This window comes from Silene latifolia, chromosome 8 (assembly GCF_048544455.1).
Source record: "Silene latifolia isolate original U9 population chromosome 8, ASM4854445v1, whole genome shotgun sequence".
Classification (NCBI taxonomy): domain Eukaryota; kingdom Viridiplantae; phylum Streptophyta; class Magnoliopsida; order Caryophyllales; family Caryophyllaceae; genus Silene; species Silene latifolia.
In genome coordinates, this window is record NC_133533.1 from 85,938,324 (window position 1) to 86,010,412 (window position 72,089).

General features: G+C 37.7%; 1 protein-coding gene and 1 long non-coding RNA gene across 2 annotated transcripts; both read right to left on the bottom strand.

Moving 5' to 3' along the window:
- Positions 1-1,386: 1,386 nt before the first annotated feature.
- On the bottom strand, positions 1,387-5,617 carry LOC141597034 (uncharacterized). Its single transcript, XR_012522669.1, has 7 exons — positions 5,203-5,617; positions 3,699-3,827; positions 2,831-2,896; positions 2,711-2,753; positions 2,583-2,627; positions 1,687-1,772; positions 1,387-1,598 (listed from the first exon to the last, which is right to left on the bottom strand). It is a non-coding gene; the product is annotated as an uncharacterized LOC141597034 (long non-coding RNA).
- Positions 5,618-29,200: 23,583 nt separating this feature from the next.
- On the bottom strand, positions 29,201-44,954 carry LOC141595457 (uncharacterized). The gene is made up of 6 exons (XM_074415425.1): positions 44,843-44,954; positions 44,503-44,756; positions 30,743-31,177; positions 29,782-30,493; positions 29,521-29,737; positions 29,201-29,351 (listed from the first exon to the last, which is right to left on the bottom strand). Exons 1-6 carry the CDS (start codon positions 44,952-44,954, stop codon positions 29,201-29,203), a joined length of 1,881 nt encoding a protein of 626 aa, XP_074271526.1.
- Between the last annotated feature and the right edge of the window lie 27,135 nt (positions 44,955-72,089).

Here is a 72,089-nt window from a genome sequence, read left to right on the forward strand (position 1 = left end):
GATCAACATTTTGAGTCATTTTCAGACCAGTAATTTGATGGTTTAATTTATTGGTAAATCAATAATGGTCATTGTTAAATAAAAATTCCCAAATTTGCATGGCATGGTAAATCCTGTAGCTTAGATATGCAGTATGCATGCATGCTGGTGTTGTCTTATTTTCTTGATCTTATTATTAGATGTGGATGCTCGTGTTGAAATTGCTGAATAATGTTGCAGTATATGGTGCTTCTACTGTTACAGTATATATTGTTACAGGTTTGGATTGTAATGGAATTACAGTTAATTTTTTTTAAAAAAAAAGGTTCAACAATAACAACGGTTATATTTAAATTACCCGTTGTTATTACTTTCAACAACGGGTATATTTACATCACCCGTTGTTGTTACTATCAACAACGGTTGTAGTACCCCTACCCGTTGTCATTGATTTTTTTGACATATTTCATTTTGGCGCAAATTTGGTGAAAATATATTACAACGGGTATATTTTAACCGTTGTAATAAAGTTTTGACAACGTTTGACTTTTATTGACCCGTTGTTATTAACATATAACAACGGTTTTGATTTGAGCACCCGTAGTCAATAGTTTATCTTAATAAAAAACTAATTTACAAACACACACAGCATACCATACACAAACACACACAACACCAGTTCAACCGTTGGTATCCTGAGTTTATTCTTCTCTCTTCCTCGCTTTCTACATTCTCGTCGCCGGCCGTCGCCCAGTTTCCGGCGCCCAGATTCCGTTGCCTTCCCTTATCATCTACTTCACTCCTCTTTATCATCATCATCATCATCAGGTATGTTCACTTTTGTTTTGTGTTTCGTCATTAGGGTTTTAACACGATCATCTTTTTTTCTTTTTCATGCATCTGTTTGTTTTTCGTCTTCTTTGTTATCTTTATCATCCCGCATCATCTACTTCACTCCTCTTATTAGGGTTTAGGATTTAAGAAGCTCAATCTGTTGTTTTAAATTTTTATTCCTATTAGGGTTTAGGGTTTTAGATAATACTCTGCATGTACGTTGTTAAGTTGTTCATTTCCTATCACTAGTACAAAAATGGCTTTTGGCTACGGTTAAAAACGACTTTTGGCTACGGTTCCTCGACCGTAGTAAATCGGGGCGTTGCCTTAGATCAAGTAGTTATGGCTACGGTCAGGAACCGTAGCCAAAAGTGACTTATGGCTACGGTTATTAATAGGAACCGTAGCCTAAAGGGGCTTATGGCTACGGTTATTAAAATTAAACCGTAGCCATAAGTCACTTTAGGCTACGGTTCTCTTTCAACAACCGTAGCCATTTCTCAATTAAATTTAAAAAAAAAAATATTTCCATTAATATTTTTGTTAAATGTAAAGTTTTTATTAAGATAATAATTAATTACAAGACCAATCTTAAACATAGAATTGTCATTACAAATCTAACATTAAGTCTCAAAGCTAAACAAAATAAGTATAATACAGAGTTACACGGAGAAAAAAATTGTACCAAAATCATTGTTATCTACGAGTATAGTTTATAAACAAGCTAACGAACTATTTAGTACTCGTATTTATAACACCCGCCAAAGCACTGTCAGTTTTCCCACCTGTACCGAAAATAAAATGGATCATTCATGGATCAGAGTCCGAGCATGCATGAAGAATTACATGATTATAAAGAATCTAAGCATGTACCTCATCTTTATGCATCAGAGTAACAAAGAGTCAGAGACTAATTTAGTCACTTTAGCTGCTTCTTCCATCAATGCTATCTTCTTCTCCTGAAAGCATTATTGCATAAAAGCCCAGCAAAAAAACTAAATATTTAACCAGTGAAACTACTTTAGCTCAAGTTTGTCAAATTATGAACAATTTCACGACAGATGGACGAAATATTCTCTTTTCTTTCCGCGATTCCACTTAAGGTAGCAAAATGTCGCATGAAAACATCTAAAGGTAGTAGCTTTAAACTTCTATTTCGAAGATAGTGTTTCAAATTTCGCCTTACAAGAGAACATAGGATGATATTGGCCAAACATCCTAGCTCAGTATAGTGTGCATTATCACTTAACCTTATCACTGCCTAACAAGCCGGAAATGATCTAAACTAATCTAAACTGCTCCACCAAAAACCCAAATAGCCGAAACAGGAAATGATCCAATGGAGCAATGTTACCAGTATATATGTCACGAACTGTATCCTCCATTTACCTGGTGGCAAAGGGACGATAGACAGCAACTACACACCGTCGTCCAATTCTTATTATTAGAGGCAATGTTAAATGTAATAAGTGTAACAAATTAGCAAATTAACACTCTGTACCTTCAAATCTATCACATTCTAAGCCTATACAAAATTAGAGACTACTAAACCACAACCTATAAAACTTGACAGGTCGGTAGCGATCATCATCTTGGCCTGTTAACACTTAACAACGAACAGGAAATAATAAGTGCACGATGGTAAAATTTCCTAAAGAGCAAAATTGAAACAGTATGCAGGAAATCCATTTTTACTAGAAACTTATGAAGTGTACGATTGTTCCGTAGAAATTAACATTAGTAGTAATCATACATCATAAAATACTTACATGTTCAGGAAGCTTTTTCCATGTTGATCAAGCAAATTTCCTTGTCTGCGTAAATGTGTTAAGAATTAGAGAATACCCAAATGACACGATAAATTGGCAGGTTCAACCAGCAGGTTAACATTACTTACCCTGGCGTAGTTCAACCATGGGTTTTTGCTCTTGATTTTATTCCTGGAAATTAAACATTAAAATTTAATCCAAAGATGAAAGAACAGGATAATATGCATGCCAACTTGTTATCTTTTTACCATTTAAGTTGGATGACATACAGTAATATGTAGAAGCCATGAATATGAAGTTTGCCAGCATCCGATCTGACAGATTAATGCTATGATAAGTATTCATTAAGGGAAACAGACATTGTTGTTGTTTTCGATGAAAAAAAAAGTCAAGAGAACATACCTAGCAACTACAACTTTGCTATAATAGCGGTTTCCTAAGAAACCACACGCTAACATGTTAATGACATGGTTACTCGGCTTCAAAACATATCCTATAATGAGAACTTGTAAGGTAAAAATGCAAATTCCTCTCCCCAAAGTGGTAATGGTGACGAGGAATAAAATTATTCAAATAGACCTTTGCAAAAAATCCGTAGAACCCTACATATTAAGTACCCTATTCTAAACCAGGAAGCTGGAGTGATGGAGATGGGGCCTGAAGTAAGCCTTTCTGAAACCACACTGGAACTACAACCCCTTATTTATGTAGAAGAGATCTTTTTGACACAGTTTTTACAGAGGGATAAGAGACATCCTCACAGAAAAGTCACATAAGAATGTTTGTTTTGATGGAACTTGAATTTCTGTAAAAGTTATAAGGCAAATGCCTTGTTCTGGATCAATTCCGGCAAGCCAATTTGAGCAAAGACCAGGCCGCTTTCTCTTAAGGCTTTGTCCATGCATGACACAATGATCGCGGTCAAATGGACTTCTATGGGATGAGCAGTTGGAGAGGAGGAAATGGAGAAAAGCCCTGGACTAAGCATTCCAAAGACATTTGGACAAAAGGGAAATCCTCTAAAACCTTAAATTCATTTGAAATGGATCCGCATAAATGAGAGAAATCTTAAATATTAGTGTATTTACATAAGCTATAATAAAACCAAATAATTACCATAAGGACGGTCCTCCTTTCCTTTTGGTTATATTCATACAGATCATCACGCCCTTCACGCCCTTCAGGTGAGGCAGAATATTGTAATCTTTATTTCTCGTGCTCCGCAGTTGCAAAGTGACTCATCACCTGCAGATACATTGACGGTAATATGCCATTTGAAATTATACAAATTCAATTATCTCCATACTATGGGTTAGCAAAGTCGCACAGTACTTGGTGTTCAACCAAAGTAAACTCTAGTCATTAGTTTCTCCAAGTAGCAAAGGAAGTATCTAGTAAACCCAAGTAAAAGAATAGATTTTTAACCGCAGACACACACATAGAAAACCCTCATTAGCAACTTGCACAACAAAATAGACATACAGAGAGATATAAGCGTGACAAAGCGTGCTAGATTATTTACCCAGATGAATATACCACCTTTTCATTGACATTTAGGAATAACATGAAATGCATATCAAAAAAAATTAACAACTTAATTCTATGGTAGTACCTCCAAATTAATTCTCGGAATTGTGAACAACCCGCTCTATTTTTTCCAAGTATTTTCTTCATTCCAGGAGTAAATCTCATTCAAGCTTATCAGTTAAAACCTCAAACCAGACTTCATTTCTAATCCCCAGATTCACTCTATTTCTCCATTCAATGCCATCATTAATGCCACATATACGGCCACAATACAACAACAAATAGGCAAGAAATTGGCTCTATTACTTCATATTTCACTTTCTTTCGAAACCGAATGTTTATAACACGAGGTTGTGCTCTCAGATCTAATTAGAAACACAAGGTAATAAATTAGTATTTGCGACTATGCCTAATACGAGTATAAACTTCCGTTCAAATATTTTCAGCCATTTTCCCCGAAGTTGTTGCTTTCTACCAACCATTGATTATATTTATAACTAACAACAAAGCTAGTGTATCTCAAAATCGAAATCAAAGGCTCAAAAACCAACAAATGTCATTCTAAGGCAACATTTAATTATGAAGTACCATCAAAATATGAATTACCTCATCTAAAATCATCGAACTTGCGAAAAGCTCGTATAAATCACATGGTTAACTACTCCATTAGCAAATCATCAAACGATTGTCTTTGATCTCCTCTTACTTATGTAGGCTATGAATGAACACATGGTTAACTACTCCAAAAGCTCGTATTAATCATATGGTTAACAACTCCATAAGGACGGATGTAATTTAAAGTTCTTTGAATTTGATGAAGGATAATAGATTTAGAGCATTGTCAAAATCAAAAACTGTAATTCATATGAAATGTCTAAAATACTTGGGGTCCTAAAGTAACAAGAGCTTCCATTTGAGTACCACCCAACACAAAACAGCCAGTACTCCGTATATGAAAAGAATTCTATCAGAATAAGTTCCAAATATCCTACCATTTCCAATACTATAGGCTACAATACTATATACGTACTCCATTAAAAAGTGCCAAGCTAATACTAACAGGAGGAAGTAATACAAAAACTATGTGACATACCTAAGAGAAGCAGAAGTGATGAATAGGTGTTGTGAGAGCGAGTAACATAAGCTTCAATTATTGCTTCTCGTTCTTCTCTTTTTGTTCTTTCCTACAAAACGTCACTACATCAACATCTTTGTCCATCAAATAGGAGCAGGCCTTGCACATCTACATCTGTCGATCAAATAGGACTACACCCTTGCAAAGAAAACTGTCGTATTAGTTTAGATGCCGAAGATCAAAGGCGGCGGCGTTAGGGGCGATCCAGGATGGAGGTGAGGGCGTTATGGGCTGTTCAGGATAGGATCGTGTCGACGATGACTCGCTGTGTGCGGTGGAGGGGCGGAGAGGAGGTGAACTAGGGATGGAGGTCAGGGTAAGGGTTGAGAGTGTGTGAGAGTTACAGATTGAGAAACGATAAATGGGGATTTCCGATAAGGTTTTGTCTTTCCTTTTCCTCTTATATCAAACGATTATACGGAGTATTATATTTCTTTGTGGGCCTTAGTTTATTACAAATGGCCACGGCTAATAAAAAACCGTTGCCTTTAGTGTATATTGGCTACGGTTTCTAGTGTGAACCGAAGCCTTTTGTTTTTTTGGCTACGGTTTGTTTCCAACAACCGTAGCCTATTATAATAGGCTACGGCTATTTTTCATAACCGTAGCCTTTTGTCCCCGCCTAATGTCATTTATGTACTAGTGTATATCATTCATATTTGGGTTTTAGGATTATCATGGGTGAAAAACGGAAAAGAAGTCAAAAGAATAATAAGCCTGGGGTAAAATAAGCCTGGTGAGAGGGGTGCTACGAAGTGCCCGAGAGCCCTTGCAGCTATAGCCGCTAAAGAACCGATGGAAATAACATGGAGCTCGATGGGTTTCCCTACTGGTCCAAATGCGGGTTTATTATCCAGTTGGATTGGATGTTGCACAAGACAGTTTGTGCCTATCCATTTAGATGATGTTAGAACTTTGAATCCAAAATTGGCAGAGTTATACTTGGCTCGTGTAAAGGAAGCCTTTATTATACCCGATGAAAGCCATGATAAGTATTTAATGCATAAGGCAGCGGATGTCCATAGGCAGTGGAGGTGTGACGTTGCTAGGGATTGGTTGTATGTGGACAAGGCAACGGGGGAGATGCGTAAGAGCCCACCGGCAAACAAGTGTCCCACCATCAGTCAGGAACAATGGGATCTTTTCAAAGAGATGAGAACTACTGAGAAGTTTCAGGTTAAATATCCTCGCCTTTTAACGATTTACCTATCATTTTTTTAATTAATGAGTCCTTTATATAATCTTTTTATTATCTCATCTACTTGCGCTTTTATATAATTATTTGAAGGCCGTTAGCAGAAGAAATCGTGCCAACATTTCATGCAAGAAGGGGAAATGGTATGGTTTTCGAGGCGGTTACAGAAGGATAGAAGAGAACCTCGTAAGTAGCATGCACTATTCCCCGGCCTGTGAGACTTTATTTTTTTAATCACACTTGGACTTGCATTCATACACGTTTACATGTATAAATGTTACCATGTTAATGTGTAGGTGGCAAAGGGAGTGACCAACTTGGATCGGGATGTAACTTATAAAGAAGGGCACACGCCTAAAGGATCCCGGTCGTCGCGTGACAAATATGATGAGGAAGTGTTGGCCAACATAGTAAGCATTATTTTATTAAGACGAGTTCATTACTAACTTTATTATTTTAGTCACACATATAATTTGAAGTTTATTTAATATATTATAGGACAACGTATTGAAAGAGATAGAAGAAGGGAAATTCACTCCCAGTGGTCGTAATGACGTTCTTGCTAGAGCGATCGGCCGACCCGAACATCCAGGTCGTTTGAGGGGCGTCCCGTTACAGGTTAGAGTAACGAAATATTATGGGACAACTGCCCCGATAAAGAAGAAAAGGAAGACTAAGTCTGAGAAGACTGACATGGTACCATTTATTCTATTATTTTCATTTAAGTTCAATTCACATGTTATTGTTGGCATAAAAATTGCTGAAACATTACATTCTTGGCACGCAACTTCAGTTAATGGCATCCGTACTACTAAAGTTGAATGCTGGAGGCAAGCTTTCCGAAGAAGAAGTGAAGATGATGGAGGATGTCATTTACAAAGGGGGTAATAAGGTACAACAGATTGGTCAAGAGGCCGCTACTACGTTGGCAATACATGAGAAGGAAGTATCGGTCAACGAGATTCGTAAAGATCGGTACCTAATGCTTCAAGTCAGAACAACTAAAGCCGATCGGTACCACCTAATACTTCCTTAATTTTTTTATTTTTTTGGGTAAGATCGGGGGTGTGTTCCCTGCCAGCTCTAATGCTATAACTTCTGACATCGTGCCATTGGTTAATTTTATTAGGTAAATAATGGGTCTGAAAAGGAAATGCAACTTGAGAAGACGGCTGCTGGAAAATAGCATACATCCCCTTCAAGTCAGTTCCCTGTTTTTAGTAAGGTATGCATACATGAAGTGTTTAATAAATAGTTAAATTTATATGAATTCTATTAAATTTTGGGATATAATAATGTATGTGTATATTCTTCAGGCCGTAAACAAGAGGGTAGTAGTTATTCTTGCTGACCCTAAATTCGAAAATCCAAATGTGCGTGTTGGCCGGGGTCTCGTAGAAATGCAAACCAAATCAGCAGCGCAGAATCGCAGAGTTCATGGCGAAAAACTTTTGCCGAATCATAGAAAAGTAGAGATAACTACAGTCTTTCCAGGCCATGAAAACTTTCAAACCGCCGTCCCGATTCGTGACGACATTACCATTGTGGGAGATGCGGTTGGGAGTTTCATCCAATGGCTCGAAACTCACATCTACTTGGCTCGATTCGTCTCCGCCTCAAAGAACAAAAGCAGTTGGGGTTAGAAGAAATACCTTTATATATATGTTACATTTTTAATTGTTGAATGTTTTTATATGTTAAATTTATATGTTATTTTTTTTTGTAGGGAACAAAAAAACCGGCTTTGGCGGATAAGCCTAATGTCCGGGGACTTGATGAGGTATTTAATTAACTTCTCCATTTTTATGAAAACCTCCCTTTAATTTTTTTGTTTCTGTATTTCTAAAAAGCATGGAAATTTTTTGTATGTAGGGAACAGAAAAGCCGGCTAAGGCGGATAAGCCTAAGTCCCCGGACGTGCCAACTACCTCGTCCAGACAACAACTTGATGAGGTATTTAATTAACTTCTCCATTTTTATGAAAACCTCCCTTTAATTTTTTTTGTTTCTGTATTTCTAAAAAGCATGGAAATTTTTTCTATGTAGGGAACAGAAAAGCCGGCTAAGGCGGATAAGCCTGAGTCCCCGGACATGCCAACTACCTCGTCCAGACAACAACTTGATGAGGTATTTAATTAACTTCTCCATTTTTTTAAAAACCTCGCTCCCTTATATTTTGTCTGTATTTCTAAAAAGCATGCATGGTAATTTTGTGTAGGGGACAAAAAAGACTGATAAGCCTAAGTCCCCAGTCATACCTGCTACTACTACCTCATCATTGAAAGAGCAGGTTGACGAGGTATTTAGTTAAGTACACTTTTATTTTTATTACTCCAACTAGGATATGTTACCTTTGGATTTTTTATTATTTTAATTATCTACATGTGTAGGCTGGTGGTAGTAGCACAAAATCAAAGAATCATTATTTCCCCGACCTGAAAGAAGTTAGGAGTTTAAACGACACACAATATACTGGGAAGGATTACATGCAAAAAGTAAGAACGACCACGATGAGGAAACTGCATGAGGAGGCTGGCCGTCGCATAGCAACCGAGCAATTGATAATTATTCCGCTCGAGGAGGATATTCTAGGGGTTGAGAGCGAAGCACTTATGTCATGGGATATGCTAGCCATTTGGGCTGGCCTAGACCAGATTGATGTCCAACACCTATTTGTTTGGATGAAGTAAGTTTCTTAATAAATAATTTCATATTCTAATATTCTGACTACTAGATAGTGTTGTAATTAAATACCGGAATTAATACCGTAATAATGTAGGATATTGAAATTGAGAGTGATCCCCGAGAAGAAGATTCCAGTTGATCAATACGGATTCCTGTGCCCCTATGTTTTATCTTTATTTATTCCGGAATTCTCGTTCGAAGATCGGGTAGAATATATTGCTCAGCAATTGGCGACACCCAAGAAGCTGATTTTTGCCGCTTATAATGAAAAAGGGTAATAAACAAATTAATATTACGTTTCCCCCTACAATTGCATTTTCATAACTAATATATGTACTTGTTAATAATGATGATGTCTCTTGATGTAGGACTCATTGGGTGCTAGCAGCCATCATGCCGACAAAGAAGAAAGTTTTTTTGTTGGACTCTATACATAATCCACCAAGCGAGACTTTTAAGCGCTTGATTAATAAGTAAGTTTATAATACTGATTTATTTATAATAACATTAAGTTTCAATTTTTATTTATAGGAAAAAGCTCATTTTTGCCCCTAAAAAAATGAGTGTCTGCCTCTTTTTTTTTTTTTTTTAAAAAGGGCCTTTGAGAAGAGAAGATTCTGATGATGGCCCTGATTTTATTACGATAACAGGGGTACATGCTCAAATACAATACATTAAGTGCAAAAATCTGTGTTTAATACTAATACAATACCTAAAGTTCAAGATTCTGATGTGAGCCTTCTCTCGTCTGTTTGTTTTTATGTAATAATTGGTCCCTCTCCAGCCGGATAGCATACAATGTGGATACTACGTTTTTCGGTTCATGTTGGAGATTATTAGGCGAAGATATATCCTTATTCCAGAAAAGGTTAGTAATTTAATAATGTGTTTATTACTTTTTTTAAATTAGTGCTGATGTTGTCTTGCTTGCTGCTATACCATGATGTTGCTATGCAGTATTTGATGTTGTTACAATAATGTCTTATCTTTGTTTTTTCCGCAGTATGTAATCAACCCGTCACAAGAGATTCAGCAGTACTCAAGTGTAGATATAGACGAGGTAAGGGACATGTTGGGCAAATACGTCTTAGAAAATAGAAATGCATGATACTCAGAGTTTAGATCAGCTTATTAGTAAATTTTTTGTTGAAGTTAGGGAATGCTTTGATTAGTTCATGTAAATTTAACTCCTTGTAAGTATATATATATATATATATATATATATATATATATATATATATATATATATATATATATATATATATATATATTTATAATGTCTTTGTTGTGGTTGAATTGAATCTATTGAGTTTCGATGAACTCAATGTGATTTATCGGGTGTCTTTGGTATAAGGTGCTGCTGATATATGCAGGTTTTTGAATGGCATGAAATAAATTTAATTTTTTGAAACATTAGGAGTTCGTAATAAAAACGGTTACTAAAAAAAACCGCTGTTAAGACCTTTAACAACGGTTACTAAAATAAAACCCGTTGTGAATACCTTTCACAAATACCGCGCATAATAATCAACAACAGGTTTTAAACGAAGAACCGTTGTTAAAAGTCTTCACAATTTTGGAGTAAACGTTACAACAACGGGTTTTAAACTAAGAACCGTTGTTACTAAAAATATCAACAACGGGTATGTAGCATATACCCGTTGTTACTACAAATTTCAATTTTGGAGGGAAAGTTACAACAACGGTTATACATATGACAACCGTTGTTATATTATTCCCACCAAATTTTTGAAACACTTTCCACAACGGCTTACACGCAACAACAACGGCTTTTAACCGTGGTTAATACTTTCGACAACGGTTTAGGTAAATAACCTAACCGTTGTAAATACCTTTTACAACGGCCGCTTTAACAACGCCCGCTTTTTGTTTTTACAACGGTTTTTACCCGCTTTATACGACACCACACGGTGTTCTGCTCAGGTCTACGGCCACTCCCCAACACAACCGTGCCTGACCAACCATAATTCATTCAGGACCATGGCACTTGCACATCCCCATGCCTGACCGGCCTATTAATCTCAATAGCAATGCCAATCTCTTTCACAAAACCAACCAACAATAGAAAACCAACCAACAAGATAATAATGTGATCATAAGACAACTATGATAACAATATGCTCAAGACAACAATTACAACAATAAACCATCTTTCAACAAATCTCCAATTACCAATACAGTATAGTTGAGTAGTTGTCCTACCTTTTAGCAAATCTTCTCAAATAATCAAATATCAAAAAGCTTCTTCAACAATTTCACCACTTAAACAATAATTGAATTATGTATAATTACTAACTAATCTTATTAATGAATTTAAGATGTTAACTATCCAAAACAATCCCGCAAAATCGACACAAATACACCCCTAATCACACGGCCAACCAACGATGGTCAACCCGCCGGCCAAACTGCCACGACCTGGTCAACGGCCCTCACGGTCAACGGTTAATTTTTGGTCTTTAGTCAATACGTAAACAATTGATATTAGGTGATTAGATAACTTACCACAATTTAATTATCGCAAGATGAAAACTCCGTTTTAAAGTTGTCTCACAAAAACACTCCTCACAATAGTATTTGATTTTTTAAAGAAAAATAATTATGATTGTGAGGTATAGGGTTGGTATTTATATAAATTGGTAGAAGAAGTAGGAAGGTTCTAGGAAAGTCTTTTCAATATTAAAATAATGAAAATATCTTAGAACATAGGTAACACCCAAACCAAATACTACCTTCCTTCAACTTGGTCCAACCGTGGTACCACACGGTCCAAATACACGTTCCAAACCGTGTGCTTACACGGTCTCATTTGCTTATTTTATTTTACTTCTTTTCTTTTACGACAACAACTTATTATTTATTTATTCCACTTAATATTATTTAGGGTTATTTCATGGGAATAATCCATCCTATACCCCTTCTTCCCATATTAATCCATCATAGTGTTTAACTGAGAAAAATCTCATCTTTGACGTCATTTAACTTATATTAAACCCAGGCCATAATTAACCTGTTAATACGGGTTTTCCAACAGGTCAATTTTTTTATTTTGTTTATGGTTTCTCCATTAAACCTTCGTCACCAACCACCACCGCTCCACCACTCTTAACACAGCCAATAACCACACCATAACTACCACAGCCGCCTCTACAACGGCACCACCATCAGGCCACTACTGAACCAACCCTTACGCACCACCACCATCACTACCCATTTACACTACGACTGTTCGCCAGCCACCGTCGAAGTAGTCGTTAATATTATATCAGCCATCGTCGCGCCCCTCCACCAGTCGGAGTAAATTCCTCGTTGAAGGGTATGTAGCTAAATTCCCAGTTCATTACTGAAGAATAAAGAACCAGCAAACACGGGCATTCATCGTTCTCCTTCAGCGACCTCTCACACCACCGCCGCCGCCTCTACTATCTCTTCTTTAGCCACCATAATTCCAGATCTGCTCGTGGGTCGTTCATTGGTGGCTGGTGGTGCATGCGGTGTCAGGTAAGAAATTGGGTTCTTGACTTCTTGGAGGTAATTAACGGGTTATGGTGAATTAAATGGAGGAGGTGGGAATCGAAGATGATGGGACGTGCTTGTCACTGGCTATGGTGGTTAATGGCTGCAATTTGTTTTTGATAATGGAAATTGAGAGCTTGGGTATTAGATTGAAATTTTGGTCAATGTGCATCAAAAATGCTTAAAGTAACAGGAGGGAAGGGAATGAAGGGAAGGGATGGGAAGGGGTTAGGTTAGTATTGTTTTAATAGTTGAGTTAAGGTTTTCACCAAAAAAAAAAAAATAGTTGAGTTAAGGTTATTATTAATTTTACCTTTTTTTTTTTGTAAGTGTGACCCGACAAACAAGTAGTCGGTTACCTGGTGCATTGTGAGATAACACCCGTCAAAGATGAGATTTTTCTCAGTTAAACACTAGGATAGATTAAAATGAGAAGAGGGAGCTTAGGATGGATTATTCCCATAAAATAACCCTTTTTTATTTACTCAACTTATTATTTATTTATGACAACTCACATAAATATAAATATAAATTATTAATTAAAATAAAGAGTATTACACTAACTCCTTAAGACCCATGCGGTACGGGGCCTTAGAGATTGGTCCCGTCCGTGGTTTCAGCTTCACACTGAAATCTCTCTATCTCTTTTGTGGTAAACCTGGTATCTCCTTTGGAAAAATATCTGGAAACTCTCCCACCACTTGTATCTCATCTGTTGTCGGCTCTACCATACTATGATCTTTCAAATGGCATAGAATCAAAGGACACCCCTTCCTCAAGTAAGACTTTAAGGTCACCGCTGCAATCACTTTGACTTTGGGTTTGATAACAAACCCACGATAAGACACACTAGCTTCGTTAGGACCTCACAAAGAGACTCTCTTTTGGTGACGGTCTATTCTAGCCTTGTACTTACCCAACCAATCCATCCTAACTATCATCTCAAAACCATCCATAGGAAACTCTAACAAATCCACTGGAAGATCAACCTGCCCAACTATCATGAATACCCCCTTATACAACCTCCCACAAGACGCTGACTCACCCGACGGTATAAAAACTTCCATATTTTACAGACTCAAATTCCCTCAAACCCATAGAACTAGCATGACCCGACAATACAAAAAAGTATGGCGCCCCCGAATCAAACAAAAAAAAAGTAGGAACATCGTTAACAAGAAAGGTACCAGTGATCACGTGTGTATCATCCTCAACAGCTTTCTTGTCCATCATAAACAGCTTGCCATTGGTTTTTTGTCCACCCCCTTGTACTGTACTAGCTGAAGTAAAAAGCTTGGTAGCTGACCCCTAATTGTTGTTAGCCGACGGTTTCTGATAAGAATTACCTCCATTGCGGTTGAACCCACCGTTGTTGTTACTCTGCCCTCCCTGGTTATTCTATGACCCAGCTGGTCGGTTGCTAGCATAGCTCTGTGTTAGACCCTCTGAAAACCTCCTTGTGATGACCTTACCTCTGAAAACCTCTCCCTCCGGCACTAGTACACTCATGCCCCTTGTGGCCCATACCGCCACAGTTGAAACACGAGGTGCTCCAACTACTGCTAGTACCTCGACCACGACCATAGGAAGATCCACCACTAAAACCCGATCTCGGTGAATAAGCCCTTGCTTGATTATGATTACCCCTCTTGTAGCTAAACTGACCACCACCGTCACTCGCAGCCTTTCTCTTTTACGGACCCCTCTCTTTGTCTTCCTTGGCCATCTTCATCAACCTCTCAAATCTTCCTCCTCTCATAAACTTCCTTAACATCTGTAAGGCCCCAACCGGTAGCTTCTTCATGATCTGATAAGTCAACCCCTTCTCAAACCGAAGTGCTAAGTTCTCCTGACTCAACCTCATATCCGCAACATATCTCGATTTCTCATTAAACTTGTGATAATACTCCACCACTGTCATATCCGAGGTCATCTTGGACTTCTCCCTCAACTTACTACGAACATGTTCCGGAACGAATTCCCTTCTCATAGCTCTCTTAAACTCAACCCATGGAAGAACAGACTTATCCTGCGTCAGATAAATGTCTAGGGCACTCTCTTTCACCTTGTCCAAACACTCCCCCGCTGCATCTCTCTGGTAGAATGCAACCTATTCCACCTTAAAATCTTCGGGTACAATGAACCACTCCCAAGATATTCTCCATCTCTCGGTGACAATTGTCGAGCGAAATCGGCGGACCTGTACCCATATATTCCTTTGGGTTGAAACGGGATATCGTAGTGCTCATCTTGGCAAAATCTACCTCGACATCCTTATCTTTCCCAAACCTTTTAAGGGCTTCGGTAAGCGCATCCTGATGCTCAAGCATCTTGGCAATCTTGTCCACACTCATCTCCTGAGCCCTAGCATACATAGCAGACTTCTTTGGCGGCATATTTTTGAGTTATAAGAGGAGAGATAAATGTAAGCACTTGTCCTAGGCTCAAAGCAAATATGACCCGCACAGAACTTACTCGATCGAGTAACCACACCCGCTCGATCGAGTAGACGTCACCCGATCGAGTTGCCCACATACTCGATCGAGTACCCCAACTCTAGAACCTGACCAGAGCTGACGTAAAAACACACTCGACCGAGTCACATACGTACTCGATCGAGTAACCCCTACTCGATCGAGTACTCCCCTTACTCGATCGAGTTGCACAAAACAGAAGTTACTGCCCAACGTTGTCATATACCCACTCGATCGAGCTAAGACTACTCGATCGAGTTACCCCCACTCGATCGAGTCATGCTGACGATTCTAACTACCCACATGCCTTTAACTTTATAACTATTCGTCAAAATAAAACATACGCATACCACACAACATCTCCTATTCACATGTTACTAATATTGCCACATTATAAATCATTTCAACATACAAGATGCTTCACCACAAATCACATTATCATATACAATTACCTTCATCTTCTCCACCACATCCTCAATTCAATTACATATCATCCATCCAACATATTCATATGAACATTAGTAAACACATAGCGATCCCCATGACATCCCATAGTGCCCGATTCAAAGTTATAGGGCGAGTTCGCGACTTTAGGACGTCTCACAAGTCTTTGCATTAGCTCCTAACAACTCCTACCCGAGTTCATTTTAGTTTGACTCAGTAAGTTCATTAGATTCATTAGTTACAGGTTCTAAAATCATCGCTCTGATACCCCACTTTGTAACACCCTCATACACCAAGGTGCCTTACCAAGACCACCTAATGCATGAGAGTGGTACCATCTCGGTTGCCCGAGGTAATGTATATCAAATAGGCCATAAAAGAACGTACTTTAAGTAAATATTTTAAGTGATTACAACAAAACCCAAAACTGCAAAGTACGATACAACTGTTTCAAAATCAAAATCCACGGAAGTAAATAAAATGTTCGACACAACAGCGGAAGACTCCTAGTTGACTCGTGGTGACTCATGCCCACCTAATCCCTCACACATCCAAATCATACATACTGAATAACTGCTCACCATCCCCGAATGGATTACCACAATTTTTAAAACAATTAAACGGGGTCATTTACTGCATACACAATATAAGATATTACAACAACAACAATACACTGACACAATTCTACAACACCGTCAGATCACCAATCACCTGACTAGCCAGAAGGTCTAGCCCTGCCAGATTACCAGTCGCAACCAGTAATCCACTCCGCTAGTGGAAGACCGCAGTCGTTCCCACCTAAGCTCCGATCATCTTTACCGAGCGAAAAGCCATGTTCCTTAATGTGCACATCCCCTCTTGTGGCAGGTTCCACAAGGGGTGAATCAAGGGCGTGAGGCCACTTCCGCAAGTGACTCCACTCAGCCGAGGGCGCACCTCGTGAACCACAGACTAACAACAACTACCAATTACAATATCAACAATAACAAATCAATTACGATATAATCAAATGACAACAACCAAAAACCAACAACCAACAACCAACAACCAACAACCATCTCTTAATAATGTAAACAATAACTGAGTAGGAAACCCTACCTGGAATGCAATCACCACAAATCGACACAATCAGCAGATCAGAATGGCTCCTTTACGAAATCACCTCTTATCACATATAATTATACAATCACAATCCATAACCACAATCCACCCAAAAATCCCCAAATTACCCAAAACTAATGAATAAATATAAAAACTTTACTAAGATCTTACCCATAATACGACGGTCTCAACGGTATAAAAAACTCTGCAATCCGACGATTCAAGCCGTTGGATTTGATAGCAATATGAGAGAAGAAAGCAACGTAGTTTGTTTTTTCTTTGTAAAATGTTTAGAATGAAAATAAGGGTAAAAGAAACTGATGAAAGTACTTTATATATCGTTCTCGCGTTGCTGTCAAAACCCGGCCAAAAACCCGTAAGAACCGACGTTATCGATCGAGTACCTATCAGACAAAACACTGTCTAGAATGCAAAACTCGCTTACTCGATAGAGTAAGCCTTACTCGATAGAGTACCCAATAGCTCATAAAACCGTAGTATTACAGAACTACTCGGAAGCAAAGGATGAACGTATACAAGACCGATTGTGACCTAGACTAGACCTAGTGGGGCTGCAGTAGACCGAGTAGGGTGTTTACTTGATGGAGTGGTTGGCACTTGGCTGAGTGGACGGGTGCCCGACCGAGTGAGTGGCATTCAACCGAGTGGACTCGGCACTCGACCTAGTGCCAATGAACAATACCCGATAACATCTAACTCAGGATCTTATCCTATCTTATCCAAATCATTTCATTATTCCTCCTTCTTACTCCAAATCATCCCCCTTCTCTCTAAAACCATCACATAGACGTCCTAATAGGATTCAATCTTGGATTAGGGATTGCTCATTTTGTTCCTATTTCCTTCCCCCTTGTAAGTTGAGATTTACACTTTCTATCTTTTATGAAACCCTTACTTTTGGGGGTTTTCTTGGGTTAATTAATTAGTAATTAGTATATATAATATGGTTAATAATAAGGGGTTTTGTAATGTATAATAGTGTAGGATGTATTGTGATAGTATTATGTGATTTGTATAAGATGAGATGATTTGATGAGACGGAATCGGGTCGCATTTGAGTAACTTATGAAGATTTGCTAAAAGGTAGGTTTATCCTACTCGGCTTCAATACTGTGTGTACATATTTGTGTGTCTTTTGTTATCATTGCATCATATGAGTCATGTTGCATCATATTGGTGTTGAGGATTTTGGTGAATATCGGATATTGTAGGAAATGCATTATAACATGATATTTGGGATTGACCTTAAAATGAGTCATATAATCGGTGTCGTAGTTCATGTTACATACATGGTTGTATCGTATTCAAGATGTTGGTGGTGTCATTATGGTTGTTGTGGAGACGTAAGGCGGTTGGGAGACCGTCTTATGCTTGAGTCGCCTCTTTGAACTTCCCACTCCAAGAGGGATGTGCACATTAATTTTAACCTTTACTTCAATCACTATATATGTAAATGTTTACCCTTTTTTTAAGTAATCAGTGAAATTTGATGATTGTGGATCTTTTTTTTATTTTATGAAATAACAGGTAAGTATTTTGATATCAAATAATTACATCACAAATGTGTCATTTGCAAATTTCTGAAAATTTTTATTCTCTTAGTAGTATGGGGGATGAGGGATGGGGGATGGGGGATGGGGAATTAGCTATTTACTTATCAATTACTCCAACTTTTCCCCATAAAATTTTAACATTTTACGCCGTAGTATCTTTTTTATTTGGGTGTAAATGTGTATCGCTCTTGGTCAACAGTAGATTGAACATGCAAGTTTACATTTGATGTGTAGCAAAACTAATGATTATAATTTGAGATTGAGTAAGGTTATTATAAGACGGTATTGTATAAGAATATTGTAAAACAAATTTGTTAATAATTACTTTCCAATTAATATGGATCGTGATTTTTTTGTGGCTAAATCTATTTCACATAATATTTATATAGAAATAAAAGCATTCAATGACCACAATAGAAGTTCGTGTTTTTTTAAATATTGTAAGGTCACACAATATTAGAAAAAAGAAGAACTTCTATATTTCTAATAACTGTCATGATAAAATATTTAATAATTTAATAATTGTCATTACTTAATTTGTTTACTTACAATATTGAATCACTTTAATCTAATTTTAATTTTTTTTTGAAATAAAAATATTTCTTTATTCTTTTGAGAAAATTAAAATATTGTCTCAATATATATAAAATCTTTTTTTTTCCATTTTGAATCAATTCATGCATATGGGGAATAAAAAAATTATGCAATAATCATTTTTATAGCACCATTATTTTTTGCTTATGTACCATCAAATCTATACTCATATCATGTATCATTAAGTTTCATAATTTCATTGTTACTAATTTGAACAGAGAAAATAAAACTTTAAAACAAGAGAACAATTTCATGTTTTTCAAAATCAACCTATTTTGCAATTTTAATTGAAAAATAGTACCACAAGATATACATCCAATTAATTAAAGTCAATTGCTTAAGAATTATTAGAGGCGTTGAGGAAACGAATTGTTGAATTATTTGTCAATTAATTTTTTAAAAATTTAGTTTATCAAAATTTGTCTTTTATAAAGTAGTTATCTCATGTAAAGTTAACCTGTTAAGCAGGTAAAGGCGAAGAAAAAATTGATGAGCAATCCACCAAATTTATGCGCATCTACCAGTCTAATTACTGGAAAAAAATACATATAACTTTTAAAATTTGTAGTGAGTAATCATGAATAACAGTATATGACTATTTGACTTAGATCTAAATTGTGCCTTTTATTTTACTATTTTCTCGATTTTTAATATTGTAAAAATGAATATTTCAAGACTTATATATACGATAGGTAGAATTTTGCTCACATTTAAAATCACCAATATGCTATAAATACGGAAGTTAATTTTTTAGTACAAAAATCTCATGTAATAAATTGATTGTTTATTATAGTTATACTTTCAAACTAATATAATATAATGGTATTAATATAAATTTCTAGATTTAATTATATATATTATTTATAATGCCCGTGCAACTTTGCACGGGTCGTAAGTAACGTTACAGGTACAAACAAAACATAGTAGGTTAGCCAGTAGCGAGACTAACTGACCAATTACGATGTAAACGAAGTAAAAGGCGAATTTCACGTAAGGAATTTCGCGCAGCAATTGGGACTGGCGTTTGAGAAGTCAGAACTAAAGATAGTTTTCTTGAGGTCACCCAGAAGGTGATTGATGTAGAGGGGTCCGAGCGTAGCCGCAACATAAGCTGGTGTAAAGCCTGAGAATAAGCGGTGAAAGCAGATGTTGCACGGACGTGGAAACACTCAGTGAGTCGCGAGATGGAATCTGAGAAAGAAGCTGTGTAACAGCTCTTGACTGACGTCCTGCAGATGAAGAGGTAGTAAGAAAGAGACGGCAAGGGTAGCGTGCAATGGTTACTGTTGGGAAATGTGTCCTCAACAATAGTGCGATCATATGATTTAAATATCATTATTAAATCTCATTTCAAGAATACGGAAGGGATGATACATTACATATATAGTCAACTGGTCCACACATATCGGTAATGATTGGCTGGCTAGAGTTTGACATTTCTGTCGTGCGACGGTGATGATCAGTTGATCCCTTGAGGTCACACCTAAAGGACGATTCCCTTAATTGAAAAGGTTAATTAGTTGTATACGTCTGATTAATTAATTCCTTAAAATTGAACAATTCGATCTGTGAGAGAGAATATTGATATCTTATTGTAATGGGATTAAATAAGATTTATTTTAGTAATAAAATGATTTGTTGCTAAAATTATTTATTGTTTGAGAAACAATAAAGATAAGAATGAATGGTTAATTATAATTACAAGAAGTTGTGAATTATAACTATATGACCCATTTTATTTATGTGATCAAGTATCACTTGTCAATTTGTTGTATGTAATTTAATTAATTCATGAAATGATATTTATGTGATAAATATGCATTAAATTGATTAATAATATGTATCATACTACATGTGACATATTGTGTGACAAATGACAAATTGACAAAATAAAATGGTAGTCCATTTTAAGTAATGGACCGAAAATGGAGGGTGTGTTAGTGGGTTTTGGTTGTTTTATTTTAATTGATAAAATAAACATAATGATGCCTACCTACAACTAGTCTTACACATCTTACACACCTACTATTTTTGAGAAGAGAAAAAGGAAAAGAAATGATGCCATTTGAGGCTCCAAAAACCGTGACACTCCCTCTCTTTATGGGTTGTTGGTTCTTTTCTTTTATTCTTACACTACCATTCAATTAACATGCAAGTGTTCATGAATATTCTCTCTTCTCTCTCTTTAATCTTCATCAAAAAGATGAGATTTTAATCCAAATTGTTCATGTAAGATTACTAATTTTATCAAAGTAATATATGACTATTAGTAATCAAATTTAAGGTAAACCACAATATAAACATCTAGTACATGTTAGTTTGTGGGATTAAGGGATTGTCTTGGGTGCTACTAATTGGAGAATCTCTACTTTGGGATTTTTGTATGTTCATCCATTATTGGAAAGCTCAAGAACTAACAAGAAGGAGATCTTGTTGGTGCCCAATATGACCGAAATTATTATGGTGAGAAAATGTTTTCTTATCTTCTTTTATTAAAGTTTGCATGCATAAAATCCACCTTTAATTTTATGACAAATTAATTTTAACATATATGAGTATGTTAGTATGTATATAGATCTACATTTCCTTCAATCGGTATCAAGAGCCACGGTTGTTTGCATGCAAATCGGTTAAAAGTTTTTCCGAGTTATAAGAATAACAAATAAAACTTGTAAAATTTGTGTTATTATGATATATCACGAAATTAATCCATGCATGTTAATATTTCTGGTCCTAAAATGTTTTAGGATATTTTGGTTAATTTTTCGGATTTTTATTGTTCATATTATACAATAATGGCATTTAAATGTGATTTTATGAGTAAAAATGTCATTTTTGGTCTAAAATTAGCTATACTTCGAATTTTCAGTTGGTTTTTGGATATGTTGTTACATATATTATTTTGAGATAACCTGTAAATTGTCATAATTTTTGGACTTGTTATGCTCGAAAAATGATTTTTTCATTATTAAATTCGGATTTAGGTGAAAAATAGGTTAATATGAGTTAAATTTCGAATCTAGTCATAGAAAATTAATATGTTGTCACATGCAATTTTACAAGATGTGTGTAAAATAATTGGCTATAAAGAAGTCTTTTTGCATGATTTATGGATTTTTGAAGAAAAATAGCATAAATAGTGACATTATTAGTGGAAAATTAATAAAACATAATCTATGACTTAGGAAAAACGTCTAATGTTGCATTTTATTATCTTTTTCAGATCTAAAATTGAAAAGTTAGTGAAAGTAATTTTTCCATGTTTTTTATGATTATTTTATTAAAAAATCGATAAACCGCAACATTGTTTTTCCGGTAAATTTTCGAAATTTTTAACCTAAGATTTTGAACATTATGAGTGTCATGGAAATTTTCCAGAATGTTCATGAGTTTAAATTTCAAATTTTGAATTTATTTGAAATTTTGTGATTTATTTGAAGTTTAATAGCTTATTTTTGTAATTTTTGGTCCATTTATGAACAATTTTATAAAATATGGGTTAATTATGGTCAAATTATTAGTGAAGACTAAATTTTGAGTCCTAAGAGGCTAGGGTAATTAACTTATGCATAAATATGAGTTTATGTATTTTTGTGATTATAAAATGTTGAAATCACGCAAATCCGTAAAAACCGAGTAATATACGATATTGGCTAATTAAAAGGCGATTTAGCATAAAATTGAGCATGTTCTTACATATTATAATGCTGCATTTTCTTTATGATTGTCATAATTTTAATTTATGTAATTTTGAATTATGTAATTTTACTTAGTATGGCCTTAGTTTTTAATTGGTATTTCCCGAAATGTATGGGAATATCGATTCGGTTGTAATTTTTATTGTGATCTCGTATCACCGTTTTGTAATTTAATAGATTTATTTTATTTTAGTTACAAATGTATAATAGGAAATTATGTAATTTATTATATAATTTTATTCATTCCGGAGTTCCCAAAGACGGATTTCTTCAAGAATGGCGATACATAAAGACGGTGTTACCTCGAGATGCGTGCCACAACCGAAGTTCAAGGGACCAATGGAGTTGGTTTCCGAATATGTAATAGTTAAATAGTTTTTCTATTTTAGGAAAGGCCATACTAGGATTTATTTATTTTATTTATTTTATGCTTGCATTTTATTTTATGTCACATGCATCGCTAAATCGCCATAACTAAACATGCATCCTTATTTTATCGAGTTTATCGACCGTGTCAATTCGAATTATCGTAGTTCACCGCTTTAGTTCACTTAAAACGTGATAGATAATAAATTGACATGACCTCTCGCTAAAACAATTAATTGAGACATAGCCTTACCAAATAGTAGAAACCATGAAAACCTATTTTGCGAGTGAGTGCGCTCGGCTACCCCGGGGTACAAACCTTGTTACGTAGGGGAAGTGGGTGATAAATGTCTATCCACCGAATTCATGTTGATGAAGGTTGCATCGGCTACCCCGTGCCTAAGTTAATGTGGGTTTGGATAATGGACACATTTATTCGAAATTTGGATTGAACTCAACAAAAGTTATTGATAAGGGTTGCATCGGCTACCCCGTGCCCTTGTTGATGTGTTTTGGGCTATAGATAAACATTAAAGTAATTTTATCGACCAAGAGTTCTAAAAGTAGAATCGATTAAAAAGTTAATCTACCGAGTTATATTGATGAAGGTTGCATCGGCTACCCCGTGCCTAAGTCGATATGAATTTGGGTCTTGGAATCATTTATCATAGTTGGGTAGAGGTCACTATGTAAATGCTTTACTTGTTATTTACAAGTATTAATATAACGATAAATGTTTTGTTTTCACTATTCCGTTATTATATTATTCTATTTCTTTACCACAATTCATATACGATATCATTTCAATTTTGATACACATCTCCATTAAAACATCGTAACTAAAGACAAAATTTGAATTTGCTTATAAAACCTCATATGAACCATTGTTAAGGATCTCTTGTAAAGAGTATAGATTAAAGTTATTCATTATCAAACAGGTTTTTTATTCTTGACTAACACATCTACTTACAATGGATTGTTTTTCATGTACTTAAATGAATTAAGTACCTTGAAGCGATAAATTGTTTTGGTAATTAGTTTTGTCCAGAATTCGTAATTGACCAAAATAACGCAACCACTTCAATGAAAGTTTTAAGACTAAAACGAACAAATGAAGAGTGATCTTCGTGAATTCAATTTTGCTTCTCAAAGCAAAAACTCATTGAAATAAGTGGGAGCATTCTCTTAAACTGTTAAGATGAGGACGAGGTTCAAGAAGTAAATGGAATTGATACATGGTAATGTTAAAGGTAAAGTTGTTGAGAATGACGATACTAAACCTATCAATTCCGACCGATAAAGTTTCCATTGTCCTAAATGTTGGACACAAGAAAGGAAACTACCCCAAATTATTGAAGAATCAACAAGTTAGTTGTGGGACATCTAATGGGACTTTCTTCGTTAAATGTTTATTTGATTAAACATAAATTTTGCTAGTATTACTTCGTCAATATTAGAAACCGGTGGTGGTTTTCATCATTATGTTTAATACATAGGATGATTAGAATATGACGACTAGCAACAATGAAGTCAAGAGATAGAGTCATTGTGTACTAAATCTAGTTTTCGGGTTTGGAGTTGTACTTAATTGTGACTATTAAGTACATAAACTCTAAATAAGAATACAATTTGTTATAGATACAAAAAAAAAGGTTTCACTTTTGTGACCCTATACACCATGATTTGATGTATGGCTAGCCCATCATCAAGGTGATTATATTCTAAACCAAACTAGAATAATATATCATGAAGATGATGCTAGACTCAAGTTGGTAACCCAAAATTAAACCTTAAAATTTTGGAATAATGAACGCAAAGAGTTAACGAGTACTCTTGAAACCATTAGATTGTTAATGGTATATGTGTATCTTGTATTGAAAGCAAGATGTCTCGTGCCTTTTGGTTGAAAAGGAGATCGAGGTTATAAATCATTGATCCATAATAGGTTGATCATTCTCTTTTACCAACGATTTAAGTTGACGCTAGTGTGTTCACTTAATAAGGTAAATAGAGAAATCTTTGAAGAAGTTCAAGAGTTCAAGGAATCACGATTTAGTCGTGATGGGATTATCAAAGTGAAGACTTTGATATAAGCCAAGGAAATGTGATATAGTATCACAAGTTAATCTCTCTTAGCACGCATTATGAAATAATGTGTGGATGGATAAGAAATCAAACGCTATTCGATAAGGTTTGAACTTCGATCAAGTTACTTTGAGTTACTTGATCCTTTTGGGGATTTTATCGTTTTGTCTAAATTATTTTTCCACTAAATCGAATCATATAAGATATGAAATGGTAAAAGTACCATGTTTGTAAGTTTTCACAAGAAACAAATGCTCATTTTTCCCTCTTCAATTATCACGAGTACGACGGGTTTGCGGCTCTTGAAGCTGTCTTTCTAAAATACAAGTTTATTTCTAGAAGACAGAGTGGGATAAATTATTCAAGAGCCACAAAGAATGCCACAGAGAATGTTATGTCGCAAGAAACTGGTCTTTCTTGGCTACATGAGACGTTTTGTGTAAGACATTGTTTCTTTTTGAACCTAGGAGGTTAAATTCGTCACTTGTTAAAAATGATGAATTCATGCTACTTTTAAGAAAGTAAAGAGCTTATAACTTACAAAAGAAATTGTTTGATTCAAGTTGATTACTTCTGGAAAGTAATCAACAAATGACTTACATAAGAGTGTTTAAGTCACAACTCAATATAAGGCTTAGAGCCATGAAAATCCAATATAAAAGGCTTGATTAGTTGCAAAGGGTTTTTGCACTAATAAAGAGAAATTTCAAGGTTTGATTGGTTGCAAAGGGTTTTGCACCATTTGAAATGCTTAAGTCTATTTGGATCTTCTTAGGGATTGTGTTTCATTATTATAAAATACACAGCAAGTGAATCTAAAACCCACTTCTTCAACAGAAGGAATGTATTCAATACATGTCATGAGTTTTATAGATTCTTGCAATCCTAAGATAATGTGAAACTTAAGAAAGAATCTTAAGTAGGACATCAATGAGTTGGAATCAACATTTTGATCATGTGATAAAACATTTCTCGATAAGTCGAGAAGTTGTGTTTATACATGGAGTTTAGTGGGAGTTACGGAATTTTTAATTAGTCCGATATGTGGATGACATATTGATCATTGAGAATGATTTAAGACTTTTGGAGTATTATAATACATCTTGAATATCCGGATTTATGAAGATAAATCCACATGATATTAGCGTCATTAAGAAGTCTTATGTTGATAAGATTCATGACTAGTTCAATTAAATTGAATATATTTGATTGATTTCATTTGCTTCCGCTGCCGAATCAATTAAAAAGAAATGATGTATAACACTTCATATGCTTTGAGTATGATGAATTTCTTTCAAAATCGAATTTAAGTAATCTTTACCAAGTAAGCTATAAAGATTACCCTTAAGTGCTTGCAGAAGCATTAAGGCTATGATGCAAAGTGTTTATGATGCAATATTGTGTAAGGGTGTTACACAAGTGACAATTGACAATTGAGATTGCGCATGGTTTCCGACAAAACCATAATCAAAACACATTAGGATGGTTAAGATACCATTGTGGCAATGTTTATTAAGAAGTAGATTTTCTAGAATCGTTCTAGGCAATAAAGAACAATGAGAGACATTTATAACGGAAATTGAGTACACTTGCGATCATGAGATGTGCAAGAAGGATGAGTCCCGCACACTGTGAAAACAGTGGGAGCTATTCTTAGGCTAGAGGGCCTATGTCTTGATTGGATCTCGACACGTACTCAGAAAGTTTTGTAATGCAAATGTATACATTACAAAGGAAAACGAGTATGTAGTGAGGTTAAGTAAGGTACAAAAAACTGATAAAACCTACTAACCAAAGCCTTCTCAAAGGCTAAGCGTGATGAGTCATGTCATTTCAATTGAATTGAAATGAACAACTACGTACAAGATCAAATTAGATTATAGAACATGAAATAGTAATCAGGCATTGACTATTCATATGTGATAATCGCATTTGTCGTTCGAGTTTTACTTTAAAACTCTTTTATTATACTTTGTTACATCCAAACGGGTTGTAGAGACAATTGAACCCCGTTAAAGTGAACACGGATTAGCATTGTATTCGCCCATAGTCACTTGTATGAGGTGACGTCTCGAAGTGACTAGAGTGTGATGCGATTAATGGCAAGTTCAAGTGCCATAGAGTCATGTGAGATGACTAGTCGATCACATAGGCAGACTGTTAGGAACACTTTGTCGGGCAAAGACCGCTTATAGAGTTCCGGCAAATTTATAAAGCCTGGTCGTGGCGAGAGCTACTATAGTATTCTAATGAGTCAATTCTTTTGACTAAAGACATTCGCCTAAGATGGCACATTTGGATTAACTTTGATTTGTGTTACTACGACCTTCGTAAATGGGGTCAAATGGGCATATTTTGGGTTATGATGCTGTGGCTAGTCGAAGGGAATAAGTGCGATAGGAATTGTCCACCCCCTTGTCGGGGTTAAAACAATATCTCAGGGCCACTCGAGGAGTAATTAATTGGAAATGCGTGGCCACGCTCGGAAGGTATCCACGGTGGATAAATCCGGTCAATCGATTATTCTCGGATCGAGGAAACCACTCTCGATATGATCACTTGCAAGTACGACCCGAAAGACACCTTGCATTGAGTGGGAGATAGTAATAGGACAAGAGAATTGGTGACGCACACTTGTCAAGGACAAGTGGGAGATTGTTGGGAAATGTGTCCTCAATAATAGTGCGATCATATGATTTAAATATCATTATTAAATCTCATTTCAAGAATACGGAAGGGATGATACATTACATATATAGTCAACTAGTCCACACATATCGGTAATGATTGGCTGGCTAGAGTTTGACATTACTGTCGTGCGACGGTGGTGATCAGTTGATCCCTTGAGGTCACACCTAAAGGACGATTCCCTTAATTGAAAAGGTTAATTAGTTGTATACCGATACAGATTAATTAATTCCTTAAAATTGAACAATTCGATTTGTGAGAGAGAATATTGATATCTTATTGTAATGGGATTAAATAAGATTTATTTTAGTAATAAAATGATTTGTTGCTAAAATTATTTATTGTTTGAGAAACAATAAAGATAAGAATGAATGGTTAATTATAATTACAAGAAGTTGTGAATTATAACTATATGACCCATTTTATTTATGTGATCAAGTATCACTTGTCAATTTGTTGTATGTAATTTAATTAATTCATGAAATGATATTTATGTGATAAATATGCATTAACTTGATTAATAACATGTATCATACTACATGTGACATATTGTGTGACAAATGACAAATTGACAAAATAAAATGGTAGTCCATTTTAAGTAATGGACCGAAAATGGAGGGTGTGTTAGTGGGTTTTGGTTGTTTTAATTTAATTGATAAAATAAACATAATGATGCCTACCTACAACTAGTCTTACACATCTTACACACCTACTATTTTTGAGAAGAGAAAAAGGAAAAGAAATGATGCCATTTGAGGCTCCAAAAACCGTGACACTCCCTCTCTTTATGGGTTGTTGGTTCTTTTCTTTTATTCTTACACTACCATTCAATTAACATGCAAGTGTTCATGAATATTCTCTCTTCTCTCTCTTTAATCTTCATCAAAAAGATGAGATTTTAATCCAAATTGTTCATGTAAGATTACTAATTTTATCAAAGTAATATATGACTATTAGTAATCAAATTTAAGGTAAACCACAATATAAACATCTAGTACATGTTAGTTTGTGGGATTAAGGGATTGTCTTGGGTGCTACTAATTGGAGAATCTCTACTTTGGGATTTTTGTATGTTCATCCATTATTGGAAAGCTCAAGAACTAACAAGAAGGAGATCTTGTTGGTGCCCAATATGACCGAAATTATTATGGTGAGAAAATGTTTTCTTATCTTCTTTTATTAAAGTTTGCATGCATAAAATCCATCTTTAATTTTATGACAAATTAATTTTAACATATATGAGTATGTTAGTATGTATATAGATCTACATTTCCTTCAGTTACCTGCCGTTGTAGGCGTTGCTGTGGGTAAGGGATTATCTTTCCGTAAAGCAGGTAAGCTTAAATGTAACCCTTGCTTAGAGTCGGCGAACCGAAGTATTCGTGCAGGATCAACATTGTTATGTTCGAACACAATCGAGTTACGAGTGAGCCAGATCGAGCAGGACACAAAAGAAATAAAGAAGGGAGTTAGACCCAGATGAAGAAATATGATGAAGGTAGGATATGTGATCAGCTAGCCAGCGGAGGAAAGAGACTTCTGGGTTGGCAAGGGATTGTATGCCAAGCATAGAACTATGTCAGACATGTTGAATAACATCGCAAGAGCGGAATAAATGGCCAGGATTTTCAGGGCAACACCGACAAAAAACGCAGGTAGTATCAAGCTGAAAGCCACAGTGAGCAAGGGTCATCATAGTTGGAAGAATATTATGCACAAGCCTCCAGATAAAAATGGCAAATTTGTTTGAAAAAGGAAACCGCCATATAATCCTCCAAGGAAAAGACTAGGGCAATGATACAGGAAGCGAGGCTTGAGATAAGAGATATGCATACCCAGAACGGACATTGTAACTTCCATCTTCAGTATATTTCCAGTAAAGAAAGTTATCCGGAGCAAGAATAGGTGGTTTCATAGCTAGAATATCTTTAGCGGTAGATTGCGCAAAAAGATTATAAATTATCCATGGATTCCAGGAACCATTATCAAGTACCAACTCAGAGATAGTTGGAACTAAAGGGGGTGGGGCCGCCTCCAAATCGGTGGTTGACCCTGCACCCAAGGACTAGAGAAAAGGTCCAAATAAATACCGTTACCAACTTTCCAAACCAAAGCAGGTGCGCAAGAAGCAACAGCACGACAAACACCCTTCCAAACATAAGAAGGTTGAGTAACTTTGGACTTTAACCCGGGAATAGGAAGATCCTTTCTATATTTTGGGGCAAGATACTTCGCAAGTAGTCTAGCAGGTTTATGATGAAGGCACCAAATTTTTTTCATGAGAGTTACTTGGCCAAGAATCGTCACTGATTTAATACCCAACCCGCCGTTATCCTTTAGAGCGTGCAAGTGCTGTTGAGACAGCCAGTGAATGGAGCGTCGTTTTGTATCTTTGCTCCACCAGAAAGCAAAAATTAAGGAATCAAGCTTGCGAGAAATAGCAAGAGGCAAAGGGATAGCAGCAAGAATATGAGCCATCGAACCAAGCAGAATAGAATTGATAATTACCAATTTGCTAGACTGAGACAGATGCAGAGAAGACCAAGAGGAAACACAGGATTTTAGTTTATCAATAAGCCCTTGAAAAGCAGTCGTCTTCTGTTTAGGTAGATCCACCGGAACACCTAAATAGGTACCAAAGATAGAAGAGTCTTTCATTCGAAGAATTGAAGTCATGTGGGGCTTGAAATCGTCTGGCGAATTGGGGCTGAATTTTACGAAGGACTTGTCAAGATTTATCATCTGACCAGAAGTAGCCTCAAAGCTTTGAAAAATATCCCGGAGAACCTCGAAAGATGAAGGAGTTGCCTTGCAGCAAATGAAAGCATCATCCACATAAAAAAGATGCGAAAGAGGGGGAGCATACCGAGATATCTTGAGTCCATGGATTTGATGTTGAGACTTAGCTTTTCGTAATTAACAAGACAAAATCTCCATACACATAATAAACAAATAAGGAGATAGTGGATCACCTTGGCGCAAGCCACAAGTAGGATGAAAAGAACCCGAAGGTTCTCCATTAATCATAACACTGTAGTTAACCGTTCAAATACATACCCAGATTAGATTGCACCAAGTTGTAGGAAACCCGAAACGTTCCAAAACCGACATGAGGAAATGCCAAGAAACACGATCAAAGGCCTTATGCATATCAAGTTTAAGAACAGAATAAAATTTCGTTCCTTTTTTAGTCTTGTTGAGATAATGCATAATCTCATGGGCAATAAGGCAACCATCAGACATAAGATGGCCAGGAACAAAAACTTGTTGGGAATCAGAGATAAGAGAAGGAATCACCAATTTCAGACGGTTAGCGAGGCACTTAGAAGCCAAACGGTAGACAACATTACAAAGGCTAATAGGGCGGTACTGGGAGACTAATTCCGGTTTATCGACCTTGGATATAAGAACTATAAGTGTGTTATTCCACTCCTTCAACATTATGGCGGAATTCAGAAACCGTAAAATAGCCGATGTAACCAGATGGCCAATCTGTGGCCAAAAAATATGGAAACATTTTGGAGTAATACCATTTAGGCGAGGAGATTTCGACCCATCCATGCCCCGGAGTGCACGAAGAAAATCCTGTTCCGAGAACACTACAAGAAAAAGGCTGATTTGCAACGGACTAATTGCAACGAACTGTATAAGCCGTTGCTAAGTATTACTTGCAACAGATATTATTATATTTGCAACGGATATTAAATTATGCAACGGCTAAATGAAAATTTGCAACGGATATTAAATTATGTAACGGCTTAATGAAAATTTGCAACGGATATGCGTCATATCTATTTACCCGCCTAATAAATTTAAAGCTGGTTAATTTATGCAACGGATTTTGTAATGCCTATCCGTTGCATATTGGTTAAACTCCTAAAATTCCCAATAAACCATCATGCGCGGGTTTTATTTCCATTTTCCCTCTTTATTAAAAACTCATCTTTTATACTATTTAGACAAGTCAAAATTCACAACCCCAAATTCACAACCCCAACTCCACCTCCTGATCGTGTGTGACGATTCCTTTTCCAAAAAAAAAAAAAAAAAAAAAAAGCTACGCGACCGCCGTTCGATCTCGTCCACGGCGGACCACCGCATCTCCACCCGGTACCACCGGCCGCAGCCTCCTTCCTCGCCCTCGACGGTATGTGTCGTCCCCTTCTCTTCTGCAATTTTTTTTAATTTTAAATTAGGGTTTGATTTGTATAGTTTTATTATTGATTTTTGATGTTTTTGGATGTTTGATTGTTGAATTTCGATATTTGTTGAGTTGAAATTGGATGTTTGATTGTTTAGTTGAAATTGGATGTTAATAAGTTAATAAATTAGGATGAAAATCATATCAGAAATTTCCAGTCTTTGAAAATTGTCGTCGTCGGAACCCTAATTTCTCTCCTATATCGTATTTTCCGTCATCGTTGTGAGATTTAGCAGGTTAGTTCTTCAATTAGAATTGTGGGTTAAGTTTACCATCTGATTAATTTGGTCATGCAAAAGTGTTGTATCTTGAATCTGATTCATTTAGAATTCTGGGTTTGTTATAACGTGTTCTATCTTTGTTGACTTTAGATTTTCCTGAAAAGGCGATGACTTTAGATTTTGAATCATTTGCAAAAGCAATTTCAGATTTCCAGTTGATGTCACCAGCAAAACCAAGTACCAAGTTGAAGCACTGATAACCATTTTCATTGTTATTCTCAACTTTCTCTTACTCTTTTATTTGGTAAGCTTTATCCATTTTAATTAGTCTCAATTCAATTTTTGATAATTTGATTTGTTTTCGAACTTTGATTTGTTTTGGAGCTTTGGATATTTTGTTAGCTGATTAAAGCTTGTATATGTTTGTTATGAATTGTGGATTTGTAAGTAATTGTCTGATTTTGCCATTATGAATTGTGGGGTTCTGAATTATCAGAAAGATCTGTGGCTGAGTTTATCTCTATCAGTAATTTCTTCGATCTACGCACCAGTCACCATGCTCGTTGGCGTTCATCATCACCCGCACTAGACATCACCCACCACTTAACCTCCATTCGACCATCAAAGACGAACAATCAAGCCTAATTCTTATGGTGTTATAAGGGCTAGCTCCTTTTAAAGTATACAAATGATGTATACTAAGCGTGTTAGAATGCTCATTTCTCCCTTTTCCGCTTATGTTTCTTCATTTTTCTCCATCTTTGCCCTGGTAGGTGGTAGCTTTGTGCATTTCTTTGTCAACTTTTTCTAACAACATTATCATATGTGATATTTGTGTATGGCTTGGCTGAAACCAAGAAATCATCAAACAAAATCATCAACTAGAGTGATCGACATAGAAGATCAATCAACTCATAATATTTCTCATCCATCTACTGTCTTTCTCTTTCAGTGGGGGTATTTGATCAGATGTTTACACCTCTGGCTGACCACATGCTTGATATGCTGAGCAATGATGAGGGTTATGATGATCGAATCTTCAAGCCTGCACTTGTTCCTCTGCTACCAAATATGGTAAACACGTGCACTGAATGTAGCTTTGATGATTTTTTTTTTTTTTTTTTTTTTTGCATTCTTGATTTCCTGGGTTTTAGAATCCAATTCATAGCATTGTCCCGTCCGTTCTGATTTGGAGCCAATTCTCAATATGCTGGAAAATCTGGCTACTATATGAGCATTGAAAAAATAGGTGAGGTATAGTCTAATCTGCAATTTGACATGGATAGCAAAGTAAGTTGTCTCCTAGGCCAAAATTGCTCAATTTAACTCTTCAATTTGACATAGATTATTGGGCCGAGATTTATTGTACAGCTAGAGTTGCACAATGTGAACTTTTTTTGTCCAAAATGGCTAATGAAGATGCAAGGAACATAATCTTGTCAATTTGGTTTATGCTAATCTGAAATGGGGGAAAACCCGAGGTCTTCTATGCAAATATAGGAATATAACTATGCATTCATATATTACTTTGATTGTTATTTTGTTGCAATTGCTTCAAATTATTTTGACAAAGTACAAAGAATGGAGGCGTTTCTACAAGCAAAGTTTGGGTCTGACTTTGACCCAAATTGTGATAGCAACCAGTTCCAAAATCGAGACGACTTCAATGATGATGGTGGAAGTGGCAACTCGACATCAATCCCAACTAATTAGCTAGATTACTCCATAATAGCTAGACAACGAAATTGCTTAGCAAATTACGTATGGATTTTTTTTGAGGATGTTTTCAATGTATGTACTCTTTTAAATTTGCTAAATGAACAATTCCAAGTTTCTATATTGTTGGCTTCTTTAAAGTTTATTGTTTAATTGTTTGATATCGTAACGAAATGGAGGAAAATGGATGCAGGAATGCTTGAATCTCCCATTTGTGTTTGCAACGGAAATTACAGTTTTTGTGACAGCTATCCATTAATTTAAAAAGTCAATGCATTTGTGTTTGCAACGGAAATTACAGGTTTTGTGACGGCTATCCATTAATTTAAAAAGTCAATTTGTTGACTTTTCCCTCTACTATGCAACGGAAAACATTTTTTTTGCAACGGAAATCCGTCTCATAATTGACCAAATAGGTGCCACGTGGACCTCATTTAAGCAACGGATCATTCGTTGCAAATAATATACGTCCGTTGCATAAAAATTAGCAACGCTGATCCGTTGCATTTTTTTCATTTGCAACGCCATATAAGCAACGCACCAGTTTGCAACGTATATCCGTTGCAAACTGTATATAAGCAACGGATTAGGGTTATTTCGCAACGGACAAGTGGGAGTTTGTTGGAGCTGTGTCCTCCAGTTAGTGCGGATAACGTCATTGCACATACACTTGTACGGACAAGTGGGAGCTTGTTGGGGCTGGTGTCCTTTACAGTTAGTGCAAGGACTTATAAATCTCTAAAAGGATCAAAGGGTATACTTTTGTATTATAATCAGTTGGTCCACGTTTATCAATAACGGTTGGCTTGCTAGATAAGTTTGACGTTATTGTCATACAGATGGCGGTGATCAACTGGTCCCTAAAAGTCACACCTATAGGATACGTTTGAGAGATGTGACGGTATGAAAATACAGTCATGTTGATGCCAGAAAATTGACTAAGCAGTTAGTCCGAGTTATTTGACTAATAATTAGTCAAAATGCGATGTTGAGATAATTATTTAATACGGATTAAATAATAATGGCTAAGGCGAATTAAGCAGTTAATTCGTAAATAAAATATAAACGATTATATTTAATTAATGTATATTGAATTAATTATACAATATTGTCTTTGTCGGACATGTATTAATATATCGGCTAATCCTTGTTACTAGGCGATATTTTTAAATACCGATAACCGATGACAATTTATAATAAGACCGCATCATATACATTTAGTAATTTGGAGTCGGATCACGAGTTTAAATGAAGAGGAAATGAAAAAGCCCATGGCTCCCCCTCTCACTCGGTTTTGGCCGAACCAAATGAACAAAAGAGAGCTCTCTCTCTTTTGTGACCTAATGATTCATTAGTGAAAAATAATTAGGGTTTTGGAAGGGCATTTTTCTCTCTCAAAACCTAGATCTCACATCTAAGAAAAACTCACACAACTATTCTCTCAATATTATATTGCAAGGCAATTAGAGAATACATTTCTAGCACAAAGGCATAGTCTCAGACGGTCTTGGGTGCAACGATTAGGAGGAAATCTCTGTTGATTTCTGTTCTTTACGCCGCACTACAAAGGACCCGAGGTTGATTCTTAATCTTTATCGTTTCATTGTTGTTTTTCTTTATGACAATAAATTGCATATTAAATTTACGTTATAGTCCTATAATTTAAGGGTATTATACGGATATTACCCCACAAGTGGTATCAGAGCGAGGCCACGTAAATTTTTCTATGTGATTTTCATAAAACGATTTGAATCGATAATTTTTTTTTGCCTTGAATACCGTTCGGCCGAACTGATATGCTCACGGCTGTTTTCTGTTTTTTTCTTTCTTGAAAACCGTGACATGCTGCTGTACACGGCTGTTTTTTTTCCCGTGTTTTCTCGTCTGTTTCTGTTGTAAACAGTCGGCCGAACTGTTCAGTCGATCGAGGACTGCAGTGTCTCGATCGATTGTTTTTGTTTTCGATTTGATTTTGCATATTGTTATTATAAACGGTTATTATTGCAATATGTTAAAGTTTTGACAATTGTAGATTTACTTCTATACGGATTAGGTTTAAATTGCAATTGGGTTTTTTTTGTCAAATCGATTTTGTTTGGTTTTGGCCGAGCTATAAAAATTTGAGCCGCTGAAAATTGTTTTTGCTCTCTTTGCTCTCGGCAAAACCCGCTGGAAAATAAAAAAAAAAAAAAAAATTTCGTGTTTTTCCTTCTTTTGGCCACAGCTGGAATTTTTTTTGTTCTAAATTTTTCCTTTTTGGCCATAACATGTGCATAATACGGATTTTGTGCACTCGCTTGATAGTGAAACGGTTCACCCACGTACAATTTAGTTACTTTAAAACGATTTAAAGTAACGGATTATCACGGATTAAAATTAACTTGACTAAAGCGGTTTTGTCACATAATTTTAATCATTAAAGGTGGTTTGGATAAATTTAACATAATTACGGAATTATGTCACGAATAAATTTTGTTTTAGTTGATGCATTTTATTTATCGTTATTTTGAATGTTTTTGAATGCTTACATTACGTATTTATTTTATTTTACAAACGGTTGTAACTTAGTGTGGCCTTAGTAGAACGTGTTACCGTAATGATGGAACACGGTCTTGGTTGTATTTTGAGATCTCGTATCTCCATTTTTATTTTTTCCCTTGTAATTACAGTTTTTATTTAGAATGTAAATAGGTTTATATTTTGTAAATTTTAATTGTAATTTTGAGAAGACCAAAGATGGAGATCGGATGCTCACTCCCGCTACATGGACAAAGATGGAACATCAAGACAAACTTCTTGGGTCCAACGGTGGATTCCAAAGTTGTATTTTGTTCTTTTTACTAGGATAGGCCACACTAGGAATTTTTATTTACGTTTTGCATTCTTTCATTTATTTTATCGTAACGATAGATTGCATCATATTCCGCCTAAAAACCAAACCACCTAATAATTGCATGAAAACTGACTCATATAGAGGTCACGCGTTAGTTTTCTATGACATTCATATGTCACACGATTTAAGCCATCATCTAAATTAATTCATTCACGCAGTTGCTAGTTATTCGTTCACTTAAAATGAATTTAAACTTAGTTGATGGGATCTTCCTCGTATAAACCAAAATTGAGAATGGTCTTTATAGGTCAAACTCCAATGAGTCCCTTCTTCGTCGGTAGGCATAATATGACCCCTTCTACGTCGGGTAAGTTGGAACCGATTGACCTATTTTATCTCAACGCTATGGTCACTCGTACGATCCTGTGATCATGGTGGACTATAGATAGGATTTACGGAAATCTATCGACCAAGAGTTCTTACGGAAGAATTAGCTAAACAGTTGGCTTATCAATTTACGGAAATTGAGTCTTGGGATCACTTGTATTATTCTTGAGGGAGATCAATTATGCAAGTGCAATGAGTCTAAAATGAATTTTAAATAGACTTAAATCACCTCGATGAGTTGCTTATTATTTCGTTTTTGTTTTTCTTTCTTTTTCAGTGTAGAACACGAACTTTTAAACTGCTAATAACGAAATGGCTGGTCCTACTAACGACCCAATGCCAAGTGCCACATTGGACCGTGAGTCCGGCCGGATCTTCATGAATCGGATGAATCAGTCTACTCGATGAAGAATGATGGATCAAACTTCGCGGACCGGGAGGCGGCATTACGGAATCTGCCGCTGGCGACGGAAGCTCAAATATCTAATTGAGCCCATCCCGCCAAACCCAGGTCCCACGGCTAGAGCTAATGAGATCGCCAAGTTTAACGATTTCTGTATGGAAGCGGGTGCGATTAAAAACGTACTCATTTTTGCAATGGAACCCAATTTGCATAAACGCTTCATAGCCCATGGTGCAAACAAGATTTTCACCACGCTCACTAAGGAATTCTCAAAGCACCAAGAATCGTGACCTATGAGCATACCACTCGCTTCTTTGATGCGAGACTCGGGAATGGGCCAACCAGTTAGCCCACACATTCTCGGCATGATTGAGAATGTCAAGAAGCTGGAGACGCTTGATTGTAAAATCAGCGAGAACATTGTGATTGACCGCATGCTTCATTCACTCCATGATGGTTTTGCGCTCTTTAGAGCGAATTACTATATGAATGATTTGAAGAAAAGTCCCCATGAATTGCACTCCCTTCTCGTACATGCACGAGAAGGACATGAAGTTCGGTGGGAGTATGAAACAGGATGTTCTCGTTGTGTCAAACAAGGGCAAGGGTAAGGGCAAAGCTAAAGCGGACCTAGCAGTAGGTAAGGCGAAGTTTAAGAAGTCGGGTTCAGGTAAGAGTGGGCCTGGTGAGTCGAGCAACTCATCAGGCGCGACAAAGAGCAAGAATGAAAACATGGAATGCCATCATTGCCACAAGACTGGGCATTGGAGGCGTACATGTCCTGTTTACCATGAGGACATAAAAGCAGGTCGCGTTAAACCTGTTGGTATGTCTTCTTCTTCTACTTTTATTCATATGATTGAGATTAACCACGCAAGTTACGGAACTTGGGTACTAGATACTGGTTGTGGTTCTCATCTGTGTAATCATGTGCGGGGGCTCGATACATCGAACCCCTCGTAAAGGGTGAGGCGGACTGCGTGTCGGGAATGGAGCACGAGTGGCGCCGTCTCGAGGGGAACATATGTGATCCAGACTTCCTAGCGGATTTGAGTTATCTTTATATAATCGCTATTATGTACCAGTCTTTCGAAAAACATTATTTCGGTTTTCGCACTTGACAAACTTGGTTTTTCATTTGTAATAGAGAATAATACTTGCATTTTCTCATTACACGATATGATTTATGGCAAGGCAGTCTCCATGAACGGAATTTATGTTTTAGATCAGACCACCGAAATATTACACGTAATGAATAAAAAAATAAAGGTTGGTGACAAAGATCAAACGTATCTATGGCACTGCCGTATGGGACACATTAATGAGAAACGCGTAAAACAGCTCATCCAAAATGGAGCTATCTCGGCCTTTGATTTTCAATCATTTGGCACGTGTGAATCATGTCTCATCGGTAAGATGACTCGTATTTCCTTCAAAGGTGTTGGAATGCGCGGCTGCGACCTATTAGGACTCATACATACGGATGTATGTGGGCCTATGTCAATCACCGCACGAGAAGGCTATAGGTATTTCATCACTTTCACGGACGATTTAAGTAGATATGGCTATGTCTACTTAATGAAGCACAAAAGTGAATCCTTTGAGAAATTCAAAGAATACCAGAATAGGGCAGAACCTACTGGGTAGAAAGATTAAAACATTACGTTCAGATCGTGGTGGCGAGTATCTTTCTCACGAGTTTGATCAACACCTCAAAGACTGTGGGATTGCCTTACAGTTAACTCCACCTGGAACACCTCAGTTGAATGGTGTGTCCGAACGGAGAAATCGAACTCTACTTGATATGGTTCGATCCATGATGAGTCACACCGTGTTGCCTGACTCATTGTGGGGTTATGCTCTTTTTGTCACCGCTCTAATACTTAACCGAAGTCCGTCTAAAGCTGTTGACAAGACTCCATATGAACTATGGAAGGGAACGGTCCCTAACTTGTCCTTTATACGGGTTTGGGGCTGCGAGGCTTATGTCAAGTGGAGACACGAGGACAAGCTCGGCCCACGATCGGTCAAGACATACTTTATAGGTTATCCTAAAGGAACACTTGGTCATTACTTCTATTCGCCAACCGAACAACGTGTTTTTGTTGCGGCTAGTGCGACATTCTTAGAGAAGGAATTTCTCGAGAATGCAAAGAGTGATAGAACCTTCGACCTGTCGGAGATTCCAGAACCAAACACCGAGCAACCATTGGAGGAACCAATTCCTTCAATCCCGGCTGCGGTGAATATTCCTGAGGAACCTAGGAGGTCGGGAAGAGTCTCTATTCCTCCGGACAGATACATTGGTATGGTCGAGGAACATGACATAGATGACATTCTACTCTTAACGAGTAGTGAACCCGCAACCTATAAAGGTGCCATAACCAGTTCTGACTCAAAGCTATGGCTTGAGGCCATGCAATCCGAGATGGACTCCATGTATGAGAACAACGTATGGGATCTTGTTGACTTACCTGCTAAGGTTCGTCCCCTTCAATGCAAATGGCTTTACAAGATAAAGCATTTCAGTGAAAGGTCAACAAGATATCTATAAAGCACGACTAGTTGCTAAAGGTTTCACCCAAGTGCCAGGTTTGCACTACGATGAAATTTTTGCACCCGTAGTCATGCTGCGTTCCATTCGGATTATCTTAGCGATTGCCGCTTTTCATGACTATGAAATTTGGCAGATGGATGTGAAAACCGCCTTCTTAAACGGTTATTTGGAGGAAGAGTTGTACATGGTACAACCCGAAGGTTTCATCGATCCTGAACATCCTAAGAAAGTATGCAAGCTTAAGCGGTCCATTTATGGACTTAAGCAAGCATCTCGGAGTTGGAATCATCGCTTCGACCAAGTGATAAAAGACAATGGATTTACTCGATCGGTCGAGGAACCATGTCTATATATCAAGTCGAGTGGGAGCAAGATTGTCTTCCTAATATTGTATGTTGACGACATACTCCTGATTGGGAATGACATACCTCTCTTAACTTCGGTGAAAGTATGGTTGAAAAACCATTTCCGGATGAAAGATCTGGGTGAGGCACAAAGAATTTTGGGCATCCGTATCTATCGAGATAGATCACGGCGGATGTTATCTCTCGATCGGGAGTCTTACATAGACAAAATCCTAGAGAGATTCAAAGCATGACTAACTCTAAAAGGGGTTTCTTCCTATGGCTCCAGTGGGTGCACTTGAGCAAGTCTCGGGCACCGAGACACCGGAAGAGAAAGAGCGCATGACACGGATTCCTTATGCCTCGGCTATAGGATCAATCATGTATGCCATGATATGCACACGTCCGGGGACGTGGCATATGCGTGAGTATGACAAGTCGATTCCAACAAACATCCAGGTGAATCACATTGGTGGTTTGTCAAGAACATTCTTAAGTACCTACGGAGGACTAAAGATTAGGCATTGACTTATGAAGGCCCTCAAAAGCTATGCGCAACCGGTTACGCAAATGCTAGCTTCCAAACGGATCGAGATGACTCGAAATCTCAGTCTGGATTCGTTTTTACTCTTAATGGCGCTGCAGTCAGCTGGAAGAGTTCCAAACAAACTGTTACATCAGATTCTACGACTGAGTCCGAGTACTATGCCGCGTCTGAAGCTACAAAGGAAGCGATATGGATGCGTCAATTCTTACATGGACTATCCGTAGTGCGTAGTTCGAATGACCCGATAACCATCTATTGCGACAATAGTGGTGCCATCTTCCAAGCTAAGGAGCCTAAGTCTAGCAACAAGTCTAGACATGTACAACGGAAAGCTCATCTAATCCGAGATTACGTGGAGCAAAAAGAAGTAGTGATAGAAAAGATTGCTACAGATGATAACATAGCAGATCCTCTCACTAAACCATTACGACAAGATAAGCATGAAGGGCACGTTAATTCCATGGCAATTAAACGTGTTCCTAAGTTGTAGTACTCTTTTATGGATTAGATTCATTTTCTTTTGTACTCTATACAACATCATCGTTTTGATATTTATATATTTTGTTTTTCATGTGGATTTGTACGACAAATTTTGAACATCACAAAGTGAACTGAACAAACATTATATTTTTGGTCCTTAATTGCCCACGTGAGCTGATAACTCAAGGTAATTATTTTGTGACGTTGGTTGATGGTGGGTTCAACGAGCCATAAGTCAAAAGGTTGGTGACCAATCACGGAGGCGATTTATACGGATATCTCGTAGGACACAATTGTGACATCGACGTGGAGTCCTAAATGTTTTATAACATTCGGTGCCGGTCGTGGATAGGACCTCCATGGTGATCCTAAGAGTCGATTCTTTTGACTATCGTCTGTCTCTTGAGACTAAAGGCGATTTTGGGTGACTTTGGTTTCTTTCTCACGGTCATCCGTAACGGGGGCCAAGTTGATTTTTTTCGGGTCATTTCATCTTTGTGCTTAGATCGGAAGGAGTCGAGTTGAAGGAAATATTCAGCCTTTATCAGTACTCGATATTTTTCAGGGCCACTCGAGGAGTCAGAATCGAAATGCATGGCCATGCTCGAATACGGTCGTTTTATCGGTTGAGTTACTCTCTAGTCGGGAAACCACTCTAGATACTGGATCGATTGTAAATACGACCTTTGCGGATCCGGATCGCAAATTGTTTTACATTGAGTGGGAGAAATTTTAAATGAATATGAGAATCGGTTATCGCACATACACTTGTACGGACAAGTGGGAGTTTGTTGAGCTGTGTCCTCCGGTTAGTGCGGATAACGTCATTGCACATACACTTGTACGGACAAGTGGGAGCTTGTTGGGGCTGGTGTCCTTTGATTAGTGCAAGGACTTATAAATCTCTAAAAGGATCAAAGGGTATACTTTTGTATTATAATCAGTTGGTCCACGTTTATCAATAACGGTTGGCTTGCTAGATAAGTTTGACGTTATTGTCATACAGATGGCGGTGATCAACTGGTCCCTAAAAGTCACACCTATAGGATACGTTTGAGAGATGTGACGGTATGAAAATACATCATGTTGATGCGGAAAATTGACTAAGCAGTTAGTCCGAGTTATTTGACTAATAATTAGTCAAAATGCGATGTTGAGATAATTATTTAATACGGATTAAATAATAATGGCTAAGGCGAATTAAGCAGTTAATTCGTAAATAAAATATAAACGATTATATTTAATTAATGTATATTGAATTAATTATACAATATTGTCTTTGTCGGACATGTATTAATATATCGGCTAATCCTTGTTACTAGGCGATATTTTTAAATACCGATAACCGATGACAATTTATAATAAGACCGCATCATATACATTTAGTAATTTGGAGTCGGATCACGAGTTTAAATGAAGAGGAAATGAAAAAGCCCATGGCTCCCCCTCTCACTCGGTTTTGGCCGAACCAAATGAACAAAAGAGAGCTCTCTCTCTTTTGTGACCTAATGATTCATTAGTGAAAAATAATTAGGGTTTTGGAAGGGCATTTTTCTCTTTCAAAACCTAGATCTCACATCTAAGAAAAACTCACACAACTATTCTCTCAATATTGCAAGGCAATTAGAGAATACATTTCTAGCACAAAGGCATAGTCTCAGACGGTCTTGGGTGCAACGATTAGAAGGAAATCTCTGTTGATTTCTGTTCTTTACGCCGCACTACAAAGGACCCGAGGTTGATTCTTAATCTTAATTGTTTCATTGTTGTTTTTCGTTTATGACAATAAATTGCATATTAAATTTACGTTATAGTCCTATAATTTAAGGGTATTATACGGATATTACCCCACAGAAGTACCCATCGCAGAATGGAACGGCGAACAAAGGCCAGCTTACGCGACAGCACAAACATTGAGGATCCATAGAAAGAAGTATCCCAAACCGTGGTAACAAGCTTTTGAACCTCTGGAAAAGCTAAACACTAGTTATCAATACGGTATGGTCGTCTACGTGGTGTTGAGACTGGAAACAACGTAAGGATAATGGGTGTATGATCGGAAACAAGAATAGAAAGATGAGTAACAAAGGCAATATGAAAGAGATGAGACCAGTCCTGATTGGCATAGGCACGATCAAGCCGTTCCATAATAATGTTTGAATTAAGCTAACTGTTCATCCAAGTAAAACGAGGACCAAGGAAAGGGAGATCCGTAAGGCCATTGGCAATTTTCCACGCGGTGAAATCACATTGTCCACGAATGGAACTGGTACCCCCAAGCTTGTTAGAAAAAAATTCGACCTGATTGAAATCCCCAATCAACAACAAAGGAGTGATGCCCGAGATTAAAGATATAATACGATCCCACAAAGACTATCGATACTCAAACCTTGCTTCTCCATATATAAATAAAACATACATTACATAATTTTTACAAGGTGGCCTAGTGAAGGCAATTTTACATAAGATGTAGTGAGATTCTAAGCAAAGGGTAGTTAGTACAACAGAGTCATTCCACCACAAAAAGGAGGCCACCACTACGTCCTTCCGAGTCGACCCCGCAGAAGTATGGCAGGCCCAGGTGAGAAGTTTTAGAGGATGTTGAAGCTACTGAAGTAATGGTTTCTTGCAAAACAAAATTGACGAATGATATTGGTGGGCGCATCTAAGTAGAAAAGGAATTGTAGGATCATCCGCTGCACCTAGCCCCCTACAATTCCAGCAAAAGAGCTTCATTGGAGTATGGGTGACGAATTAAGGTCCGCCGCCAGACCTAAAACAGGGAAGGCATCTTCATCTCTGGAACAAGGAGAAGTAAAAAGCATTAATGGAGAGTCATGTAACAAATTTTGAGAGACTTGTTTCAGCCGAGGTCTCTTAACCACAGGGCAGTCCAAGATTGAAAAAACAAAAGGACAAAAAGTTCGCTTCTTGCCCGAGTTCAGAACATATGAAGTAGAACTTGTTATCCAGAGACCATTAGAACAGAAAGGTGGAATATTTATAAATCCCAGTAGAAGAGAAGATGGTTCAGGCACAAAGTCATGATCGACAGCCAAATCCAAAAACTTCGATCTATTAGATCATTTAAACCGAGTGCGACTGTAAAAGTTAAAACCAACTCCTACCTTGCATTTGTAGACAAACTTCACCGACCTATAATGTGAAACCACAGTAGGAACATCAGGCCTAGAAGCAACAGAATCACGAAAAAGGCATCCCACATCAACTGACTGGGGTTGTGTGGAAGGTTCCCCGAGTCCCAAATTTAAAGAGGCATCAACAGCTTCATCTGGAACTGACATACAAAAAGCAAGTGAGGCAGCCCTGCCACCAGAAGGCTCACCAGCAGCAACAGAAGAAGGACATGTAGAATTGGCCTCTTGAGAAAAGGAAAGGTTTCAAGAAGAACCTCACGCGACAGGTCCTCATGAATCCTGCATTCCGGTGGAGGAACAGAGCATGAACCATCAGGCTCATCATCCGAGGGTGAAGATGAGAACGAGAAAACTGGTGAGGCACCACCAGAGTCAACAATAACAGAGTCAGAGGGCGAGACAATATTAATCTCAGTGCTCATGTATTTTAAAAGCGCAGGTAAGCCCAGAATATCAGGCGACTAAAAATAAGACCCAGGTGGGCCATGGAGGACCATCAAGCCACGAGCAGTTAACTCATCCAAACGAGCTTGAATACCACGGGCCCCGTGCACTTTACCAGAAGGGCAAAAAGACACACGGTGACCAACTTGGCTACAAATCTTGCAGAAACGAAAGACTCCCTCATAGGAGAAGCCAATCCACTTGATGCACCACAATCTTGGGGTGAGTCACCTGGTGATTAACACAAGATTTGTTCCTTACTTGTCATATGCTATAAGTGAGGCAAACATGACAAGAACTAAACTCTCAAATTAAAATGTAAATTAACCCAAAGTGATATTTTCCCAATTAAAATAAGACCGGGTGTTACAATAGTGATTAGAGACTTACTAATTTTATTAAATATAATAGTAAAAAACTTATTATACAAAGTGGAAATTACGATGTAGAATTGGATAATAAACACGTAACATGAAAAAAATTTGAAATTTTGTACGCATAAACCTACTTTTTATTTATATCATATCATTTAAAATTCAATAATTATCACAGAGTTGCTTATTACTCTTGCATCACACGAGCAATCATCCTAGTAGTTGCTTATTTATATCATATCATTTAAAATTCAATAATTATCACAGGTCTTGGTATAGACGGGTGGGGCGAACAGACGGGTAAAGACCTCTAATAAAATGGGTAGGGGGGACAAGGTGGGGCACCCCCATATGCTTCCCACTTTATGGCAAATGGGTATTTTGTGAGGGAAAGTGGTATCCGTCTATACGTATAGACGGATAGTGTCCGTCTATAATGAGAATTTGTGTTCTAATAATTGTCCTTTTTTAATGGCAATATAAGCAACCTTTATCATTAATAATATCAGTTTGTCTTCCTTAAACTGATGTTAACTTAAGACGAGAAAAATATCGCCATTTTATAATAAAAAATGATCATTAATGAGAAAAAATTATAACTAATACTGTCACTTCCTAACAGTAAAAACTTGTTATCTAAAATATTTACATTTATCCTAAAATGATCACATGTTTTCCTTCACCCTGAATCTTTCTCATAATACCACTAAATGGATCATATAGAGTTAAAAAATAGCACTTAAAAAGAAGCAAGAAAGGAAATACTTTTTGAAAATTTAAATTTGGAAATCATGTTGCACTTGTGAAAAGAATGTCTACATGAACTACAACGCCTACATGTAATCAAATAACATTTTCTAATTCACATGAATTCTAAAATCATGTGATATGACACTTCATAGGCATTGTAAGTTCCCGTATATAACCAAACGACTCCTAAAATTGGCTTAGTTTGTTATATATGACTGAATACAAGAGTCTTCGTTTAAATTTTTTATTTTTTATGAGAGGTGTGTGGCTTAAGATTATGAGTGGTTGACCTAATATATGTAATTTGTAAACCATCTATCGGCTAAAGGTTAATAGTATTGTACTCCATACATCGTATAAAGGTAACGGCTGGAGATTCATTATAAAAAAAAAATAGAAAGATCACTTATCATATAAAAAGTTGGCAAAAAAAGAACATTTTATAACATAAAACTACTATAAAAGGTAAAAGAAAATAATTGACTAAAATGTATTCGATCAAAACATAATGAGTATGGAAGATATGAAAGTGTTTTCGTCCTTACCACACTGTATTATTGACATGTTACGATTTATTTATATGAAAGTAGCTAATTTTCATGTAGTAATATTTTTTAGAATAAAAAATATTATGACTAGTGAAAAATTTATATGTCCACTAGGTGTACTACGTCGTTGTACATCTCATCTAATAAGAAAATTAAATTTTTATCATTACCCGAAAAAAGTAAAATAAAAATGAAGAATTCTCATGGTAGACCTTGAGGACAAAAGATTTTTTGTAAGAATAGTATATGATACGTTTGGAAAATTTTCTTAGACAAAGAACCAAATTTGGAAAAGAGATATAGATTCTTCTTAGTATATATTCTCCATTATATCATAAAAGAATCGAAAAGCATGAAATTAAAAGAGGTACACCATAAATATATATTCTCCGTCATTTTTTGGAAATGAATAAGAAAATCACAAATTCTCATTAAAGATGGGCGCTATTTATCACAAATTGAAATCGAATAGTGCGCTTCTCACAATATGTAAGTGTCATTATCCATGGGATGCTCCATTTTCCTTCCACTTACCTTTCCACTTGCCTTATTATGAAAAGACACTATCCGTCTTTTACCTGGTGACGAATAATGTCTGTCACAACAAAGACACTTTGTAAGAAAATATGGAAATCATGGAAGGATAAGATTGTTCGATTTCCTATGAAATTAAAAGGAGCATATAGGTGTGGGTTATGTGGTAATTGGGTCCGTTTTAAATCTGATTAATATATGTCGTATTCTGCTTGGTTTTCTACAGCTAGCATTATTTCAGAATGTGTGTTCAATTAATTAGGTAATAGAGTTTTAACTGTTATATGAGTAGTCATCAAGGTTTTGTGTGAAATAAATTATGTTATTGTTAAGTTAATATGACTAAGGTTATTAATTAAATTAGGGTGAATAAAACACGTTTAATTAATTTTGATTTTGGCTTAAGTTTGTTGGAACAAATCTGATTATGTTTGTTATATGTTTTTCTTCGGTCCGGATCACATGTCCCATAAAATTATCTCACTTCCTGTCCCATCCACAAAAAAATTAACATAAGGCAGAAAATAAAACTAAAAAGAAAAACATCACGTGCATCTGTTTCATTCATCTAAACACTCCATTTTCTTCCCCATCTCTCTCATGAAACATTAAAATCAAAATCATAATAATCAAAAGATTTTTTTAAAAAAATTGCAGGATCTCCTTGTAGGAAGTATGAACTTATCTGATCGGAAATAACCTTAACTAAGACGTCGTGTAAGACACTGCCTAAGTCACTTAGACCTCCACTATAGTGCGCCTGGGTACCTTAGTCACCGACTCCAGTTTTAACGCCTCCTTCCCTACCATGGTGCACTCCAAATAGATACGTGGGAGCCGCTCTCAGAATTTAGAAGTAAGGCAGAGAAATGTAAGATAAAGTTTCTGTATTTTTGTGTGTCTAGAAATAATGAACTTAGAGGGTTTATATAGCGGTTAGAGACCCCTAGCAGTCAGATAAGAGCCAGACAATCTGGTGTTTAATGGCAATAAAACTCAACAATGAATTGTAATAAATCGGCAGTAATTAAAAGATATTATTGTGTACTTAATGCAACGGACAGAATCCAACAGCTAGAATCCGAAGAAAATATTTGGACCAAAAACAAAAAAAGGCTGGTGTTTAATGGCAATAATGTAATACCACGGTTTTCCGAGTCTGGTTTACTCGACCGTATAGAAGGAACTCGGCCGAGTAGGGTATCGTGTGTTTTCTGGTCAGGTTACTGTCCAGGAACACTCGACCCAGTAGTGAGATACTCGGCCGAGTAGAGCGTACTCGGCCGAGTATCCGGCCTGACGGGATTAATTTCCGCGGTTTTGATTAATGTGATTAGAGATTATAAATTACGTTTTAACAGTGTACAAATCACTTTTACAAAAGCTAACGACGTTCATCATCTCTTTAATCACCCTAATCACTCTCAAGGCTAATTGATCGATCGTGAGTTTAGCTTCCGTCTTTTTTTTTTGTCCCGATTTCGCCGGTAAGTTTCTTGTATATTGTTAATCTTTAGTATGTTGTCTTTAAGGTTTTGTCCTAATTGTTAGTTTGGGAAAAAAGATTTTTGGTATGATTGTGACATAGGCATGATTGTGATTATTGCTAGGTGAAGGATTCGTACAGGAACAATTCTAGCTTCCGCTGTTTGCTTGTGATTCAGATTCATAATAAGGTAGGGTTTACCTATTCAGTTCCCTGTTTAATTGATTGAAGATGACAATGATTGATGTATTGGCATGATTAGTATTGTTACTGAATTTGTGATTTTTGGATGTTTAGCTTGGTTGTTGTTTGTCTTTGGTTCTCGAGGTGTGTCCTCGGCTGAGTGGAGTCATCATCGGGAATGGCTTCACGCCCTTGATTCGCCCCTTGTGGTTCCCGTCATAAGGGGGATGTGCATATTAATGGACATGAGTTATTGCTCGTTGTGGTGAGCGGGGCTTAGGCGGGCAAGGCTGCAGTCCCCCCACTGGCGGTGATGATTACTTGTTGCGATGGGTAATCTGGCAGGGCTAGACACTTTGGTGTGTAGTCGGTTACTGGTTACTGACGGAGTTCGGAGGATGGTTCTACGATTGGATTGGATTGGATTGGATTGTATTGGATGTATTTGTGTTTTCTTATCTTGATTATTCATGGAACTGATTCTGTTTATGTTTTAAAAAACTGTGGTGATTCATTCGGGGATGGTGAGCAGTTGATTGACAGGTGATGATGTATGATAGCTGCGGGTTCGAGGAAGGGAGTGTCATCACCTAGAGTCTTAGCATCCACGGTCTTAGTCTTTTGGATACTTTATGAGCTGTAGTTGGTTTACATTTCTTATACTTTGGTTTTGGTTTTTGAGACAAGTAATAAGTTAACTTTATACTTTAATAATTGTTCTTTGATGTCCCTATAGATATATTTACCTCGGGTAACCGAAATAGTAGCACCTTTATATGTTAGGGTGGTCCTTGGCAAGACACCTTGGTATATGGGAGTGTTACAAAGTGGTATTAGAGCGACGATTTTGGAACCTAAATCAATGAACAAAATCAACATAGAGTGTCGAATTAAAATGAACCCGGGTAGGAGTTGTTTAGAGCTACCGCAAGGGCTTGGGAGACGTCCTAAAGCCGCATTTTAGCCCTTACAACTTCGAGCCGGTCACTATGGGGTGTCTATGGAAGTCGTTACGTGTGTTATATATGTTTCTTGTGAGCTTGTTGGATGAATTGAAAGTATATGATTGCATAAATAAGGAGTGTTATGGATGATTCAAGGCATGTTTAAATGTTAATTACTTGGCTTTGGTTGAATAACAACATGGTTAGGAATGATGTATGTAAAGATATATGTAATGTTAAAGTTGAAGGGTTAATCGTTTGGCATGATTCGGCCGAGCAGGGCGGGTACTCGACCGAGTTGGGGTTACTTGGCCGAGTGTGGGTATCTGAGTTTAAGCAGTAGCTACTGGTTATAACCACTCGACCGAGTAAGAGGGGCACTCGACCGAGTGAGGCGTACTCGACCGATTATGTTGAGTACTCGAGCGAGTATGCTTTATTTGTTTTGAAGGTCGGCTACTGGTGTAGGATACTCGACCGAGTAGTTTTGGTACTCGACCGAGTAGTCCGTACTCGACCAAGTAGTTCGTACTCGACTGAGTACTCCCAGGTACTCGACCGAGTACTTCTTTGACGGATGCGTTATTTATTTTGAGCCGTAGGCTATGTGCTTATGTTTACCTTGTATATATATCAGCTCAAAATGCCGCCAAATAGATCAGCCGCTTACATTCAGGCATCTGAGATGACTCTGGATGAGGTTGCCAGAATGATCGAGCAGCAAGAAATGCTCATTGAGGCTCTCAAGAATGTGGGAAAAAGGGAAGGGAAACTGGTGGATGCATCCCGGCTAAGCAACACCATTTCTCGCTTCAACGCCACTACCCATAAGGGTACTGGTGAGCCAAAGCTGCTTGACAATTGGCACCGAGAGATGGAGAGTATGTGCTAGAGGTAGTAAAGTGTCCGGAAGACATGATGGTAGAACAGGCTGCATTCTACCTAAGGGATCAGACAAGAGTGTGGTGGCATAATGAGAGAGACGGGGCAAGGGTATACTACAAGAACCTGGGGCAACCTGCTATCCCATGGGAACAATTCAAGAAAGCTATGAGAGATCACTTTGTTCCGGAGCACATTCGCCATAAGTTGAGAGCCGAGTTTGATTCCTTTTCCATGGCTGATAACATGACCGTCACAGAGTACTATATACGCGGAGGATATATAACTGAGTCAACGGAGTTTGACTCTTCATTTTAAGGAAGGGTTAGCACCGAAGATCATGGATAGGTGACCAGCTAGAGTACTCACGGATCTTAAAGAGGTTTATGCAAGGGCGGGTCACGCTGAGAGTCTAGTAGAATTGGCTAAGGAGGCTAAATAAAAGGGTGCTGAAAAGAGAAAGGTTAAAAGTGAGGGTGGCAATCAGACGAGCCACAAGAGGATCAACTATAACCAGGTTAGGACCTTTTCTGTAGGATCTAACTATGGAGGGGGATCTCGAGCTTAGGGAAGAGGAGGAGGTAAGAGTACTAGTGACAACTCCAATCTTACGTGTTTCAACTGCGGTGGTACGGGTCACAAAAGGTATGAGTGTACGAGTGTTGTAAGAGGAGAAGGAGGTTTTCCAGGGACATACCAAGGAAACTTTTCGCATACTCCAAGTTAGAGTTTGGCTAGTAACAGACCATCTGGGTCGTGGAATGATCATCGAAGCCAAAACAACAATAATGGCGGTTACAACCGCAATAATGGAGGGCCCTACTAGCGCCCAAACAACAGGGTGACACAGAATTCGGTTGGCAAGCCTACCACTTCAGCAACTATGGTACAAGGTGGAGGCCAGAAGAATAGCGCGAAGCTTTTTATGATGGGAAAGCAGGAAGCTGAGAATGATGCTCATGTTGTTACCGGTACTTTCCTTGTTCATAACAAGCTATCTTTTGTTCTGTTTGATTCAGGGGCAACCCACTCTTTTGTGTCTAGGTGTCATGCCTTAGCTATGGGTTTGGGAGAATATGACCTGGTAAAAGATAACTTATTTATACCTTCGAGAGAGTCAGTGTCATGTTCTAAGCTATATAGAGGAGTGTCCATGATGGTTAGGAAAGTAGACTTATCGGTCAATCTGTTAGAGTTTCCTATGGATGGATTGAGGCTATCGTCAGGATAGACTGATTGGGCAAGTATGAGGCTAAGGTAGATTGTCGGCAAAATAAAATGTCTTTAAAAGGGCCTAAGGGAGTCAAAGTGCCATATAAGGGGTTTGTGGTAAAACCTAAGATGAAGTTGATCGTGGTAATGACTTTAAAGTCATGTTTGAGAAAGAAGTGTCCTTTAATCCTTTGTCATGTGAGGGATATGCGGGTAGAGGAACCAATAGCATCTGCCATACCAGTGGTTGGGGGAGTTTGGTGATATTTTTCCAGACGAGATACCGGGGTTACCACCTAAGAGGGACATCGAATTTAGTGTTAAACTCAAACCGGGGACGGGACCTATATCTAAAGCACCGTACCGGATGGGGCCTAAAGAATTAGAGGAGTTGAAGAAGCAGCTGTATAAGTTGCTAGACAAGAGGTACATTCGACCTAGTGTATCACCTTGAGGTGCACCAGTTTTGTTTGTGAAAAAGATGGACGGGAGTATGAGGCTATGCATCGACTATAGGGAGTTGAACCATGTCACAATGAAGAATAGGTATCCTTTGCCAATGAGTGATGATCTTATTGACGATCTGAGTGGTGCATGAGTGTTTTCTAAGATCAATTTGAGGTCGAGTTATCACCAGTTGTGGATAGGATTAATGCTAAAAGAAGGAATTAATGCTAATTTAAGACACTCTCTCTCTCTACCTCACTAATCCACCTAATTAAAAACTAATTCACTATATATCAATTATTTCCCCAACCACTTCTCTCTCATCTCACAAATATCACTACTCTCATCTCTCTAAAAACCCAAATAATTCAAAACCTAAAAAATAAATCACTCATCTCTTCCCCACTCACCCACCACCACCCACACGACCACCTTCCCGACACACACAATAACCACCCAACCACCACCAACCGTCTTCTACCCCCACCTTGAACTCTCTCCCCTACCTCCTCCCTCCTGACCGCCGCGGCCCCACTAGTCACGACCACCGCCTAACCACAAATCCATCACCTCTGCCACCACCAGCTACAACCACAAACAAAAAAAAAAACTGAAAAAGTCAGATCTACGTGGCCACCACCACCGACCAAACCGCAACCCCTCCTCTTTCCGCCACCTTGCTCATCACCATACACCACCGACACCTCCTCTCCTACTCTCCTCCCCTCCGATGTCCATCACCCGCAACCACCACAAAAATGACCAACCACCACTACCTCTCCAACCACCCTCCCGAACACCAGATCTACAACCACAAAAAAAAAACAAAAAAAAGCAGAAAAAGTCAGATCTAAAACACCACCACCACGACGCACACCACCACCATGCACCTTATTTACCACCCTCCACCCACGGCCTTTTCTTCAGATCTTCCGCGGAGCCCACCGCCAACCTTCCTCTTCACGCCACCATCTGTCGCCTCCTCCTACTATCGCGGCTGCCTCCTCCTCCACCACAACATTCTCCTTCTTCCACTCCCTCCGCCCGACACACAACTCGAAACACGACGAGACAGTGTCCCTCAACTCGTATGTTCTTTTTTTTTAAAAAAGTCAGATCTACTTTTTTATATGCTGCTTGTTCTGTGTTGTTGTGTTGTTATACTCAGATCTATGTTTTTTATGCTCATCTACGTTCGTTTTTTATACTCATCTACGTTTTTGATACTCAGATCTACGTTTTTTTATATGTCGTTTGTTATGTTATTGTTGTGTGTAGTCGTGTCGTGTTATTGTTGTTTCATTTTTTTTCATTTTTTTTCTCTTCATCAAAGTTAACACTCGTATTATGAAGAGTAAATGTGGTATTCTCAGATCTTGTTTTTTTAAAGTTACACTCGTATTTCTTTAAATTTATACTCGCTATTCTTTAATTTACACTCGTATTTCTTTACATTTACACTCGTATTTCTTAAAATTTACACTCGTGTTTCTTTACATTTACACTTGTATTTCCACAATTTTACACTCGTAATTCCTTAAAGTTACATTAGTTTTATATTTTTTACAAATCTTTTTCTGTTTTATATTTTTTCAAATTTCTTTTTGTTTTATATTTTTTTAGATTTACACTCGTATTACATCAGAGTTACACTCGTATTTCCTCAGAGTTAACACTCGTATTCTACATTTTTGGTTTCAAATCTAGTTTTTTTCTTTATTTTTCAGGTTTTTTTAATAGGTCTACCTTTTTTATGAGAGTGGGTTGATGGTGGAGGACGGTGGTGGTGTTTGTCGGAGGTCGGACTACAGTTACACTCATACAGGATTAAAGTTACACTCTTAAAGGACCAAAGTTACATTAAAAGGACTAAAATTATATTTAAAACATTAAATTTACACTTGTAAACATTCAAATTTATACTCGTAGACCTTCAAATTTACACTTAAAATATTACATTTACACTCGTGAAACATCAAATTTACACTCGTAACATCAAATTTGCAAAAAAAATCAAATTCATACTCTTAATGTACTACATTTACACTCGTAAAACATCAAAGTTACACTCGTAAAATGTTAAAATTATATAAATTCAAAATTTCCGTCATAAAAAATCAAATTTACACTCTTAAAGTATTACATTTATACTCGTAAAACATCAAAGTTGCACTAGTAAAATGTTAAAATTATATAAATTCAAAATTTCCGTCATAAAAAATATAAATTACACTCATAAAACATTACATTTACACTCCTAAAATATAAAAGTTACACTCGTAAAATGTTAAAATTATATAAATTCAAAATTTCCGTCACCAAAAAAATCAAAATTACACTCTTAAAATATTACAATTACACTCGTAAAATGTTAAAATTGTATAAATGCAATTTTTTGCATACAAAACCGCCATAAAATCTATCACCAAAAAAATCAAAAATTTCCGTCACCAAAAAAAAATCAAAGTTACACTCATAAATAAAACTCATATAACGTTACATTTACACTCATAAAATATGAAACTCAAAATTGATTAATTAGGGGCTAGAGAGAGAAAGAAAATTTAATTAGTGTATAGAAAATTGATTAGTGATAATTTTTTTTTTTGTTATTTTTAATCTCAACCATCCATTTCAATCCAATCATCCACATTTTTTCCTTTTCTTTTTAATAGTCCTAATCATTTTCCTGTCCATCCATCTCTAATGAGTCCACCATATGTCATTGAGTCCCTAAGTCTCTCTAAGGGCCATTGGATGGACTCAATGGATGGTTGAGATGAAATTTCTAGATACTTTACGTAAAGATGTTATTTCAGTATGGGCATCTTATCCAATGACCCGACAAACATACTCGAAACGACCCGAAAACCCGAAAGGACCTGAGCCGACCCGACCCGACCCGAACTAACCCGATAATGTCACAAACTTGAACTGACCCGACCCCAACTGGCTTGGCCCGAACCTGACCTAGTGGAGTGTAGATAACGCTTATTTGCATCATCTATGTCATCTGCAACACTTCTAGCGTGATCGGATTCTTTGTGTGCATAAAGAAATTCATCATTAGGAGTAGACTTAGAAGGACTTTCCAAGTTTCTTTCATGGGTAATTTCCAATGAATCATTGCTAGATACTTTACGTAAACATGTTCTTTCAGTATGGGCATCTTATCCATTACATTGATCGACTGCTTCCCTTATTCTAGATTTAGTTCTAGTTGAGTACATTTCTCACTGTAATATGAGAATTAATATATTACTAGTTTTACACCCGTGCAATATTTTGCACGGGTTGCTACTTAAAATGTTATTTATATACAAATTTAACTAATGAAATACGTTATTTATATACAAATTTCACAACTATTAAATTTAAAATTCTATAAAGTACCTTCTGATAAATAAAATTTACAAATAGTCGAAAAACACTAATAAAATTAGAGCCACTCAAGTTTTAGTTTTTGTAAACATGTTCTATTTAAAGTACACTTGTTACTGTATGGTAAATCACAATTTTCATTTGCTTACCTATGGAAATCATCACATAAAGTGTCCCTAAGCAAAAGCGCGATAAAAACGATATTTTCATATTTAAATAAATCCAACAAATAGGATAACGGAAAAGTAGCAAATAAACCTCATGCTTTGGCATTATGTGCAATTTACCCCCATCTGTTTCATTTAGTGCAAATTCACCCCATTAGTTGTAGTTTATGTGCAATTAAGCCTAAGACAACATATTCCGTTAAATTTCTCGTCGGAGAAAAGTGACATGATACCGGAGAAAAAAACACGTGAATTTAACAACTTACCAGTTACCACTGCAATGCCCGTCAATTTATGCCTTACTCTCACTTTCCCCTATCTCTCTCTTCCTCTCAGATTTTTACTTCCTCCTTCGATTCATGCATCTTCACCATTTTTGCTCCAATTTTTTTGCTTTAATTAAAGTCTAGTTCCCATGTCATTCATTATTTTATAATTAAAAGTCTACCCAATTTTCAAAAAACAAAAAAGAAACTAAAAAATGAAAATTTGGGGAAAATCCAATTCCATTTTTTTTAAATACGGTAGTAATCTATTACTACTATTTAGCTTCAAGTTTATCTAGTCATTATTTTTATAAAACATGCCTGCTAATCTACCCGTTGTTTTTAAAAAATTTACTAATCACCTAATTCATGTCATTTTATTGGTGCTATGTCACTTTTCTCTAGCGAGAAATTGACCTAAATATCTTGTGTCGGGCTTAATTGCACATAAGATATAACTAATGGGGTGGATTTGCACTAAATAAAACAGACGCGGCTAAATTGTATATAATGCCAAACGTATGAGGTTTATTTGCTACTTCCCCGAATAACCCTACTAAACAACATAAGATATATAAAAACTAAACTCATCTAACTAATATAGGCGGAAGTCGGAACTAAAAAATTAAGTTAATATGAAAGAAAAAATAAAGGCCAAACCAAATATCCTACATAATCTACGGCCCAACAATAACATATGTTAAAGTTAACCCTTTCCAAAAAAAATTACCCTACATTTTCACCCGCAGCCTCCTTCCTTCTCTCACAAATACTAACCCGGTTTCCACCATGCCTCCTACTTTCTTTGTCTATTTTTTTCTCTATGTCAAAACCTAATTCTAATCCTATTAGCAACCACCCTAATTTTAATCTTTTCAAGTCTTAAACTAATATTTTTTGTGTCAAATTTGTAAAGATGAACATCTCAATGGTTATTTATAAAGATCTCACACTAACATGAGCAACAACCATGCATTCAAATTCAAATTTATAAAGATGAGCAACCACAATAAAAGGCCTTCATCTTTATAAATATGAAGGTACACAAAATAAGAAGTCTAAGCCTTTTTTTTCGTGACCATTTTTTTTCAATTTTTCTAAGATTAAATAAATTAAATAAGAAAAGGTTGAAATAATTTGTTTTTTTGCGAGGTTTTAGATTTATTCCATATAGTAAATGATTTGTAAATTAATTTTCACAAAACATTTTATATCCTTTTACTTTTAATTCATATGAATTTGTGGTTATTCTACTTTTTTAATACATTGAGTAATTATATTTTAGTGGTTTTTTTTTTTTTTTTTTTTACAAATTCGAACTATATTTTTCATCAAAATCTGTCGTTTTTGAAACATTATTGTTATTATATTTGTTCATAACACAAAATTTATGTTTTTTTAAAAAAATTAGTTGGATCTAAGCATATTCATTGATATGGGAAATTGATTTTTAGATCAATAATGTACGGTATGTTATTAAAATGTGTATTTTTTAAAACCCTTTTTAAAAATTTAATACATTTATTTATTTATTTATGTCTGGACAACAATCATATGTATCATGTATGGTTTGTATAGTTTATATTGTACTTGTATAAATTAGGAAATGCAGAACAATGAAAATATGAAATGCAACGCATGTATTGTAAGTAATTAAATTAGACCAAGGAAGTGGAGGTCCCCACACAAACAAAAAGCATCTTCACTCCCTGAAAATAAGGGACCAATAGGAAAGCCAAAATTGCTTCAGCTTTTATAGATAAGAGATAAGGATCAATTATCTTAATCCTCCCAATGTGGTCGCCAAAAACTTGTTTGTGTGAAACAAGATTACTACCTTAAGGAACCCTGGGGGTCATAACTACCCTCCTACACTTTGTGATCTACCCTTAAATACAAGGGTTTAAGCAGCGGTTGTAGATGTGTAATCTAATAAATAGCGCTAAATTACTTATAATAATTTAGCGCTCAACAATGAATGATATAATTCTCAAATTTAAACACAAGAATTCCAAACAATACTTATATATCAAGAAGATTCCAATAACATAACATCAACTATAGTCTTCACAAGAGTACTTGTGGATGCTAAATTAGAAACTAAAGAATAGATGGCTGATTATCTCCATGATCGGATGGGCTCGCCGTGCTACTTCTACTTCTAATTCTAATTTACCCTATCCCTAAGACACTAATCTAAAGATAGACTAAGTTGTAGTTGTTGTTATTGTTTGAGTTGTACTTTGCTTGAATGTTATGCCTCCTTATATATAGGCATCACCCGGCTCCTTGGAAACTACTCCTTAGTGAGAGGCGGTTAATAAACCATCGAGTCTTCTTAAAGCTTCATATGGGCGCTTATCGTGCCCCTTAGCCAAGCATTCCTCCTTTTGGACTTCTTAGCCTTCTTAGACTCCGTTCGATCTTGGATTGACTTAACTTAGGCCTAGTAACCTTATTCTTTAGTTCTCAGGCCAACATACCCTTAAAATAAAAAATTTAGTACCTTAACTAAATTAGGCGCCAACACATATATTTTGTGTGTGACATATTCTACCATATAGTCTCATGCTACTATACATTTTATTATTATTATTATTGTTATTATTGTTATTGTTGTTATTATTTTTGTTAGTATTGTTGTTGTTGTTGTTGTTGTTACTACTACTACTACTACTACTACTACTACTACTACTACTACTACTACTAATATTATTACTATAAACACAATCATTAGTTAACTTCAGGAGTATACGAGATACATTTACGAGGGCTGGGGGGGGGGGGGATTATAAAATAGAAATTGAATAAATACAAGGGTGCACAAGAGAAAAACCCCAAATAATTTTTACTTTTGAAAAAAAAAACTTTTTCGAAGCTCATTCTCACTTAATTCAATAAAAAATGAGTAAAACATTTGCCTACCTCAAACTAAGTCCGCTATCTGCTATCACGTACTAGTTATAGTTAGAATTCAAAAAAAAAAAAAAAAAAAAAAAAAAAAAAAAACAAGTCCTGTTAATTAGGGATGTCATTGGGGCGGGGCGGTGGTGGATATAGGCTCCTCCCTGCCTATATCCGTCCAGTAATTCTCATACCCATAACCGCCCTACCACCCATGGCGGGTATAAGTTTCCATACCCGTACCCGCCCCATTTACCCACCAACAACCTATATCATAATTTTTTCGGTACTTTTTTTTGAATAAAATGTATTTTAATGGCTATGAATTTCCTAAAATTTACATTTTTATATTTTTATTTTAAGATGTTTTATATAAGTTAATAAAGAACAATATAAAAAATCACGATAAAATATATATTTTTTAATAATTGGCGGGTAAGTGGGTATGACATGAAACCCATCCTTGCCCCACTATTCATGGCGGGTGAAAATTTTGCACCCGTACCCGCTCTACCACCCGCGAAAGCTTTACTGGTACCCGGCCCAACCGGGACGGGTGCAGGGCAGTATCCGCTTTTTCCGCCACGCTGACATCCCTACTCTTAATTAAATTAATTTACTTCTTAATCATACTATAAGACTACAAATTTAGCATTTAAAATAGGGCATGTAAGATACACTTTTTTTTTATTAGGTAAGAAAATTAGATTGATTTTCTTAGGTAGGACCAACCTATCTCATCCTTTCGAATGAGTAACATAAGTTGAAGTCACCGGCTTTCAAACCACCTCTAAAGAGTTGGACATGAATGTTCAATAGAAGGCATAAAGTCATCAACCTTGTTGAATTCGCGAAGGTAATGTTTAATTATCACTTCATCGAAGAACTGGAGGTCTAATTTCACATTCTTAATAATACTAAGGTGTAGATACCTCATTTCTGCACCTCCCGCAAACCACCCGGTGATGATTGGGCCGCATGTTTGGTACGCGAAACGAATTGTGACAGTTCGTAAGTTTATCGTCAAGTGGTCGCTCAAATACTTGTGTCTACCTCATGGCCGTCATCTACGCGTCGATACGGTCGTTTTGACAGTAATTAGAGTACATTTGGAGTCCGGGCCTAAAACCGTCTTCATTTTCTAACAACCATTAAAATGCCGAGTCGGAATGTTCTGGAATGTTCCGGATATCTCTATTCCATATTTTATAAATCTTTTAGTCTTTGGTAAACAATTTCCCGTAATATTCACACAAAATATTAAGGAAAACCAAATTATTCCGTTATTCCATAAACTAAACACGGAAATCTTTCTTCCGCAGGAGGAAACCACTTGGGAATAGACGCATCAGGTGTTGCGTCTCTTCCAAGAGACGCAGTGCCTGCTGCGCCTCTTCCCAAGTCCTTTTCTGCGTATTTTTTCGTATCTTTTCATATCGTTTCGAGATTCACTTCCAAAGTTTCTCCGAAAAACCCTACTTCCTCCACGTGATTAGTATAAATAGGAGCCTTCGCTCCTCATATTTCTCACGCGAGTGTCCGCCCTTCTCTTCTCCCTTTGCATTCTAGACCACGTTCTTACTTTTTGGCGTCTACGTGGTTGAACTTTCGACCACGTAAGCTCGGGTCCTTCTGAGTAGCAGCCTCGTTTTGCATGACCGACCAATTTGACCAACTCCACCATAATCAACTTTAATCAATCATATTCGTTTTCCTCTTACGAGGGCACTTTCGTTAGATTCAGTCGAGCATCACTAATCGTAAACTTAGTTCATCTCGTTTCGTCAAACATGTAAGTCTGAGGGTGTAAATCTCTCTTTTATTTATTGTTCTTCATCTTTTGTAATCATATTGTAAGGTTTATGTCGAAAATACAATTAAAACCGATTTATAAAACCATGCTTTAAATCCTTTTTTACGGATTATCAGAGGACAACCGTCGAGAAAGGACGCAGCAACTGCTGCGCCTCTTCAAAGGGACACAGTACCTGCTGCGCCTCTTCGTGAGGCTGCCGCAGTTCCTGCTTCCTTTCTTCTTCCTTCGTCTTTTGTTAGTTCGTTCGTTTCTTTTGCTTTTTTTTGTTCCTTGTTTTAATGTAACAATTCGAACATAATAACTTGACATGTATATTGTTCATCGTCATTAACATTAATTCATCTCGTTAATTCCCGACTTCAATCTCAAGTAATTAATATTTGGGGGTTTTCGTCATTAAAGTCAAATCCGGGTTGTAGAAATTCGATTCATTCGTATTGAGTTTCTGGAATTCGATCATTGATATATTCTGACCTGTTTATTATCATATTCATCATTAATCCGTCATTAATTCATCATATTTAACTTAATTAATTAGTTAGTTTGTTTAATTTGTAATTAATCCATTTAATCTTGTAATAATTCATCCTAATTCCGTTTCATCCATGTTTGTCGCTTTCATGACCATCAATCATATGTAAATAATCTGTTAATCACTTCCATCCGAGTAAATAATACTAATCAATCATTAAAATCACCAACGAGCATTAACAATTCGCAATTCCGACTTCACAGCCAGAACTGAGCCAAGGAACAGACGCAGTGACTGCTGCGCCTCTTCCAGAGGGCACAGCTCTGCTGCGCCTGTTCTTGGTTGACTTCTGTCTCTGAACTCCCGTTTTGCCTCGACCTAGTTTATTTAATTACGTAATTAATTAACTATTATTCGTATTATCGCCTTAATTTTTGTTCGTTAATTCATTCATTTTGTTCTTTTCCAAATTATCCGTTTTAAAAGTATTTTCGACATAAATCAATTAAACCCGATGTAATTATTGTAATTTTCATTATTGTAATTTTTCTTTATTGTATTTTTATTGTATTTCTTTATTATCACTTGTATGCTTTCACATGTAATCAATCTTAAATCCCGACTTTGACTCAAATGCATGTTAAATTACTTGTTCACCGACTTAGTCTAATTCTCACATGCTAGGATTAAAACGTTGGATGTTGCATTGCATGCATATAATCGACAATATATCGACTATAGACAATTTCCCTAATCATTTGTAGAGGCCGCTATCGAGGCGGGCGGGATTAGGTGTTCGATCAAAAGACCTTCCTAATACGTACCCTCACCCCTTACTCCAGATATCTGTGAACATTCGTGTTCATTGGCATCCACGAGAGTCATTCTAGACATAGAATGCTAAGGGTAACAAGTTCTTGGTGTTCATGTCACTACTTTGTGTCTTGACATGGCATGAGTATTCGAACGGTTTCCAGTTTTCCATAATAAATTGGTGGCGACTCCACAAATGCAAACGCTTGTTCTTTCCCAAGCGCCCCCGTGGGCCCATTGTCCACAGTTTGGCGACTCCGCTGAGGAATAATACACTTACGTGTAGCCAAAAGGGTGAAACTTGAACAAGGTTAGGGAATAGTTTGTACAAGACAATTGTCGGTTTTCATAACTTGGTCTTCCTAGATCGTTTCATTCGGCCTTCCTAGGCCCAACCCAACCCATTCGACCAATCGTTCCGTCTAAACGGTCCTAATTCCTATTTGGGCATAAGGATGGATAGCGATTGACGTCATCCATACCATGGTGCTTACTCTTGTTTGTATTAAGGACTTTCACTACTTGAGGAAATGGACTAGGAATCGGCCTTACTCTTGTTTGGTACGAGCCTCTCCACAGACTTCGGGTGTGATTGTTCGGTATAGCAACCCACCCTTTAAACCCAAACCCATTTAAAATGCACTCAGCATCCCGTTATAATGCTTGTATATTGTTTGTACCATACGTGATCACCCTTTTCTAAACGAAACCATGACGATTTTTTTTGTAAAATTCAAAATCCTTCTTTAACATGTAAAATTCCGAACTTGGGCCTAATATTAGCGCAAAATAAGCCGAAACTCTGTCCAATTGTCGAGTCAAAATTCGGGGCTCAAAACCCATTTCAAAACCTCACTTCGAGTACACTCCTACAACTACACTAAAGTTGACTAGGACCAACATTTTTCAAATTTTGTCATTTCCTCAAAGCTCACTGACACAAGTGGCACACTACCACTTCACGAGTCAAAACATTTCTTTTCAAGTAAGTGTGCTAGAGTGGTCGATCGTGTTTTGATTCTTCGTCGATCTCTTATCCAGTTTCCAAGATGCCTGGAACAAATGACGTGAAATTCAATCAACTCCGGGATAGTAATGATCAAGTCCTAACCGCGCTAGCTCGTCTCCAAGTTACTCAAGACCAAGTGCATGATCGCCTTGACACCATTGAGGGCCGAATATATGCCGTATAAACGAGGATGCCTCCTCGAGAAAGTGAAATCGTTGATGACTTCGTGAATGACTTCGGGGACGAAAACCCTCCCATGGGTATGACTGCAGCTGAGAAACGACTCCAATACTTAGAGGAGCAATTGATGTATCTTAAAAGGGATGACATTTATAGGGAGAATAATCGCAAGTATGAGGCCGTGAGTTCCAAGTTGCCAACCAACTTCAACATGACGGATATCCCTAAATTCAAGGGGCATGAAAACCCTTTGAACCATATCCGTGCCTTCATGGATTACATGTCTATCAAGGGCATTAAACCCGAGATGTTATTAAGGATCTTTCCTTCATCTCTTGACACCATCCCAAAGCAATGGTTCTATTCGCTAGATCACAAGAAAATCGCTACTTGGGACGATGCCGCAATCGAGTTTGCTAAACAATATGCGGATAATGCTGAAATCCAAGTCAACATGCGCACTTTAGAGGTTCTTACCCAAAATGACAAAGAAGGTTTCACCGATTTCCTAAATCGGTGGAGGAGGACTAGTACTCAACTTGTTGAACGTCCGGATGAGGCTACCCTTGTGGAGAAATTCGTGGACAATCTAAAGCCCATCTATGCAAATCATTTGAGGTATCAAAACATCAAGACTTTCAAAGACTTGACCGTACTAGGGACAAGGATCGAAGATGACATTCGTAAAGGGCTCTTGCCAAAACGATAGGTCGTGGATATCAAGGCTCAACAAGTCGTTCTTAAGGCTCTACTAGCAAGACTGATGAAGTTAACCTCCTTGAGCCATCTAAAAAGAGTACCCCTCCAAGGAAATTCACAAATCTAGGTGACACATATTCCAACGCTCTGAAAAGATTGATAAAACTCGGAAAACTTCAACCCATAGGCCCTACGCCTGAACCAGAAAAGAAATCCAAGTTCTGGGATGAGAATTCGTACTGCGAATACCATAGAGGTAAGGGACATGATACAGAGAAATGATACAAATTGAAAAATGTACTTCAAGACATGATTGAAGATGGTCGCCTACCAATACCACCTGGAGGTAAGCCTAACAACACTAAGAATCCTCTTGGAGTTCTAGTGATTACAAATGAAGAATCTACCATAGATTGTTCACATCTCATCTCCCCAGTCGAAGATGAAGTTCATGCAATAGAAAATGAAGGGAACTACTCCACCATTTCCCCAACCATCACTGATTTCATCGCATGGGCAAAAAGTGTGGATAGACAAGTCTTGGAACTAGAGAGTGCAGTGGCAACCTTACGTGGCCCCAACGCCACACCTAGAAAACGTGCACCACTAGTTTTCTCTCAAAATACTACAATGCAAGAAGTAGTAGCCGTGGTTGATGAACTAGTCGACCAGATTATCCAATTAGAAACTGAAATCAAAAGAATGAGGGAACTTGTTGCTATCAATGGAATATGGGTTGACTATGACGAAGATCTGTATCTCACTGAACACTACTTAGTCAAAATAAGTGAGGAAATAGTCCAGAATTGTGAAGATCAAGATGTAGATCACCTCACTCGTTCAGGACGCCCATACCAAAATACTTCTCAAAATGGTCCCATAGCAAACGGTCCAACCAATGTAGTCACACCAAGTGACAATGAAGAAGGCTCTACCGACCATCTACTAAAGCAACTACAAAAGATAAAGGCTGATCTTTCAGTCCGGCAACTAGTGTCAAGCTCATTCCCACATCGCCAAGCTTTGCTACAAGCTTTGGCCAAACTAAATGTGGCACATAACTCCACACCCGGCGACGTGGTCAACTTGGTCTTCCAAGAATCACCAAAGCTAAGTAATCCTATTACTTTCTCGGATGAGGATTTGCCACCCTTCGGTGCTAGTCATAACTTGGCTCTTTATATCACTGTCATTTGCTTAAAGAAGAATGTGTCAATGACCTTAGTAGATGGTGTGGACGGCGGGCCGCCCACGGGGGCGCTTGGGTTGGAAAGAGAAACAAGCGTTTGCATTTTTGTATGGAGTCGCCACCAATTTTTATGGGAAATTGGAACCGTTCGAATACCTCGTGTCATGTCAAGACACAAAGTAGAGACATGAACACTAAGCAATCGTTACCCTTAGCATTCTATGTCTAGAATGACTCTCGCGGATGCCAATGAACACGGGTGCTCACGGAGATCTGGAGTAAGGGGTGAGGGTACGTATTAGGAAGCTCTTTTGATCGAACACCTAATCCCGCCCGCCTCGATAGCGGCCTCTACTAATGATTAGGGACATCATTTATACTCGATATATTGTCGGCTATATGCATGCAATGCAACATCCAAGTTTTAATCCTAACATGTGAGAATTAATACTAAGTCGGTTGACACGTAATTTAGCAAACAATTGGGTCAAAGTAGGATTTAATGCTCAATTACATGTGAAGGAATGTAAATAAATCATACAAATGCGATAAATAAAACAATAATCATAAATTACAATAATGAAAATTACAATAATTACAATGGATTAGGCGATTTATGTCGGAAATACCTTTAAAACGGATAATTTGAGAAAAAGGAATAAAAGAAAGAAATTAAATAAATTAACGAACAGGAATTAAGACGATATTACGGTTAATAGTTAGTTAACATACGCTAATAAAACTAGGTCAAGGCAAAGAAAGGAGTTCAGGGACAGAACTCAGCCAGAAGAACAAAGCGCAGAGCAAAGCGTCCTTTGGAATAGGCGCAGCAGACGCTGCGTCTGTTCCTTGGCTCAGTTCTGGCTGTGAAGCCGTAATTGCAAGCCGTTAATGTCAATTGGTGATTTTAATGATGGATTAAAATTATTTACTCGGATGGAAGTGATTAATAGGTTATTTAACATATGAATGGGTCGTGAAAACAGTAAAACATGAATAAGACGGAGTTAAGACGAATTAATGATAGAAGTGAAGAATATTAATGAGTGAAACAAATCAATTGATTAAGTCAAATATGATGGATTAATGACGAATATGCGATGAATACGACAAAAGACAGGTGAAAACTATATCAAAGACGAATTCTAGAAACCCAATATGATTTAATCGAATCTCTATAACCCGGAATTGAATTTAATGACGAAAACCCGCAAATATTGGATTATTTGGGATTTAAGTCGGATTTTAATGATAAATTACATGTGTTAATGACGATGAATAATATACATGTGAAATTAGTGATGATTATGTCAAAGAATTAAAGAAAACAAACGAAACAAATACATACGAACGAATTACAGAGGACGAAGGAAGAAGAAAGGAAGCAGGAACTGCGGCAGCCTCACGAAGAGGCGCAGCAGGAACTGCGCTCCTTCGAAGAGGCGCAGCAGTTGCTGCGTCCTTTTTCGACGGTCATCTTCTGGAAATCCGTAAAAAAGAGATTTTAAACATGGTTTTAGAAATCGGTTTTAATTGGTATTTTCGACATAGACCTTACATTAATGATACAAAAAGTAAAGAACAATAAATAAAGAGAGATATACACCCTCAGACTTACATGTTTGACGAAACGAGAAGGACTAAGATATCGATTAGTGATGCTCGACGCGAATGTAACGAAAGTGCCCTCGTAAGAGGAATTAAAACAAATTGATTAGTTAAGTGTAGTTGGTCAAATTGGTCGGTCATGCAAACGGGGAGGCTGGTACTCAGAAGGATCCGAGCTTACGTGGTCAAAAGTTCAAGCACGTAGACGCCAAAAAGTAAGAACAAAGTCTAGAATGCAAAGGGAGAAGAGAAGGGCGGACACTCGCGTGAGAAATATGAGGAGCGAAGGCTCCTATTTATACTAATCACGTGGAGGAATTAAGGGTTCGGAGACTCTTTGGAAGTGAATCTCGGAAAGATATGAAAAAGATACGAGAAATACGCAGAAAAGGGCCTGGGAAGAGGCGCAGCAGCCACTGCGTCTCTTGGAAGAGGCGCAGCACCTGCTGCGTCTGTTCCCAAGGGGTTTCCTCCTACGGAAGAAAGATTTCCGTGTTTGAGTTATGGTAGGACGGAAATAATTCGGTTTTTCTTAATATCTTATGTGAATATTACGGGAAATTGTTTACTAAAAGATAAAATTTATGAAATATGGAATAGAAATATCCGGAACATTCCAGAACATTCTGACTCGGGATTTAACGATTATCAGAAAATGGAGACGGTTTTAGGCCCGGACTCCGAATGTACTCTAATTACTGCCAAAACGACCGTATCGGGACGTAGATGACAACTAAGAGGTAGACATTAATATTTGAGCAATCACTTGACGATAATCTTACGAATTGTCACAAATCGTTCCGCGTATCAAACATGCGGCCCAATCATCACCGGGTGGTTTGCGAGAGGTGCAGAAATGAGGTATCTACAGAGCCCCCACTTTGACTGAGGCTTGGACAAGGCGAAAGTCAAAGTATAGCCATCAGGTCAATCGAAGATTACAACCTGACGACTATGGCGACGCGAGGCGCTCAAGGGGTGCGAACCAAGGACTGTCGTCGGGAACATTTTAGAGTCTGTCGACTATCGGGGAGGGTCATTTAAAGTCCATTAGACTACGTAAGGAGGCTCGCCAGCCATAAGAAGAGACCATACCTGAGACTTCTTCTCGAGATGCTTCCGGAGGTGCGTAGGAGCTAAGGTTAAGCATGGGAGCTAAGGTTAAGCGTAGGAGCTAAGGTTGAGACCTAAAAGATATATAAGGATTGTGCTAGGGTGTGGGGCCCTAAAGGAAAGCATTGACGGGAAGGAGGCCTAAAGTAAGTTCAACTTAAGGGATAACTGAAGGTTGGGTATAGGAACTCTATTGGTTTGGGAACTTCTGGAGAACGACACCTTTGTCGAACTCCGCGGGGAAACACGAAATATTGTGAGTAGCAGGACACAGGCGGGAACTGCTGAGAGAAAACTGCTTGGGTAGTCTTCGGGAAACAATTGCGAGTAGCAGGACACAGGCGGGAACTGCTGAGAGGAAATCTACTTAGGAAGATGTCAATCCTCATGTCTTGAGAGGGACAGTACGTCCGCTTACTCTCGCTGGAGACATGATTGGGATTTATTCTTCTTGTCATGAGAGGGAAAGTATATCCGCTTACTCTCGCTGGAGACATAATGAAGGTATGTCGAATTCTGTGAAGGAATAAATGCTCGTTGCGACAAGCAAAAGGTCTTGGAAGGAATAAATAATGTGCGACAGTCTGCTGCGGGCTTGGAAATGCGGGCCGGAACGAAAGAAAATCGTCAAACGGACCAAAAGGATAAAAAAAGCATCGGGGAAGAGGCGCACCAAAGATGGGCCCACAAATAACGAATTCATAACGAATTTTTGAAAATCCGTATGGAGGGAACAAAGGGAAGAGGCGCAGCAAGAGCTGCGTCTCTTGGAAGAGGCGCAGCGCCTGCTGCGTCTATTCCCCAAAGTGGTTTTTCTGCGTAAAAACGCGATGAATCAGAGGGATTGTTTCATTATTATTCGAAACATAAATCACTCATTTCTCTCTCAAATCTTCACCATTTCCGCCAAGGTTTGATCCAAAAGCCTGCATTAATTATGACTAATGATACCCGTCGTTGTGAGTACCAAAAATAAGATTTATAATTTCCTATTAAGACTAACCTAGGCTAGTGGTAACAGGGTCGAACCACAAGGAGGCAGATGTAAATTCTAGTTGTCCAAATTCAGTCTAAGGTAACAGTCGTGGGGGTTGAGTTGAGATGGTCTATACCTAAGAACAAATAAAGATAATAAACTAAAAGATGGTTTAAACAGATAAAGAAGGGGTACTAGGATGATTGGTTCATTAAAGCTTCGGCGGAAGCATACTAAGCAGATCTAAATCGAACACAAGCGAGGCGGGAAACAAGAGGTCCTCTCGGTCCACTCTTAACAAATAGCATCTTTCAATCTCGCTATAGGTCCCTAATATCACTAATACTGACTCTCGTCCTAAAAAGTGACTAACGGTCTAACAACCTTCCCTATCTTTCAATCCAATGGGTCAGTCATAAATTAGGTATCTAACTGGTCGCATGCATTCGATTCGTTAAATACAACATTAAAACAATTAAAACGAATATAAAACCCTACGAGGTCAATCGATCGACCTACAATGTAAGTCGATCGACCAACACGCGAGACAGTCCATGTATAATCTATTGCCGCCTATGCCATAAATCGCCTACATCCTAGCACTATTGATTTAGCTACTCATGCTAAGGGTGAAAACAATAACATTGACGATGAAACTAGCTACTGAATTCATGCTTAAAACGGTAAAGAAAGCAATTAACATAAACAATGAAATTGGTTGCGGGAATCTAGCTAGCAATTCTAATCTAATAACAAAATAAGGCAATAAACTGAAATTAGGGCAGATGAATACCGAATTTGCAGAGGAAAGATTAGTTAATAAGAACCAAGATCCAATGCTCAACAATAATCCCAAACCCTAATGAATAAAGAACTGTTTTATGTCAAACTACTGAATGTCAAACTTAGGTAAAAACTTGATGATGATTGAATGTTTCTAGGTTACGTTATATAGCAACTAACGTAACTTTATTTCCTAAACCTAGCATAACTTTGGGCTTCAAGTTCCTCGGTCTTTTAATTCTCGTCTGGAATAGCAGCCTTGTCGATCGACTGCTAGGACTGGTCGATCGACTGAACAGCAATGAACAGTGGCTTCTGTAACCCGATAGTTGGTCGATCGACTGAGGAAGGTGGTCGATCGACTACTTGAGCTGCTACTTGACTCTTATAAACTCGTGGATTTGTCTTTTGGGCCTTGAAACGCGCACCAAGCTCGTTCCTCGGGTGAATACTTCACGTCAAAATGAAATGCAGGATACTCGGGGACGGATTTAGCTCGATTTCCGCTGGATTCTTCACATTTCTGCAATAATGTACAAAATACGGAAGTAGACGGAAATAGAGAGAAATGCAGCATAAACTACAAGAATGAGCTCTGAAACGCGTGTAAAATGGGATGTAAAACATCATATAAATGACACGCATCAACTAATCGAGGTAAGTGTCTCAATCTTGCATTAATCTTCTATATTTGTCCAATTTTGAGCCGAAAAAATTAGGGTTTACGACCCCTTTGATCGAAATTTTGGGGCTTTTCCCCCAAATGCATTTGCCTTGTGAAATTGACACTAGAAATGGATAGTAGGTAATATTAGGAACATAACCATGTATTTGTCTCGAATTTTCATCAAGTTTTGAGCCTTTGAGTGAAATTTGAGACGGTTTTACAGCTAAACCGTAAATCGCTTCGAAAATAGCCTTAGGATTGCCCATTTGCGACGAAACTTGATACTTGGGATCCTTGAATGATGGGTAAACTTTCTACCATCTCGGAATTTTGGTTTGTGATGGCTTTTTGAGGACACTTTTCTGGGGCATAATCGTCATTATAACGAAATGCTGCCGAAATTTCGACTCGAACCCGGAACTAGGCTTCAAATTAGGCTTGACTTGACCCAAATTACCACATGAGTGATAGGGTAGGTGGGAATATGGCCAAGGATGGCGAGAAAAGAGCGGTTTCAGGGCTTTGAAGGCTCGAAAATCCCTTAACCAAGGCTTGTCGTTACGTGACGCGGCCTAAATTTGCTTTAATGTTGCAGGTGATGAGGCTTCTACTTCTGGGAGGGCTCCCATGGAGATCGACGCTGCTACCGTCGAGGAGGCTTTAGAGCAGGCCTTCACCGCTGCGGTGATGGCTGCTGGGGACGAGATTCACGAGGAGGAGGCCGTCGAGGAGGAGGAGGCCCCGAGACGGGCCAACGTCGGACGAGGAGGTCGTCAGCTGAGAGGGGCTCCTGCGTGGGCTGAGACTTGGGAGAGCAGGCACCTGGTGTGGGCTGCAGAGGGTCACCTGTCCTACAGGACGGTGAAGAGTCTGGTAAATAGGAATTCACTACTCATTACTCATCCTCTTTCATTCATTTGTTCAAATTTCTTTCAAATTTCATTCAAACTAAAGATAGCTTTTGTTTCAAATCACAATAGGAGGCCAGGAACATCAGGTCGTTCTCGGGTTACATGACAGCGATGGAGCACTACGAGCGGCTGTCGGCAGAGGAGAGGGCCATGATCGAGCGTGGAGCGTTCGGTCCTTTGGTGTAGGTCTGGAGGGACATCGCGAAGAGGAAGTTGCGGGCTAACCTTAGCCTGGTCCGCGCTTTCTTGGACCGATTCTGGGATACGACTTCTACGTTTCACATGCCTTTTGGTGAGGTAGAGTCACTCGGAGGACTACGGCATGATTTTCCGTGCCGTGTGGGACCGAGGAGGTGGAGTGGCGGAGACCGCCATGAGGGCGGACTCGGCGAGGCGAGGAGACCGATCGGCCGGAACTTGTCGCCGAAGGTGTTCGATCTTGCGGGTTTGATACCCGGTTCTTACGTTCGAGACTACTTTGCGGGGAAGACCCCCGCGCTGGTGACGATTGACGGGAGGGAGATGGCTCCTCCTCCCCTGTCACAACCGAGAGGGCTCGCCCGTGGCTCGTGGTTTCGTCTTCGATTTACCTCGGAGACAAGGGCGAGAGGTGTCGACGAAGCTTCTTCCCTTCCTTTCTCGACCCGAGTTCCCTAGGGCGTTGGGACCGGGTCACTTTGCTGGTTTTGCGATCCTCATCCGCTTCATGAGGGCCATGGTTCGTCGGGAGTTGATGGAGAAGGGGACTTCTCCCGGTCCGTCGACTGGACTACTGCCGGAGGTATGAACCTTCCTTTAG

Excerpts from the sequence above, each read along its gene's own strand:
- LOC141595457 (XM_074415425.1), bottom strand. The coding sequence starts at position 44,954 with ATGAGCACTGAGATTAATATTGTCTCGCCCTCTGACTCTGTTATTGTT. Across the intron at positions 31,178-44,502 it reads AGTTTGTCTACAAATGCAAG|ATTGGCCATCTGGTTACATC; the intron begins GTAGGAGTTGGT and ends TTTTGGCCACAG. Across the intron at positions 29,352-29,520 it reads AGTTACAATGTCCGTTCTGG|CTTGATACTACCTGCGTTTT; the intron begins GTATGCATATCT and ends TGTGGCTTTCAG.